Source organism: Neltuma alba, unplaced genomic scaffold, assembly GCF_004799145.2.
Source record: "Neltuma alba isolate B1F8T4 unplaced genomic scaffold, ASM479914v2 tig00001748_pilon, whole genome shotgun sequence".
Lineage (NCBI taxonomy): Eukaryota > Viridiplantae > Streptophyta > Magnoliopsida > Fabales > Fabaceae > Neltuma > Neltuma alba.
The window spans coordinates 139,807-211,895 of record NW_021632591.1 but is presented as its reverse complement, the minus strand read 5'-3'; the positions used below and the strand labels follow the sequence as shown (position 1 = coordinate 211,895).

Here is a 72,089-nt window from a genome sequence, read left to right as displayed (position 1 = left end):
TGTTCTATTTTTTTAATAATACTGCCTTCATTACATCTAATATTGTCTCTCGCATGGGTTTGGATAAAAATTATGGAATATTGATGAATTATTTTTTATTTTTAAGTAAAAAATATTGGTTAAAAGTCATCATTAGAAGATTAATTGTGCAAAGGTATCTAAGGATCCAAATCTTCAAGTGGGTGCAACTTATTTTCAGTGTGCATAACTATTATTCAGCAATGTGCGACATATCTCTGGATATGTGAAAATATTACAGATATGCTGCAAACCACTGAAGAAACATTGCAGCTATTGAAAGGTAGGTTGCACGTATTTTGGTCTCCACCCAATTGTGTTTTTCTCTTTCAGGGAATCAAAGTCAGGATCACCGCCAAAAAGGCCTGCTTAATGACTCGAAAGCTTTGCTTATGAGTTCAATCCTCCTGGAATCTCATGCTGTGGAAATGAGGTTGGTTAAGATTAAAACATACTGAAGTTGGAGAGGATCTTTCATTCCAAATCTCTCTCTTAGTCTAGCTTTGCCGGGAAAGTTTAGAGTGAGAGGCTCTCTCTTGAAAACTGTGCCGTTCACATTTCTGCCGCTACTAGGCGGCGGAGGTGAAGACCAAGTGAGGACTCCGCTGCCCACTGCAGCAGAGGACAGAGAGTGACATCGCAGACGGCAGGAAAATGGAGGAAAAAGTGGAAATAGGACTCGTGGAAAAGGAGGGTCGTTCCCCCCTCGCTGAGGAAGAAAGAATAATGAAGAAAGTACGGGTGAAAGACAATGGCGAAGAAGTGGCTAGCATGGATACAGAGGACATTGTGGAACGTGAAAAGACAACAAGTGACATGCTCGGAATACAGAGACAACTTTTTGGTGAAGGAAATGGAAATGGGTTAGATACCCAGCCAGAGCAATGCACCTCACAACCAGAAAAAGAAGTAATGGAGGCAACAACAGGGACAGAAGAGCACCTTACTACTCCTACATTCAAAGAAAAACTCCTGGACATGATACAGAGACTCAGAAGAAGGGGGCTACTGGCGTAGAAGACATATTGATTGAACAGGACGATGTGGTTGTAGCATTGGACGACCCTATTCCTTCTACCACATTCTCACAACAAATCCACGAGTACATGTACTAATGCATGCAATATGCTGTTGTTGTGAAAATTTTGGGCCGATACATATGCCAAGAAACTCTATTTGGGAAGATCATTAGCATGTGGAACCCGACTGGTAAGTTTAAACTAACTGAGCTTGAAGGAGGCTGCTTCATGGTTAAATTCGAAAATGCCTATGACTATCAGAAAGCTATGCTGGGCGGCCCTTGGGTGGTGCTAGGACACCATCTAATGGTACACCCTTGGGAGCCCTCGCTATCTCCTTCCAACCTTGAAATAAAGCAAGTCTTCGGCTAGGTAAGACTGCCAGGGCTTCCATACCATTACTACCATAAAAGCATGTTGAGAGCAATTGGAAACGTGATTGGTCAAGTCTTGAAAATAGACTATAACACAGAAGGCGTCGACAAGGCCGGGTTTGCAAGATTAGCAGTAAAACTTGACCTTACCAAACCATTAATCTCAAAGTTAAAACTTGACGGGATCACCCAATACGTAGAGTACGAAGGGCTGCCTACAATATGCTACCATTGTGGTAGATATGGTCACTTGGAAGCCATATGCTCGATTAAGTTGCAAGGCCCCAACCTGGATTCTACCCCCCCTATTGAGAAGAGGACCATGCCAGAAAATGCAGCGGAGAAAGTGAAAATTTTGACGCAAGAAGCAAGTGAGCGAGCATGTGCAAACCAAGTGCATGAAGACAACCTTTTCGGTGCTTGGATGAAAGCGCCAACCCGAGGCTGGAAAGGACAGGCACCGCGGCATACTCCAGAGAACAGTGCTCAATATAGTGAAACTAACAGGAACAGGTTCAATATCTTAGCTACACTCGAGATGTTAGAGGAACACAGTGAAAGGAAAAAACCGAAGGAGGATCAAATGGAAAAGGTGCCAAGCTTTCCCAATGGTCAGAGTAGCAGGTACAGAAAGAAGGATCCCCCTCTGAAGTCTACGGCTACTAAAGGAGTGAATCAAGGTAAGAATCCGAGCCTAGAGAAATCGTTAACAAGCACACCCCCTGTAGACTCCCTGTTTAACACTCAAACATATAAGGAAGCATGAGCCCCAACAACCCTAGATCCAACTAAACATATGGCCGTCACTATCATTGAAATGAGGAAAGTTCTTAATCCGGTTAAGGGAGCTAACAAAACAACACTTGGGCCAAAAGCTAAGCCCATGAAGCAGGACAAAAAAGAGAACCTGCTCCCAAAGCCTCCGGATCGAAGCCCACAAAGAGGAGGGTTCAAAATCCAACCAAATGTCAAAATTAGGACCAGTCGATCCAAAGGAATGGATGAGATAAGGACACCACCATAGGATATTGCTATAGCTTTAGCAAAAGCACTCGGAGAGACAGTTCCCTCTGATGAAGAAATGATTTTTGTGGAAGCAATGGAGTTTGGTATGGACGATGATACGGGCTCGGAGCATCCTGAGAGAGACGCTTGAACTTTATTCTCCCATGAATAAATCAATCTTAGTGTGGAACTGCCAAGGGGCAGCATCTAATAGCTTTCACAGGATGTTGAAATCCCTCCTACAGGGTTACAGACCAGAAATCATTGCTCTTATGGAGCCTAGAATTTCTGGAATTAAGGCAGATAAAGTAATTAAGAAGCTTGGCTACCCGCATTCTCATAGAGTGGAAGCTTCTGGCTTCTCTGGAGGTATCTGGCTCATGTGGTCAACAAATGTTCTGGTTAGTGTTCTGAATAACCATCAACAATTTATACACACTTCAATCTCTGATAGCACAGGAGATAGGAAAGCTCTTTTCACGGCGGTCTATGCAAGTCCCACCCCCTCTATGCGAGAAACCTTATGGGCAAACCTCATTAATCTGGAACGAGATGATAATGCTGCGTGGCTTCTTGTTGGCGACTTCAATGCTACAATTGCCCATGATGAGCGTAAGGGCGGTTCGAAGCTGAATCAGCCGGGCTGCAAGAAATTCCGCCATTTCTTTCAAAAGCTGGGCTTGTTGGATCTAGGATATATTGGGCCGCGTTTCACATGGCAGCGGGGTAACCTCATGGTGCGCTTGGATCGGGCTTTGTGTAATGAAAAGTGGCTTATGGAACAGCCTACTACTCATGTGCTGCATCTCCCAAAGGCCCAAAGTGACCATAGGCCTCTACTCATTAAGGCTGAAAATGGTGGCAGTAGAAACAACTCAACTTTCCGCTTTTTGGCCTCTTGGACCCTCCACCCTGATTTTCACAATCTAGTTTCAAATAGCTGGGCTAGCAACAAATGTCTCTCTGAAAATATTTCTCTATTCGTGGAAAAGGCCCAACATTGGAACCAGGAAACATATGGACAAGTTGGATAGTAGAAGAGGCACCTTCGTGCTAGACTCACTAGGGCGCAACGAGCTTTAGAAAAATACCCCTTTTCTACTCACCTCATCAACTTAGAAAGATCGCTTCGTACACAGTATGAGGACATACTTTTGAGGGAGGAAATGCTTTGGCTGCAGAAATCGCGAAGCCAATGGATTTGTGAGGGTGACCGCAACACACGCTTCTATCACACCTCAGCGCTAATTCGACAGCGTAAAAGCAGAATTCTGATGCTTAAAAACGATGAAGATCTCTGGGAATCAAACCCCAGCATCTTGGAACAAATGGCAACTGGCTTTTTCGAAACCTTATACTCTCTCGAGCATTCCCATGCTCCTCCTTACCGCTACACTGGCCTCTTTCCTCTCCTCACAGACTCATCAATTCTATCTTTAGAGCGTCCCATCTCAAAAGCAGAAACTAGGAGAGCACTCTTTGATATGGCGCCCTTGAAATCTCCAGGAATTGATGGACTCCACACTTTTTTTTCCAATCTCAGTGGGATACAGTAAGGGATTCCCTGTTTAATCAGGTGAAGAGTATCTTCGAAGGGGGTGAGATTGATCAGCAGTTCAACCGTACCTTAATAGCCTTAATCCCAAAGATTGAGCAGCCGCAGCATTTGAAAGACTTTAGACCCATCAGCCTCTGCACCACGGTCTATAAGTTAATAACCAAGATTATTGCTAACAGACTGAAAACAGTTATGCCCACCATTATTGCTACCAATCAATCCAGCTTTATACAGGGGAGAAGCATTGTGGATAACGTTATTATTGCTCAAGAGGCTATATACTCGATGAGAAAGAAAAGCGGCAAAGTTGCATGGATGGCAATTAAAGTTAATCTAGAAAAAGCCTTTGATCGTATTAGATGGGACTTTATTGAAGACACACTGAAAGAAGCCCATATCCCTATGATGCTTATCAGGATCATTATGAAATGTATTTCGCAATCTACAATGCAAGTAATCTGGAATGGAGTCCCTAAGAGCACATTTAAGCCTCTGAGAGGTATTAGGCAAGGAGACCTTCTATCGCCTTACATTTTCGTCATGTGTATGGAATGCTTCTCTCAAGCAATATCTCACCATGTGAGTAACCAGAGCTGGCAATCGATTCGTATGGGCAGTGGTGGCCCCCCTCTCTCGTACCTTTTCTTTGCGGACGATCTAATTCTCTTCTGTTCAACCAAAGATACTCAAGTTGAGCTAATACACCAGCTGTTAGAAGAATTCTGCTGCTTATCAAGCCAAAAAGTGAGTGAATCCAAGACCAGAATTTTCTTCTCTAAGAATACTCCCCCACAAGAGGCCAACCGAATCTGCAGAAAGCTGGGATTTCGGAAAACAGAGTCTCTTGGCAAATATCTGGGAGTACCTCTCCTACACAGCAGAGTGACCAAAGAGACATATAGATACATTGAAGAAAGAGTCCAACAGAAACTATCAGGGTGGAAAGCGCAATCTCTGTCGCTTGCAGGACGCATAACCTTAGCATCTTCGGTACTCTCAACAATCCTGATATACGCCATGCAGTCCACAAAACTTCCTGCAGCAACTAGTGACAAAATACAAACATTGATTAGGAACTTTATCTGGGGGGATACAACACAGCATAAAAGCATCCATCTGATGAGTTGGAACAAACTCTGTCAACCGAAGGAGTGCGGTGGATACGGTCTCAAGGAAACCAAAATGCAAAATTATGCCCTTCTTATAAAGATAGCATACAGCGTAGCAACTCAGCCGGAAGCCTTTTGGGTCCAGATATTGCGGAAAAAGTACAAATGGGATGGAATATGCCATAACAAAGGAAATCTAAAAAATGCTTCCCACCTCTGGAGGAGCCTAAGTTGTGTTTGGAAAGAGACTAAGTTGGGAATTTTTTGGCATATAAGAGATGGGAACCACGCCCGTTTCTGGTCCGATCATTGGGTGGGGGAGCTTGGGCCGCTTAAAAATCTAGCTTTCGCTCCTATTGAAGTGGAGTACCTACAGAAGACAGTTAAAGACTTTACCACAACCAGCGGTGAGTGGAATTGGAATCTTTTTAACAGAAGGTTACCGCAGGACATTCTCATGCAAATAGGTGAAATTCAACCCCCATCAGAAAGTAAGGGTGCTGATCAAAGTATATGGCACCTAACAGGTCATGGGAATTTTACTGTGCAATCTGCTTACAAGCTACTCACGGGGGATGATTGGGATGAAAGGAATGCTCGATGGAAGCTAGCTTGGAAATGGCCAGGGGCACAGCGAGTACGTACCTTCCTCTGGCTTGCACTGAATGAGAGGCTACTCACAAACAAGGAGTGTTTTCGGAGACATATGACCTCCTCTCCCTTCGGCGGCCCATGTAGGAGAGAAACAGAAGATCTTGATCATGTCCTTAGGCGATGCCCGCTGGCTATGTCTTGTTGGAAGCTCATAATACACCCGCACCTCCGAGAGCAGTTATTCGGGGCCCCTTTTGATCACTGGTTCCAAGCCCACTTAAAGCTTAGCGATTTGAGCTCACCTTGGTGCATCACCTTTGGCTTGCTATGGTGGAGACTCTGGGATGCGAGGAACAGACGTTTGTTTTGCCAAGAAGATACTCAAGCGCATAGGCTAGTTAATGAAGTTCTCTCCCTGAGCGAGCACACGGCCAAAGCCAACGCAGGACTAAAGATGATGAGGTCGCCTTAAGCGCCTTTTGCTTTTTACTCTGTAATTTTGTCTATATTCCTCCATTGCCTTTAGTTTTTCTCTCCTGTACCTTTTCGCGTCATTAATAATACTCCCACTTTCATTAAAAAAAAAGGTGGGTTGCACGTGTGCTTATAAAACAAATTCCAGATGCCTTTACACAATTAATTTTTTTAATAAGGAAATTTTTACCAATTTTTCTTTTTAGCATTCCCTCCAATCATTTTTATAAGGCGCCTTAAAAGGTGTTCTTGATTTTTTTTATAAGACATTTGATATGTTTAATGAATATTAAATTTTTTTTTTCATATGTTCTCCTATTGTATAAGGGTATAGTGATGAGAGAGTAGAGATTAATACTACTTCTAATCCTTAATATAAAAGTTGGTTGACTAATTTAAGTATATTAAGCAAGTTTGTTAAGTTGGTTATTTATAATAAATAGGTACTGTCTTTCTTAAAATATCCTTACACCAAGTGTATTAGCTTTAACATTTGATGAAACATTTAAAATATTGAACTAATATAAGGACTACTTTGAAAAAAAATAAATAAATATGAAAGACAAAGTGGATTATGATCTTATGTTTTGGACTAAATTGAAAGTTAAACTAACTCTTATATTAAGTACCGAAGGTAGTACTACTTCTAATCCTTAATATACGGTCCAATTAATTAATTTGAAAAAATTAAAAAGTTACTAAATTACTTTAAATTATTTATATTTATCATTCCATTTTTTTACAAATTAATCTGTCTTATTTATAAACTGATGTATAATCTAATGATCTATATAAGTATTTTACAGGGATCATGTAATATATGTTATAATTAAGTAATTTAGTAATTTTTTTAATTTTCTTCAAATTAGTTAATTGGGTTTTATGTTAAAAACAGGAGGTAATATGATGTAGTTTAATGCAATTAATGAAAGTAATATTGAAAATTACTTTGAATTTTATAACAAATTTAATGTTTTTAACTATTTTAGGTGTTATGTGTAAATTAGTTAGAAGTTTCTTTATATTTAGAACTATAGGAAATATATAGAGTATTAGTATAAAATATACTAATAATTTAATTATGTATAGATCTGATTAATAAGTCTCATTATTGAACTAAATAAACAGGCAATTTGACTAGATGAATATAATAACCAACTTTCATAACATTATTACTCATGATGACTCACGTATACTAAGATTTCTCATGTTTAATTAAGAAAACTTGGAGTTAATTTAAAATTCGGATTGATTTAGATGAGCTTATACGTGTAACTCACGTTTAGTCGAGGCCAGGCTTTTCAATTTTATGGGACGCCCCCGAAGGGACATGAAGGGCCAATCTGTTCATAATGCGTGTAATTGTCAAAGACTAACAATGAAGGACAATCTCTTGCAATTACCTGGAAATTTTAGTGGGTATTTATTTAATTTATTTTTGTCCACAGAGACGTATATATAAATTTGAAAGAAAGACGTCACCATATATAGTCATAAACAATTTAGATCTAAACCCCTTTTTTTCCGAATAAGAGGGATTGAATCCTTAAGGATAATTAATCTCCAGGTCCTTATAGTTTCATCTAATTTTTAATTAGGTCCTTATAAAATTTTTTCTTTTTATCAGATCCTTTTACTTTCGTGTGTTTTTAATTAGGTCCTTATATTTTTTTTCTTTTTATCAGGTCCTTATAGTTTCACTTATTTTTTAATTAGGTGCTTTGTAGTTTTTGAAAAATTATTTATTAACTTTATTCTTTAAAATTAATTTCATTTTTAAATTAAAAATTATATAATTGGAAAAAATAATTAATATAATCATTTAGTAATTAATAAATATTCAGAATAATAATTATACTTAAATATAAATTATTTATAATCATCTTTTAATTTTAGATAAATTTATTACTATAATTTGAATTTTATAATTATAAAAATTTGAATTGAAAATAAATAATATATTTGTTTAACTAAAAATTTAAAAGAATATTAACATAAGATTGTTACATAATTTATTATTTTTAAAATTTTATTATTTGTAAAATAAAGAATAAAAACTAGAAGGACCTAATTAAAAACAAAGTAAAACAATAAGGACCTGATAAAAAGAAAAAAATTATAAGGACTTGATTAAAAATATATGAAAGTATAAGGATCTGATAAAAAGAAAAAAAATTATAGGGACCTGATTAAAAACCAGTTAAAACTATAAAGACTTATATATTAATTATCTCAATCCTTAAACTATTCATATGCTTTGTTTATGGGGCCTAGACAGCACTATTGGATTGTAAAATATTTATAATATATTTATTACCAAAGACTTTGCGTAGTTATTTAATTAATTAGCCTTTGTCGTCGCTTGAATTAGCAGTTCTCGTTTACCTTCCTGTAATTTTCATTGCACCTTCATTCGTTCATCTATAGCTTGCAAGTTGCAAATTTATAATATATTTGTTACCAACTACTTTGCTTACTTATTTGGTTTTGATATTCTTAATTTAAATTGTCGAACGCTCGATATATGCATGCATTTTTGAGGTTGAAAAGCCCAGAAAAATTAATTTTGAATTTTTGAGCCTATAATTAAAAAGTTTGTGGTTCCTAAAATTATTTTATGAATTTTTTTAAAAATAAATTGTATGTTAATTGTATTTTATTTTTCTTCAAAATTAATTACAATTTAATAAAATTTAATATTAACATCGATTGACATGACTTTCCACTCTCCACACTTCCTCTAATAGATAAGAAACATGTTTGGCATGACGTTTAAAATGACTTATAAGCATATTTTATGTAAATTGAGATAAAATTTTTTTTATATATTTATCTCATATTTTAAAAATTATGATTAAAAAACTATTCATAAATTATTCTAAATAGACACGAGTTGTGTGTGAGATCAAACTCCCCATGTGATACGGGGTTGGGCGTGTGTTGGTGTGAGTTTCCTTTTCCTACGAAGAAAAGTTAGGATAAGATTTTGTTATATTATTTTAATATAATGATTTTATTATCATCATAGAAATTTTGTTATGATTTCAAATTTTTTGTTTAAATTTCAAAAAGTATACTTGTAATCGTTTAATTTTATATGAGGTTCTAATTTAGTTTTTTAACTTTAAAAAATATATTTCTAGTCTTTTAATCTTAAAATTGTTAAAAAAAAATAATGATATTGAGATCTCAAATGTTGATAAAACGCTCTCAAATACTAACATATTAAATTTAATTTTCAAAACAATTATAATTATTATAAAAAATATCATTTAAGACTAAAGATTTTAGAGAGATCAACCATTTCATTCTGGGGTGACAGCAGGATTGTACCATTAAAGTCTTTTAAAAAAAACTAAAAATATATTTTTTAAAGTTAAGAGACCAAATTGAAATGTTATGTAAAGATAAAAGACCAAATATATATTTTACCCTAAACTTAATATTATGAAAAGATAAGGGATAATTGCTTGGGCATATAATCGTAAAAATAATTACTTTGATACCAATATTACTTCAAAACGTATGTATTTTAAAATAAAAAATAATAATTTTTCATTTGTTTACAAAAACGTTTAAAGTTTTTTTGTTTGTTTGTTGGGCTCCAACCCATTCTGAACTTTTTTAGCACTGAGTTGGCTAGAGCCACACACTGGGCCAGCACCGAGGAGGATAAAATCCAACTAAATTAAGGGAAATAATTTGAGAGATCTAACTAACAAGGGGTTGAGTCTAGTAAAAAAAGATGGTTTCTTAGGACATAACAAATTAAGGTTTGAATTCTCATTTGGAAAGGTGCTCATATTTAGTATTTGAGAATGTCTCAAATAAAATTATCTTTAATAGAAGGATATTTATGCGTAAAAATAAAGAATGGAGAGATCCAATTATACGTGGATGACTGGGTGAAGGCTCCTTGGATATAACATAGCCAAATTATAAATATTTTTAGTATTCTGCAAAATGTTTATATTTTAACAAGAATTATACTCCCTTTGCTCTTATATAAAGGTATAAAGTAAGAGCTAATTTGACATTTAATTTGCTTATAAATATAAAATTTTAATTCACTTTGTCTTCAATATTTATTCATTTTGCCCTCAAGTAATACCTATATAGTAGTTGCATATGTTAAGGAGTTACTTTCAATGGGTAATTTGAACATGTAATTAATAAGGATATTTTACAAAATACAAAATCTATTTGCTACAAATAACTACTTTAACTAACTTCCTTAATCTCCTCAAATTAGTCAACTATGTCTTATATTAAAGAGTTGAAGTAGTCATTTCACAGGGAAAGTGTTTTTCTATTTACAAGAGAGACTAATGGTCTCTGAAATTTTTCATAGTACTTTTATTTTTGTTTTGATTAACTTTTTGTTAGTCTCACTACACAAATTATTGGTGTTTCTAGAAAATAAGTTATATTTTTTACTTATTTATTATTTTTAACTAATCTTAAATAACTTCTTGATATATTTATTTGTACTTTATACTCTCTAATACTTCTTTGGTTTTGTTTATAAATCACTTTTAATATATTTCACACAAACCAAGAAAAATCTTAAACTTTATTAACTCTCATTTAAAATTAAATAATTTTTTAAATTTTATCCCTATTTGATATACATTATATCTCATAAAAATAAAGTCAACACAATAATAAATGAAAGTTAAAACTTATTATTTGAAACTTGAAAGACCAAAGCCAAAATGAGAGCAAACTTGAAGGATCGGATATTATATTAACCCCAAGTTAAAATTATACATTCATATAAAAAATTTCTCTCTTTGCCTTATAAATATAAACAAATGGTTATCTTTTTCATATATTTCATATTTAATACAGATCAATGAGAGAGAGTAGAAATTAATGTTAGCAGTAAATTTTAATGAGAAAGTGAGTAATAATATGCGAGTTAAATAATTGTGTGCGTGTGAGAAAAGCACGCCATATGGAGAGAACACTTCATACTCAAGTTAGGCGAAGAGATGATGTCTGACATGGTTTCAAAAGGAACTAACATTTTGTTTAAAAGCCAAAGTTAACTTTTACGGCTTTTGCTTTTAACTCCCCCCCCCCCCCCCATATTTAAAACTTCTGAAACTAATTTTTCAATGTGTCATCTAAATAAGTCAAACTTAATTGATTATAAAAATTTATACGCTGACAAACTAAAATCATCCAAACATAAAACATAATATCACATTCACTCAACTACAGTTAGTAAAAATTTTGTCAACTCTAATGATCTAATCTAAAGAAACCTCAGTCTATTGGAAATGTGCAGCTTCAAGAAGTGCCAGTGACAGTACAAAATTCCGTTTGAACCCCATTATCAAGCAAAAGAATGAGTTTCTGCATGATTTCCTCATATCCGTAAATAGCACTCGTAAAATCTTTCTATTAAAACAGTTCCTCAAGCGCCTGCAAGGGTTGGGTCCGACTGGTCGCAAATGGGGGCGCAAGGCGCGTTCCCCTACCAGGTCATGGGCTCGATTCCTGGCGAGGCACCCTGGGATTAGTCTGGCCGATACGCTGGGATACCCTGAGTTAGCGATAACATCCTACTAAAAAAAAAAACAGTTCCTCAAGCTAACATACCTGAGATTCTTATATTCAACAGCACCATCATTAAGCATTTTAGGCATGGCAATTGGTCCTCCAGCAAAATAATTAAAGATTATAGTGTAATCCCTTTCTAATCCACATATTTATTCATAAAGCTAATCATGAAAGAAATCAATCATAATACTGCATATTGGTATGGATCTAGGGGACATTCAAAAAGCTTCACGAACATTTATATTTAAAGAGCCCGTCACCCGATGTTTTATCATGAGTTGTGACTGATAATTAGAGTCAAGTACAAAGAATCTCAGATCAGGAGTGCTACAATGAACATATTGAGACACTTCTTTCCTCCATATCTACATATTGCTGATTCATACGCCTAAAAGTTGAGGAATATATACTATTGAATCTGAACCTATCAGTACATCAACAATTTCAGCAAAAGGACATGCAATGGAAATAATGCATGATTCTCTAAGGAAAAATTTGAGCTCTTCCTTAAGTTTTGTAAAGTAATCTCAAGGAGACATGAGCTCTTCAAAACCCCCACTCCCCAGAAACAAGAGAAGGAAAGGGGGAAAAAAGGCACGCAACAGAATCTCCATATATACAGAAATTGACTCATTAATCACAGAGATTTTTTTTTTGGGGGGGGGGGTGTTTAACGACACTGCAGCAATAGTTTCTTTTCCTTTTCTTTCTTATGGGTAGCCACAGCACTATATTTACGCCCTGAAAGTTTGCTGAATGCACAAATTTACTTCAGCAGGTACAGTAGATTTTCAAAAGGGATCTTAGTCAAGAATTTACCGAAACACCAGCAGGAGGATCAGGATAACCAGTAAGAAGGGAAAATACACAATTTTGACTATTGTGGCGGGCCTGAAAGGACGTATAATATGTTATTTTGTACACAGATATAAAACGGATGCAATTTCTGTCACAGGAAGTGAAATATAAACTTGTATTGAAGGTCTTTATAGTTTCCAACTTGCTAACTACCATTAATAGTAAGGAGGGAAAATAAACATAGGAGAAAGCAAAGCAGAACTCACGAAGCATGATCATATGAACTGAGGATGCCCTGGGGAGGCCTTGGATGGCTTGGGCAATCGAGGCCATGCTTAGCCTTATCAACTGAAACTGTTGTACCAAAACTCAAAAATCCAGAGACACTGGCTCTAGTTATGCAAGTAATCTCAAGGACCTGCTTCCAGTAGAGCCAGCATCATCTTTTTTCATGATGATGGATGATAAAAAGGAAGAGGAATAAACAAAGTATAGGCCACCAATGAGCAACTCGCACGGTAAACCTTGTTTCATTGGATGAAAAATATTTGAAAGCTCATAAAAAAGCTTGCTGAAATCTTCTAACTATAGCAATCTGCATGAGTGTGTAAAATACAATGGTTGCATGCATTTATTGAGGGACAACTGGAATAAAGCTCTGGGCGTTACCAACAGGGAAAAAAATGGCAACTGGAACAGGGACAATCATATCTTGAATGTCCTAAACCTCCTCCTTTCCATGTAAATAATTAGAAGATGGAGCAGAAATAAAGAACTGAATCTAGTGAGTTTAAATTGCAATGTGTTTAATAGTGAGTCAACTACTGTGTGAATTCCAAAAAGTCTAAAAAGCATTATGTACAATTACAATAAACTTGGGCAAACAAAACACAGAAAAATAGGTATTCAACTGAAAACCCTTTCTGCAATTCCAATTCACTTGGCTGCAAGCTGCTTATAATGCCAGTGATATGGACTTCCCTGTTCATATGAATACTGTTGCAATTGCTGCCATTAAATCTGCACATATACCTCTGAGTTCTGCTTTAATGATTGAAGATTGGGGTGTTTTGAAATTTGATGATGACTTGATCAAGATTGGGTTAATTAATGGGAGGGGTGGTAGATGTTTGGAATTCCTTGAAGTGCAGGATTGTTTGAGATGTTGCAGCAGAAATAGTCAGATTGTTATTTTCCTATTTTTTTAATTGCTTCTGCAGCTGAATTGAATGCCACTATAGTTGATGCAGTGATGGTTGGGTATAAGACAATGAGTTGAAGATAAAACTTGTAATGAGAGGAAATAATATTGTATTGATTGCACACTGCACAAGGCATTTACTGTACATTATATAGACAAGACAAAACCCTAGAAAGGATAGAGTTAAGCCACGTATACACCAGTAAGAAATAAATTACAGTCAGTCACTTAGTGATTTCACTCTGGGCCTATTGGGCTTTGCTCTTGTGTAATGGCTGGGCTTATGTGTTATTCTATTTGTCTTAACATCCCCTCTCAAACTTGGGCTTGGAGATCTGGTGAGACCAAGTTTGTCACAGAAGGCCCGAAATCTGGAATGGGAGAGCGCCTTCATGAAAATATCCGCAATCTACTCAGAAGAGGGAATATACCGAACACACAAGTAATGATTCATTACCCGATCTCTGAGATAGTGCACATCCAATTCGATGTGCTTAGATCTTGCATGGAAGATGGGATTTGATGCTAAGGCGGCAGCACTCTTATTATCGCACCAAGCGATCGGAGTTCGATTCAATCGGGCACCAAGTTCTTTGATCAAGGACTGAATCCAGGCAAGCTCAGTGGCGAGATTTGCAAGTGACCGATATTCTGATTCGGCACTCGACCGAGACAAGACGTTCTGTTTCTTCGCAGACCAAGAGATAAGAGAGTCACCGAGATAAACACAGTAGCCTCCTATTGAGTGACGATCATCAGGGCAAACAGCCCAATCGGCATCGGAAAATCCTTGGAGAGTGAGATGAGTACTCGGTCGAATACGCAGGGTAAAATCCGAGGTGCCTCTGAGATAGCGGAAGATCCGTTTAAGCGCCTGCCAGTGAGCATCCGTTGGAGAGGTAAGAAATTGACTGAGTTTATTTACAGCAAACACGATGTCTGGTCGTGTATTGACGAGATACTGTAAGGCTCCAATAGCTTGTCTGTAGGGAGTCAGATTTTTCAGGGGAACTCCATCATGCTTTGAGTAATGTTTATTAATGATCATAGGCATTGGCACTGGTGAGGAATTTCCCATTCCAAATCTGTGAAGAAGATTGAAAATATACTTTTCTTGCTTAAGATACAAACCGGTGTCATCTCTGTACGCCTCTACTCCAAGGAAATAGTGCAGGTTACCCAGATCCTTAAGTGCAAATTGATCATTTAGGCGTTGAATGAACATAACGAGAGTTTTTAAGGAATTTCCCGTAATGATTATGTCATCAACGTAAATTAGGACAAAAAGGCAGAACTCCTTGCTCTTGAAAAAGAATAGTGATGTGTCACATTTGGAATGTGTAAAACCCCAATTCAACAGTACTGACTTTAACTTCTCAAACCAGGCTCTGGGAGCTTGTCTTAGACCATAGAGAGCCTTCCTCAGAAGACAGACATGATTTGGGAATTTACTGGATTCAAAGCCTATAGGTTGCCTCATATAGACTTGTTCTTGCAATTCTCCATTAAGAAAGGCATTATTTATGTCTAACTGTCTAATAGACCACCCAAAAGTAACAGCAAGAGAGAGTACAAACCTCAGAGTGGAAGCCTTCAGCACTGGACTGAAAGTCTCATCAAAATCGATTCCTGGGCTTTGTTGAAAACCCTTAGCTACTAGCCGAGCTTTAGGTCTAAACACAATTCCATCTGCATTAGACTTTAGTTTGAAGACCCATTTAGAGTCAATAAGCTTCATATGTTTGAAATGAGGAACAAGGACCCAAGTATCATTCCTGACAAGAGCATTAAACTCCTCAGCCATAGCCCTTCTCCAATTTTCTGAATTCAAGGCTTCTTTGACAATAGACAATTCTTTTAGTAGAGTCAAATCTGCAATAGCTACACCAACATATGGTTTTTTTGGTTTATAAATTCCAGCCCTGCTTCTTGTCACCATGTGATGTTGAGTCGGAATTAGTTCATTTCCAGCTAATTGAGGGCTAGCTTCTTTATTACTTGACTCTTCTGCTTGTTTTGTGTTCTGTCCAGTTGAATGCTAACTCTCATGTAAACCATTTTCTCTCTGATTTTGAGTAGAGGACTGACTCAGTATTTGTTCTGCAGCTGCAGGTTCAGAGGAAGGCAAATCATCTGATGATGAGTGTGCTATGACTTGAGGAGTGGCGGTTTCATCAATATTGTGATCAGTTGGACAAGTCTTAAAGGCAGACAGGAGAGGCTGAAAGAAGGCCTTAGGATGCACATATTCCTCAGGTATTTTCCTTTTGTTGATGAACCCTGTTGAAAAAGGAAAATCACACTCATTAAATACAACATGTCTAGAGATATAAACTCTTCCTGTTGGACTCAAACATTTATATCCTTTGTGAGAGTTGCTGTAGCCAATAAACACACACTTTACAGACCAAAATTGTAGTTTATGCTCATTGTATGGTCTTAGACATGGAAAGCAAGCTGAACCAAAAACCTTTAGTGAGTTGTAATCTGGATGTCTGCCTAGGAGACGGAAATGGGGTGAAATTCCTCCCAAAACCGGAGTAGGTAGTTTATTAATAAGTTGAGCTGCTGTATGAAAGGCTTCCCACCAGTAAAACAAAGGCATTTTAGCTTGTGCTAGGAGTGTAAGACCCATTTCTACAATGTGCCTATGTTTCCTTTCAGCTCTACCATTTTGGGCTGATGTATGAGGGCAGGAATGTCTTAAAACAATTCTATTTTCACTCAACAACTTACTAAAGCTTCTGTATTCTCCTCCCCAGTCACTTTGGATAATTTTGATCTTATTATCAAATTGCCTTTCAGCTTGAGTTTTAAATTGAACAAACATGGGCAGGGCCTCATCTTTAGTTTTTAGAGGATAGATCCAAGAGAACCTACTGTAATCATCAAGAAACAAAATGTAATACCGAAAACATTCATTGAGGTTATTGGAGAGGGACGCCAAAGATCTGTGTGGATTAATTCTAGTGGTTTTGAAGCTCTAGAAGTAGACACCTTGAAGGGAAGAGAGTGTAACTTTCCATATTTGCAAGATTCACAGAAAACAGACTCATTTTCATTAATAGGAGTCATTTGCAGATTACATTCTCTAATTATCCGATTCAATATTCTATTGCTTGGGTGTCCAAGCCTACAATGCCAAAAAGTCCTACTAGAATAGCTAGATTTAGTTGCTGGAGCACTAGTTTCTTCTTCTGCAATAAACACTACTTTAGTTTCACCATTCTGTCCTTGCTTACTGATTCGAAACATACCACCATTACTTGGTCTTCCCTCCAGTATTGTTTCCCCTGTGTCTTGATTCTTCACAAAAACACCACTAGTATTAAAGATCACATCAGCATCATTATCATAAGCCATTTTATAAACACTCAGCAAGTTTTTCTTGATCTTTGGGGTATACAGAATATTTTTCAACTCAACTTTTCTTTTAGTACCATTATGAATGGTGGATGTGCCAACTCTTTCAACTCCTAGCTTAAATCCATCACCAACAATCACATTCATCTTACCATTAGGTGTAGTCGGATTGTCCAGCTTGCTAAGATCATTTGTCACATGACTTGTTGCTCCACTATCCAAGTACCAACCATCATCATTTACAGTCTCGGGTGTGGCCCAATATGCACTATCAAGTTCAGTATAGTCATTTCTGTCTTTGTTCTGTTTGCTACCTGGACCATGAAAAGAACGGTCATATCTATAAAAGCAATGTTCAACAACATGACCAACCTTGTTACAAAGCTGGCATTTTATAACATCAGTATCATTGTTGTTGTTGTAGCTGTTATAGCGTCCTCCTCTTCCAAATCTTCCTCTGCCACGTCTGCCACAGTTTCCTCTTCCTCCTCTCCAATTGTTTCTGGAAGAAGAACCACCATCAGATCTGGCATAGTTAGCAAGGTTGTTGCTGAGTGACAGTTGAGCAAGCTGATTAAGTTGCTCCAGCCAGCTTTCAAAGGTGAACAAAGAAGTCTGAAGATCAATCCAGCTTAGTTCTTCAGCAGTTGAACCACTATGGGGTTGTAATCTGCATCTAAGCCAGCCAACGCTTGAATAATCAAGTCAGGAATAGGAAAGGGACTTCCAGCCAGGGTAAGTTGCTCTCCAATGCCTTTTATTTTTGCCAAATACTCTCCCATTTTCATAGTTCCCTTTCTGGTTCTTTGTAGCTCAGCACGCAGCATAAGAAGGCGTGATTTCGTCTTAGCACTAGCTAGTTGTTTCGTTGCTCTCCACAAGCCAGCAGAGGTTGATACATTGGTCATTTCTGAAGATATCTCCAGAGTCATGGTGTTCAGCAACCATCCAAACAGCAACAGATCTGCAGCTTTCCAATCTTCAAAGTCGAGATTCAGCCTGGAGGAGTCATTCTCTTTGATAAACTGAGGAGGACAAGGTTTGGTGCTGTTGATAAAACCTTCAAGTTTGTGCCCTTTGATTATGGGCAAAACGTGAGTCAGCCAGATGGAGTAGTTGGTTCTGTCCAACTTGGCAGAACATGTTTGAGAAAGTGTGTTGCTCTTCTCAGTCAACTTGGCAAGAGCTGTGGCCGAACTCAGTGAGCTGTTGCCTCCATTGCTTCCGGTGCTCTGTGATCCTGGGTTTTCAGTGTGAGAGGTTTGTTCTGCCATGGCGGCTAGCCTAGGGCTCTGGTACCAAGATAAAACTTGTAATGAGAGGAAATAATATTGTATTGATTGCACACTGCACAAGGCATTTACTGTACATTATATAGACAAGACAAAACCCTAGAAAGGATAGAGTTAAGCCACGTATACACCAGTAAGAAATAAATTACAGTCAGTCACTTAGTGATTTCACTCTGGGCCTATTGGGCTTTGCTCTTGTGTAATGGCTGGGCTTATGTGTTATTCTATTTGTCTTAACAGTTGATAAACCCAGGCAAAGGTTTTCCAAATATTATTGTTGAGGGCTCTATTTCCAGATATAGACGGCTAAGTTCTGCATAGGTGATTATGGAATAGAAATTGGCATTTTCAGTGTGCTCAAACCCATTCTAATGTTATTGGTAGTTACTCTAAGTATATTTGACCATGGGTTCACTTTATAGGCTGTAAATATTTAGTCCCTCGGTTCTGGGTTGATTCTATACCAGCTGTAATTGAAGGAATCAATGACATATTCATACTTGTCAGGCTCCGTAGCAAATACTTTCGAACCTGGTGGCTACAATAGTGTTCATTTTTCCTCCGTTATATGGTTGCTAAAGTATCTAGTTAGTACATTGGATGGGCAAAGGACAATGCCTGATGAATCCTCGAAACTATTTATGGTTGCTAAAGATTTTAGACCCATTTATAGTTTTGTGCTGCAGAGAACAATGTGCTTCGGTTTCATCAATGATGAAAGACTTGTGTCTACCTGATTTGAGGACGCCACTATTTGAAACGTTTACTTGGAGAAGTATTTCTCCACATTTGCTTGTGTACTTTTTTCAATGGTGAGAAACTACCACTCTGCCATTTGCCAATTTGCTCATGATATTGGACTGAGTTTCTGCTTTTTAGTTACTGCCATATGAAATTTTGAATCTGGAGGTCCTAAATGTGGTTGATGTTTGACTCCTGTGCTTAAAACCCGGCACTTCCGTGCTCTACTCTAACCGTTGCAAGGGTGCCTAAACAGTTGTCGCTTAGTTTTGCTTTGATGATTGAGGATTTGAGAGTGTTGGAATTCGTTGAATTGGTTGGGTTTGGCATTAATATAGAATCTACTATTAATAATACTTGAAAGTGCAGCTTACTCTGTGTTTAATAGTCCTTAAAACTATAAATCAAATATCTTATAAAAATCATATGTTTTTTCTTCATGACTTTAATTTGTTGAATTGGTATGGTTTGGCCAAAAGGCAATTAATAATGGAAATTGTGAAAATTGAAGAAACAGCACACTTTTTTTACCTCCGAAATACAGCACTTGGTTATAACTTAGAAGTATAGCTACATGGTAATGTTGAGCGTGCCTTTTACTTTGTTCAGTTAGTTTTATTGTTGCCGGATTCATGTAATTTTCAAATGATTTCTCCTTCAGCAATTCGTCATAATCAAGAGCTGTACTGATAGATTAGCTAAATTCAAGTGCAACGATTTTATACTATGAAAATAAAAAAAAAATCTGTGTATTTAAGGATTAAGATTAGCCGCATTATTTTACTACTCATTCGCATGTAGATAGAAATCATTGCACATGTCTAGGTTTTCTTTTTTCTGTTTTCCTTTTTTTTTTTTTAACCAAGACGCACAAGTCTAGGTTGAACATTCATTCTTTTAAGTTTGCAAATTGTTGTGAGTAGGTGTTTCTGGATTTCCTGGCGATAGAAGTAGAGCCTAGAAATCTAGGCTTCGATACCAAGTTGATGTAACACACTCACTCTCACGACAATTTGCACTCGGAATGGATTTAAGAGAGGCAAATAGAAACAGAGATGGGGAAGGAAAAGAACAAACAGAAACAGAGGGAGAAAGGGAGAGAGAATAGAGGCTGAAGAGAGAGATTTCACATAACTTAAAATATCATTCAACAAGTCTTCCTTTTACAAATGAAAGCTAGGCATTTATAGAACAAGATTTCCTTCTCATGAAATAAACTACTTTTCTTTTCTATGGAGAAACCCAAGTACAGAAAAGAACAAGCAGCAAATGTTGACTTTCCAAAAGTAGAAACGAAAAATAAACTGAAGTTTCTTTCACCCTGAAAAGAAACCAAAAATATAAGATAAAAGCTCAATGTCAAAGTCATATATTTCTAGAACAAAATCTTCCATATTTCTTATCGATTCCTATATTCCATCAGCATCAGCAGGTGACAATGCTTGATGAATACTTAAAGACTAATCTTTCTAAAGATATGAAAACTAAATGAATAGTTTCCTTTTATCTAAGTATCAAAAAAAGAAGAAGAAGAAGAAGCTTACTTTTAGCTGGATTCGCTCCATATATAAGATTTGTTCTCCCAAATAGTTACTTATGAGATGAGACGACATTTTACTATTCAAATTATGAAATCATCGTGACATATCATGCCATCTTTAATAATCTTACTATTTGAGTCCAGACCAATACACAGAAATATGCACTCCAATTGGCACCCGCCTCAGCCTGATGGCTTAGACTTGGTGTTAATGGATCAGTTGATTACAATGGGGCAGTCTCATATGCGAAGGCATCATCTAGGACGCTCAAGGAAATTAGATAAAGGGTTTCATCAAGTATTTAGGTTATCAGAAATCCCTTCATGCAAGATTGGACAGTTCTTTTCAATTATGCCTTTAGAGAAGCAAATGCTTACGTCACTTACCTTGTTCATCAAGCGAATTACAATAGTTTCACATCAGGATTATTTATGAACCCCCTTGGAATGTGGGGATCTTTTGTCTTGCCAAAAAATAGAGAGCTCGCTCTCCCTTGTTGAGGTTACCAAAAACAGGTCAATTTTTTACAGTCTTGGTTTTGCACAAATTAGTACACGTGGGAAAACAAATCAAGACTAACTAGTCTTTTTAACACAGCACTCATGCTTGAGAAGGAATTGTAATGCTGTGCTGCAGAGAACAAGGTGCTTCGGTTTTATCAATTATGATGAAGAATTATGTCTACCTGATTAGAGGTTACCTCTATTTGAAACGTTTAGTCAGAGAGAAATATTTCTCAGCATTGCTTGTTTATATTTTTCAATCGTGGGGAACTACCTTCTTCCAATTGCCTATTTGTTCATGATATTGGACTTAGTTTCAGGTTTTTTGTTACTGCTATATGAACGTTTGATCCTGGAGGTCCTAAATGTGGCTGGTGTTTGAATTATGTGCTCCAAACCCAGCACTTCCTCGCTACTTTAACTGTTGCAAGGGCACCTAAAGATTTGAGAGGGTTGGAATTTGTTGAATTGGTATGGTTTGGCATTAATATGGAATCTACTGTTGTCTCTGCTGTGTTACTTATCTGTATAATACTCTCTGAGTTGCTACCTTGAATATTACAGTAAATTACATTGCATTGCAACACCAGCTTGGAGAAACTTGACATTAGCAAGTCAAATTCAATCTGAAGTTGGTATGTAAGAAATGGAAATGGTTCACTTTGTCATATTAAAATTGCAGGTCAATTAGGTTGTAGTATCAGTCAAAACAATGATCACACTTGCCCGCAGCCTAACACAACAACAAGAAGGAACAAAAATTAAAATCTCAACAGATTAAAGGCTCACTGGAAAATCGAATTCGCCATTGATGTTGGAATTTATCTCTTTTGGGTTCAATAATGTCATGAAAAGGTGGAAACATCAGCAGTAGTTGATTCTTGTGAGTAATACTGACCAGTAAAGCAATATTGGACAGCTTAAAAAAGAGGATTAATGTGATTGGGTAAATAGTAGAAATATTAGGAAAATCCATGCAAACTCAGACACAACCAACAAAAAGGCACGAATTAATATGAGGGAAAGAAAACATAAAATCAATAAGCACTTGGTAGACTTTACGTGTAACAACTCCATAAAGGTGACCGCATAACGTAGATGCCATTCATGTGAAGCAGTATAAATAGTTTCTTTAATGATTCTTAAAAAAATGATACAAATGCTTGTGAAAATAAATGAACTTGTATTAAGAGTATCAGAATACACTAGATTACAGAGGCATGAAAACCCAGTTAATTGCTGTATGTAGTCTTAAATCAAGATGCTTCTTCAACCAAAGGTGACTTCGCCGAGCACATTATCAGCCACAAAGTACCTAGGTTGGAATTCATGTGTAAAGAAAGGTTAGGCTTAAGAATACATTATAAACACATTATAAAGTACAGAGTAACAAATATTATACCACATTCAACTACTTTATATTTGTACTTCTTAGGAAACTGGAAGACAATACCAACTCTTTCTGGTGCCAATGTCTTTGGGCCCCCCGGGGGGGTGTGGCGGCTTGGCTTGCCATCATTATCATATTTTTGGGGTGTAAATGGAACCAGAGGTTGGTTTGGTTAATCCTGCCAGAAGGTAAAAAGATAAGTGATATGAACAGCTGAGAAACCAGATGCATTGAAACTAAGGGACAATCTTACCTGCAGCAGAGTTGTCTTTCCACTTCCACTCTGTCCAAAAATTGGGACAAAACTGTGACAATTGACAGAAACGAGTTAGAACTTCTAGTGCCAATATACAAAATCTTCTTTTTCCTGAAAATGTAATACTACCTCCAGTCCTTAATATAAAAGCTAGTTGGAGATGGCTTTAAATATAAGAACCTAGTCTGCTTTGTTTCCCGTTTTTCCCTAAAATATCTCTATTGATTGAAAGAGAATGCCGACAAGAGGACTTTCAATGCACATTACTATAAAGGATAGTTTAGAGAGATGAACACATAAATTAAATAACCAATTTAACTAATTTTCTTAATATTTTCAAATTAGTCATCATATTAGTGACTGGAGGTAGTACGTCCAGCATGTAGATTTCAGCTGTGATTCCATTGCGAGAATAGTTCCGTTTTTAGAGGAGATATGGTAGCTAGAAGCTTATATCGAATCAGCTCCCACTGTTCATCTCTAAAACTCACCCTCCTTTCTGATTGCATAGAAGATTGTGATATTAACAAGGGGCTGTGACAATTCTCACCCCTTTAGAGGCATTGTAAATGAAGTTAGATTACTGATTTATAGGGATTTGCAGGTTGTGATTCATCATAGACACAGAGAAAGCATTTTGAGCGCTGATAAACTTGCCAAGCTATCTCACAGCCTTGTAGAAAATTTTTACTCCTTTGATCATCCTCCGTCTTGACAGATTAGAAGATGGATGATGATGAAAAAGCGCAGTTTTGTTGTATTTCTGTGCAAGTTTCTCTCTTTCTTGAGTTGATGAATTTCAGTTTTAAAACCCTCACCTATCATGAATCTCAGCCTCATTCAACATCCATGAAACTATACTCAAGGACAGACACGTAGTTCAGATAGGAAATATCATTAAAAGAGACTAATTGCTTAAAAACATGAAAATCTAAAAGGATCAGAAATCAACACTAGCACTCTTTGTAAACCATATATAGTTGCCCCCCATCAATTTTTCTTATCATCATTAACTTAATTCTACATTATTTATTGTAATTTTAAATCATATTATCCTCTCCGTCTCCCTTCTTTTTAACTATCACTTTCTTATAAATCATTTGTTTTTATCTATTGGAGTATTTTTAAAATTTAAAGAAATAGTATTAATTATTATTTTTAATTGTGGTCTTAATTTTTACCAAGGCAACAATAATTATTACTTCCTTTAAGACTCATTATTAACTCTATTTCAAAATTAAATAGAAATTCCGTTTGCAAAATACGCTGTATATGTGAAACTTTCACCAAATTAAATCTTACTCCTCTGGTCCTATCTAAAAAGCAGAGAGAAAAGATTTTTTTGTCCTTTTATATGATACTAAGAAAAAAATTTTATATGGATGTACAATTTTACCTTCATTTATTATTGTATTAACTTTGTTTACATAAGGTATAATGTACATTAAATAGGGATAAAATTGAAAAGTTGTTGAATTTTAAATAAGAGTTAATGAAGTTTAAGGTTTTTCTTGATCTGTGTGAAATATATTAGAAGTGATTATAAATAATATCAGAAGAGTAATACTTTATCTTTCTTACAATGACACTCATTTCTTGGACATTTGAACAAGTTGGATGCAAAATACGGTGGAACTGCAGTAAAATTTTGGTCAAATAATAATTAACACATAAACTCTGTATCAACAGCCATGACTTTGTATAAACTTTATTATTGATCTTCAATTATTTCCATGCTAATTAAATCATCATCAAATAACTTTATACAAAATTTACAACTCAGTTTTTCTTTTTTTGTTATTTAGGAGGCCCAACGGCCCAAATAAAAATTTAGTTAATAACAGATTCTTAAAGGAAAAATTACCTATAAGTGCCAGATTAAAAAAATTATATTCAAATAAGTCTAAAAGCTTACAACAAACCTCCTTCAACTTTGCATAAAACTTTCACATTATTACTTTTTATTATTTACTTACGGATGACTTAAAGTTTAATTAGAGAGTTAAAATATAATTAAGTCAGAATTTTCCCATTTTTAATTGCTTCTGCGCCTGAATTAAATGCCATTATAGCTGATGCAGTGATGGGTGGGTATAAGACAATTGACGATGAACTGATATGGCCAGGGAAAAGTTTTTTAATATATTATTATTGAGGGTTCTGTTACCTTCTTTTTTTTGGAGAGCTTGGAGATAGAGGAGGATTATATACAAGCTGTAACTGAAGGATTCATTGACATGTTCATATCAGCCTTACGTGACTCTATAGAGCTTTTAATGCTGCTGGTATTTAAAGGAGGTATACTTATGAAGCCAAACTCTATAGAGCCTTATGTTCATATCAGCTTTGCTCTGATATCATAAATGCACTAACCATACCTTCTATACTATAGGTATATACTAATAGGGTTATTTAATGCTGTGAATCACTAACGCTAAGTTTCTAACCCTGCAATAACGGAGTAAAATTTTTTTTAATCTACTCAAATGCTTAATTAGCATCATCAAATTCAAAAAGACCATACAAGTATATACATATAGTATAATACCTACAAATCACTTTGCAATCCTTCCTCATTTCTAAAATACCTTTAATCTATAACTCTAAAATATCAAATTAACTTCAATAGAAATGCTAACTATCATTTTAAAACTTCACACTTGAATCTCAATCAATTCTTCTAAATCTGGAATTATTTTTCCAGCTTATCATTAACACTTAGACCATTCATATTAATTTAAATCTTCCTTCCTATAAGCTCTAAAGTGACTTAGGGTGTTTAATCTAGAATTTCCGGATTCCATTTCTACTCTGAAATTATAGTCTGGCAACTTAGAGCACCAAAGAACATTCCTTATCTTAGCTTTGTTCAACTAAATGGGTCCTACCGATAGCACTCATCTCCACTTAAGTCATACCATTTCATTGTACAAAGACACTCCATCCCTTCAAAAGAATTTTCTATTACAACATTTGAATGACTCAATATCAAGCATCGAGAGCTCACGGTTTCCATATCATTTTATTTTTTTTTAGCTTTTCTCTCTTCCAGATACGAAAATTATTATGTACCCATATCAAACCGAACAACTAACACTTATCATGTGTTTATATCACATCTCCTAACTCTATAGAACTCTACACTATAATCAAAACAAAACAAAGCAACAGATATGACAGCATCACAAAAAAGTCCCAACATCTCATGCATAAACATTTTTCACTTCTTTAGATCTTAGAAAACCTGGGCCACAAAAATTGAACACCAAACCCTCTCTTCCACCAACACAAGCAAAGCAACAAACACAGATGCATGAGCAGAAATCACAGCCACACACTCCGTTCTAACCTACGGTTTGCATAACTTGGCCATCGAGCTCTACACTTTCTCCCTCCAAAACCAGATTTTATTATCCTCATCATTTTGCAAAACGTGCCCCATCAGAGGAGAATAAAGATAAGAGAAGATTCAGGAGGCTTACCTTTCTTGTATTTCTCCTTTTCGTGCAAAGATTCTCTTCTCCGATAACTTTTCTCTTCTCGGCCTCTCTCATACTCTCAACCCTCTCTCTGGTTTCACTGCAAGCAGCAGGGGAAATGAAAAAGGAAAGAAGCATTCTGAATGCCATTGACGGGGTACAACACGGGCGGAGGGTGTGAGTAAAATATTTGGCCATTTAGCCCCAGCTCGAACCCCTTGTTTCTAATCCCATCCTTCACTCGAGTTTCCTGAAATCAAGGAGTACGTGCAGGAATTAATCCAGGATATTTTGTATGGATTTATATTATCCATTAACTTTTTTGACCATAAAGTAATTTGTCTAAAAATATCAGGTCAAAAGTCAACTCCTAGCTATTTTTTAAATTTTTTTTAAAAAGTAGCCCTTAATTTCACAAATTAATCCTGAACTCATACCTCAATTAGCTTCTTTAACTCATAGAATAATTATTCTAAAATTTTCAACTCATTTTTCTTTGAATTTTCTAGAAAAATGAGCCATTTTTTTTGCTCTGAAAAATAAATTTAAAATTATTTGAGCCACTTTTTGAAATAGACTTTTTCATAACATTTCTAAGTCCTCAAAATTCATATTCCACAATTTCTCCTATTTTTATTTAGGCTCTAAATAATTTAAGAATTTTTTGTTCCGTCCTCCCTAAATCAAAAAATCCAGGGTGCTAGGCATATGAGATGATTTTCTCACTTTCCCGTCCAAACACACCAATATATCTAGTAGACGGAGCCCGTTGGGCTCCAATAGCCTGTGTGATTGCCAAAAAGTCAAGGAAAGGGGACGTGAGAATGAGCACGGGCCCATTTCCTTCCTTCCATGCCCCTTCCCTCGCAACAGGGATGAGCAACAAACTCATTACTTGCTAGCTCGCCCATGACCCATGAAATTTTTGCTCATTTAAGCCAGCCCAATTAGCCCAAATAAGAGATTATAAACAGGATGGCTTAAATGGGCAGGGTAGCCCATTAAACCGGTTGGGCTATGGGCAAGGTATTTGGGCTGCCCATACCCACCTGTTTAAGTTTTAATTTTTTAAAAATATTTTTATTCTTTATTTAATTGATGATATTGTTTTTCATTCATCTTTTATCAAACCTTCATGCTTGTCTAAGCTTTTATTTTATCCTTTAGGTGAAAGTTGAAACTTTCAAAGTTTATGAGATTTTATGATTGGTGACTACTTTTATAATTTTATCAGACTTTGATTGTTTGCGAATCTAAGTGAAGTTGTGTGATTGAATATGATTGATGTTATTTCATATTTGATTTGCTATTTGGCATGCAAAATTTATTGACAGCTTCATAAGGTTACATATAAAAAATAACTATATTGAAAAAAAATTTTAAAAAAATAAATAGGTTATCCCAAACGGGCTGTCCCGTAACCCATTTAATACGGGCTAAATAGACTACTACCGGGTTATGGGTTAGCTCATGCCCATTTATAAATAAATGGGCAGGCTATGGGCTAACCTTCGGGTTAGCCCACCCCGCCCATTGCTCAGCCCTACCTCGCAACTTCTTCCAATTAATTATTTTATACTATCTTTATTTTTTTAATATAAAAATTAGACAATTAATTTATAAATATTAAGAAAATTAGTTAAGTTAGTTATTTATAGTAAATTGATGTCGTTTTTGTCTAAAATATTCTTATTAATCATGTGAATTTGAATTATCTATTGATATAAAATCCTTAACAACATACGTATTCCATAAGAATTACTTGAGAGGAAAATAAATAAATATTGGATATAAGGTGGATTAGGTTATTATATTTAAGACTAAATCAACCCTTCAACTAATGCTTATATTGTAACCCAAAAAAAAAAAAACTAACGGACCCAACATAGCATGAAACAGAAACAAATACATAAATGCTGTTACAGACCAAAAACTTGGAAAAATGAGTGGGAAATTAAGGAAATATTAGTTCCACTGACAACACATTTGTTACAAGCCTGAAGGTATTGTTTCCATGCTCCTTCCCGCATGACTGTGACTTGTATCACCAAAGTAAAGTCAATCTGGCCTGAGACTCCAAGTCTTCCTGAATATGCGACAATTTTTTAAATTTTGTTCTCATGTAATGACTTTTCTTTTTGAAAAGTAACTAATATTTATCTAACTTACAACTATGTGTCTATATTACTAATTTATTTTTAAAAAATAAAGTTGATCTACAAAAATTAGCTTGTGAATTTTAGAAATTTAAATTATTCAATTTATTTTATAAAAATGATCGAAGTCTTTTGAAAAAAGACAAGCTGAACTTATTAAGCAAATAGTAGGCCTGTGAGAACAGAGGATATGTTGAGTGTGGTAATGGAGGGAGCTGTAATGTGAGCAATTTGAAAAAGATGAAGGAGTTAGAGTTGAAGATAAAAGGGTGAGACTAAGTAAGTGTGGATTATGAGAAATGATGAGAGCATTGTAGGGACAAGAAATTGCCAGGCAGAGTTGGAATGCATTTTCAAACTCATGCTTCAGTCAACAGAGAATTGAGAAAGGAATTTATTCCCAAATCCACTTCTACTGTTTGGATGAGTAAAAAAATATTATAATAATTATGAACATATATTATTTAGATTATACATAACCTGCATTCATCTAAACACAAAAGAAAGCACTATATGTTACGGTTTACAATATGATTTTCATCAGCATGAATATGCATATAACTAGTACAAAATAAATCCAATTGCATTTCGATACATCTCAAAATCCAATTTCATCACCAACGCATAATCCACATAAGCATAGAAAAAATGCTAGGCTAGCAAAATGATTATTGTACCAAAACCTTGCAAAGATTACAAATTAAGTGAAATATCTTGTAATCTGGGTGGATATAAGCTTTGTCAATAAGGGAGTAGGAAGAGCCTTAAATGACTCATAATTTCTTTGATTTCCAGTAAAGATTAGATCAATTTGCACCAACTCAGTGTCTGCTAAGCTTGGAAAATGAGAAGGTTCTTTTAGGGTTTATTTGGTTGGAGGGGAGGAGAAATGAGCCCCTCCCCTCATTTGGTTAAAAATTTTGGAGGGAGGGAAGCTAAATGTCCCCTCCCCTCCCTCCCCCCCTCTCCCCTCATTTTGGCTCCCTTCCAAATTGGGGGTTTTTGGAGGGGAGCCAAATTTTTGAACCATTATGCTCTTATAGTTTTTTCAATATTTCACTTTTACCCATAAAATATATTATTATAATATTTATTTCAAATAAAAAATATATTATCCTAAGTAAAAAAATAAAAAATATATACATTATTATAATTAAAAATATATTACAAAAAATTATTTAAAAATAAAAAATTATTTAAATAAAAAATTATAATATTATAAAATTAATTTTTTTATAAATATATTATTTATTAAATATATTTTAAAGCTGGAAAAAAAGATAGCCTAAAGAGAATAAAATTTTATTTTTCTTAGAGCATATAAAATTTTTTAATTTGATTATTTTAAATATATTATTATATTAATTAGAATAAAAAATTACTGTACTAATTTTTAATACACATATTAACATGATAAGACTGAATTTTATTAAATTATATGATTTAAATTAAGATGTAAATTAATTTATATAATATATCAATAAAAAACATAAACTAATATGTAAGGGTAAAATAGTAAATTGATTATTACTATTCCTCCCCTACTCTCCTTGAACCAAACAAGGGATCATTAAATATCCTTTCCTCCACTTCTTTTAATCAAACCAAACAAGGTGAGGATGAAACCTCCCCTCCCCTCCCCTACCCCTCCCTCCTCTCCCTCCTCTCCCTCCCCTACCCTCCCTTCAAACCAAACAGCCCTTAGTATCTCCTCACCAATGGCAGCATATATGATTTCTCTCCCTGGATTGATTCTGCTTTCGAGTAGGAACTTATGTGCCATCAATTGAACAACGAGTTGAGATTGCTGATTCCTGTTGCCGAACCAATTTGAACAATGATAACACGCACCTTGCTCTTCTGTCATGAACTACTGCCATTAATCATATAATTTCTCTTCCTCTTCCGAGCACAATGATCATGATGACGGTTCTGAGATTTAGAAAGTTATTCATGAAAAGAATTTTATTTTTTATTTTTTAAAACATGGCTCATCTTTTAAATGTAAAGATTACAAAAGCTAGTTTATTTGACCCAATTGAAATAAAAAATTTGATATTTTCCCCCGTAGACTTGAAAAATTGACTTCCATGGTTTATATGGTTATTAAAGCTATGCGATTATTTCAAGCCATACTGTCGAGATTATCAAATAAACTAGATTAACTATGCACTATATAGCGATGCTAACCTGGATGGATCTCTTTTGAGGAGCCAACTACTAAATTTCTGACTAATTAAGTACTAATTACAAGTTAACCAAATGGAATGCAGTGAAGTGAATTAACTATTTTAAACTAGGATAAGCTGGTCTCCTTTTTATGGTTTCCCAACTTTTTGAATGAGATGGATTATGGAATGAATGATAGGAGACTTCTTTGGCGAATGACCTAGCTAATTTTTCTAGTTCCCCTTTCAATTACCTAACTAAGCAATATAACTAGCGAAGGCACTTATCCCTATTCAATACCAATAACTCCCTAAATTCACATAGAAACCTATATTCCTTTAGTTTATTATAGATGCTGCTTAGCTTATATTAGACTCCCGCCCAATGCTAGGAGGATCTCTCCATTCTTAATCAAACCTAGACACCTGGCCATTTAATCTAGAGCTTGAGAACATGGAGAGTTAATCAAAATAGCGAAGAAAGTGCTACAAATCAATCAACAATCCACTGAATACAACATCTAATATAAGTATCAATCTTCAGACTACACTTACCAGCGGTAATCCTCAACTATATGCACCAATTACAATCCATAGACACCTAGAGACTATAATCAATATACGTAGAGATTGGAAACTGAAACTAGATAGGAACGATTAAACTCCCGCATATTAGCTTGAGGAACTCAAATTGGCTTCATCATCAAGGAATGCAAGAACTCACTGTTCATGGACGCACACGCCGCATTTCACCGAGGTTCACATGACTCTCAATCATGGCTCTCGGCAAGTGAAGACGGAATTGCAACCGAAGGACGAGAGGAGATGGTGGAATTGAGAGGACCGAGACGGTGATCGATGAAGATAAGAGATGAAGATGGAGATGGTGGATATGGAGAAGATGACGACCAGAGGTGGAGGATCGAGAGAAATGGGCAAACAAAACAAAGATGAGAGTTAGGTGAATCTGAACATATGCAACCTCGAATCGAATATGAGAACCTCAGCAAAACGTAGCGTTACTCGTCTAATCCTTCGTCGTCATTTTCCTGGATTGGTCCTTCTTGCCATTTTTGTGCATTTATCGTCAATTCACATAACTTGCAACTACCTGCACGCACAATCAACCGAAGGGATTAAATATCTTAACATAGAAAATCACACAGACAACAAAAAAGCACATAAAACCTCTAAAATGACTTCATTACCCTTTGTGCATACTTACCATTAATTATGCCCCAAGTAACTAATAATTAGTGCCAAAAAACCTAAAATTATACATGGAAATGTATAAAAAATAATGAGGTCTATTAGTCATATTCGAGCATTCTTGTATCAAGCTCCATCCACACTCTCCACTACATTTAATTTCCTCGTGCCTTAGCGTGGCTTAAAAGTTATTAAAACAAAAGATACATGAATAAAAGGAGGGGGTTGCAAACGTATTGATACTTCCTTTTGTCAAGAACTAATATCATATAAATATCAAAGTATTGTTCCAATCCTAATTATAAAATATAAAATATATATAGTTAAATCATTGAAGTAACTTAAAAATAAAATGACAATTGGAGCCTATCATTATTTATAGGTTAAAGCATACTTTTAATTCTTTATTTTTATATAAAATTTTTTAAAAAAGTATATTTTTAATCTTTTAACCGTAATTGTTAGTCTCAAATAAGGATTTTTTAAAATAATAATCATAGTTATTTTGAAAATAAATATGAATGATGGACACATGGTGACCTGACATAAAGGAGGTGGTGGTATGTTGCCGCCATGATACATGGCAACAACTGACGATTGTCATATGTTATTTTAAATTTACAAAATAAAAATATTTAGTGATGATAATTCATCACTACTTTTGATAGCAACAGAAATTTTATTACTAATTTGTTGTTTTTTAATTAATGTATATACTTTAGCTTTATTTATAAGTATATTTTTAATTAAAAATACTAAAGTTGTAAATAAAGATAATTTAAAAATTTAATAAATACTTCAGTTTTTGGTCCAAAATGGCTAATATATGGAAATTCATTTTTTTTTTATTGTAGAGTATGAATAATACATAAAACAAGCCCAGGCAATATATTAGTCGCGTTTGCGTGGAACTTACCTTCGCCTCGGAGCGTTATGGGACCATATCTCGTGAATGCTGTAGTGAGCGCATTATCAAATACTCTATGCCAACATGGGGGGCTAGGTATACGAAGATCCTGCACAATTTGTTGCAACCGTAGTCATCACAACAACACAATCAAATCACAAAAATAACTAAGCTGCTGCTACATTATTTAGTTACCATTAATTTAAGTTGCACGCCACCATCTACGTAACTACTGTGTACTGCTTGTTTTTCATTTTATGATAACAAACCAAGTTAACTTCTCGTCGTTGCTCCATTTTTGCCACACATTCATTCAATTTACAGAAATTAAAGAGTAAGTTTACAATCATTTGTTTTCGTCTTCCGCCTATACTTTAATTTTACTTTTAATCTCATATGTGCGTGGGCGTTAATTATGGCTTCATTTCGGTGAATCAATTGAACATTGAAAGAGCCCTAAATTTCAATAACTAAGGACGGGCAAAAGTAGGCAGGCAGAAGCGTATCAAAAAAAAAAGCGTATCAAAAAAAAGTAGGCAGGCAGAAAATTATTATTTGTGAGCGCGCGCGCGCGCGCGCACACTCCCTCCATCTCTGGGCTCTTGCTACCATCTATAAAAGAAAACTATCTAGCCTGAACATGTTAAAAAGATAGTTAAGCAGATTGGTTAATATCTGAAAATTGATCATATTTTCCCACTTATATCCTTAACTAATGCTCATCTTTTTCGTCTTTCCAACTTTCTAAATATAACAAGCTGCTTGTTTAATTTACTCCTTTATAAGTAGAAGCCTCTTGCTCACTTCGTTTTAATAATCCTTTATAAGAACCCATCCATCCCTTTTCTCTCCTACATCAAAATATACCCCTAGCTAGTTAATACTTATATACCTTCTTTTCGTAAATGAAAAGGCTTAATTTTCACTTCGGTTTTAAAAAAAAACATTTACTAATTAATACATCTCACTAAATGTTATGAAAAATTGTAAAAGAGGATTTGACAAGTTAGTTACAAATAACTACTTCTCCGGTCCTTAATATATGACTCAATTGTTGAGTTGGTTTTGGTCCTAAATAGAAGACACATTTCTCATATTTATCAATTTTCTCTAAATTACCCTTATGGATACTCCTTCAACCATAATCAAGTAGAAGAGGAAGAGAAGGTATTAAGAAAAATGATTATGGTATTTTAAGAAAAATGCGTCACATTTCTTATATTAACTAACTTACCTAATTTCTTTAATCTAATCAAATTAGTTAAATGAGTCTTATATTAAGGACCGGAGGAGTGATTGCACTAATTTTCTTAATACTAATAAATGAGGTACAATGGTAGCTATATTTAGGGCTGAAAGAGCGTGTGTATAATGTGGGGCAAGTGTTTACAAAATACTAGGGATAAAGGGGGTAGCTTGAAATAAAAATGAAAATAATAAGTGTAACGGAAGTGACTTACTTGGCACGCCTCGTCCAATATTGGAATGCGACTTCGACTCATTATTGAGCTACCGCTATTTTCAAAATCACTTTTGCGTATGACACGCCATCCACACTTCATTGAAACTTTCGCATTATTACGGCCGGCAGTAAAAATTAAGGGAATCTGACTGTGCTTTCTTAAGTCCGGCATACCACAGAATTCCTTTGTATGTTTCCAAAACCCGAGCCAAAGGTGACAAGACTTTCTTTTCTTCTCGCCATCACAATCAAATGCCCTTATCGTCTTGTGATTTGCGGGATGTACTGCGAAATCAAAAAGACTCCACGACAAAGCCGATTCTCTTGGTCGGGTTCAGTGGAATAAAACTTACCTTCTAACAGAGTGCATAATCCAATTCCCACCATTTCATCCCAAGAAGGTATGTCTACCATCAATAAAGCCCAACCAAATTCATCCACACAAAGATCAATTTGATGCTCAAACCATGATGGTATTTCACGTCCAGGAATAGTCAACCGAGAGAGTTTCATCCATCCAAGGCGTTGTTTTCACCTCCCACTGTTTCCAATGAACATATAAGTATAATTTAAAACAAAATCAATACATAGAATTCTATAATGACACATGGATATTTATACATACTTGGTCAATTGAAGCAAAGAAATGTGATAATTGTTCACCTCCCACTGTTTCCAACGAAGCACATTCTTCTGCCTCCAGGATACATAAACTTGGCGGAGTCTGTGTCAGTGACTGAAGTTCTGAGCAAGAATTTAAATACAGATGTTTCAATTTCAAAAGATTAGCTATGCAGCCAGCAGGTAGACTCTTAAAATTGTTTCCACTCAGATCTAATCTCTCCAATGATGATAAGCCCCTCCAGTCATCTGAAATGAATGCATCATGAATCTTGCAGTAGCTTAAATCCAATTCTATCAGTGATTCAATTCTCAGCATTGAAGAAGGCAATGTTAAGCCGTTATAAATTGAATGCCTCCAAGGAAGAATCATGCTCCAGGGGTATGACATCGACCTTTTGCGCCGACGAAATGACAATTTCTTGAGTTTCTCTAAACCACCAATGGAAGGAGGTATCTCTGCTATATTGGTTTCACTTGCGTCAAGCTCCTCCAAGCCTTCAATTTCATTCAGCTTTTCTGGCAATCTAGAAAACTTTGAGCAGCCAGATATATCAATAACTACAAGACGTTTCAAATTGTGAATGCTTTGAGGAAGGCAAACAAGATTTTTACAGGCCCTTAATTTCAAAGTCTTAAGACCAATCAATAAGCCAAGTGACTCAGGAAGTTTGACTAAATTTGTCTCCCCAGCATCAAGTGTTTCAAGATTTTGCATACTTTCTCCAAACTCTGGGAGAAATTTTACTTGAAAACATCCAGAAAGAACAAATTCTTTCAGAGCAGTCATTTCCAATTTTTTTGGACAACAGACTCTAAGATTTTTGCAACCTTTCAAATTCAACGCTTGAAGCATTTTGAGTTGTCCGATCGAGGCATGAAGGGCAACAAGTTCTTCACAACCTTCAAGTTCCAATCTTTCGAGGTTTGGAATTTCCGAAAAATCAGGAGTTTCAATCAAGTTTTTGGAATAACGCAAGTCCAAAATCTTCAAATTCCTTGAGCACTAGAAAAACAAATATATGAGAATCATTGAACAAAACACAATGTGCTAACTAGCATAATCAATTACACTATCAATAACATCAAAGGATAAGATATCTTACCAGGCTAAGTTTCTTTAATTTGCTATGATGCATTCTAAGATCAACAAGTTCACGCAGTCGGGTTCCAGAAGGAAGAGTGTTTAGAGGATATTTTGTCCAATAAAGTACTTTCAAAGCATGAGAAAGACATTTGAGGCCATGAGGGAGATGAAAGTCACTTGATATCATCAGTAATCTGAGGTTGTGCAATGTTAAAAATGCTTTAGGATCCCAAAATGCCTTATAAGATGTGGAGGAAACCATACCTTCTATTTTTTTTGTGCCTTGATAAACAACATTATGCAATGTTGGAAGTGGTTCAAGATCCCAATATGTGTCACAAGATGTGGACAAAACCATACCTTGTATTTCTTTTGTACCCTAATAAACAACATTGGTCACAAGAAAAATAGTATCAAATTTACTATACAAGAAATTAATAAGATGTAAAATATATTAAAACCAATAAGAGATAAGATCGATACTCACCAAATTGTTTTCCATAACTTTATCAATGTCTTCATTAGTCCACAATCTACTACGATTTCCAATATAATTAGAAGACTTCTCCACAACAATTTTCCTACCCATTTGTTCCACCAAATCATGCATCACTAAAATATCATCATATGTCTTTAGCATAGACTTTTCCTGGAGAGTTGTTATTCCAATTTTTGCAGCAAAGCCACAACTTTCTAATACTTTTGTTATTTTGTTTTCACTGCAACCATTGAAGAAGCAAGCAATATCTAAAAATATTGTTTGTTCTGTATCGGTTAATGCATCAAAACTTATTTTAAGTATCCTGAAAATATCTTTGTTCGGATCTTTCTTCAACATATCCAAAGCATCTTTCCATTGCGCAGTACTTCTTCCAGAGAAAGAGGAGCCCAAAGTAGAGAGAGCTAAAGGAAGGCCTCCTGCATAATCACAAATAATTTTAGACAGCTCCAATAGATCCTCCTGAGGCTCACTTCTCCCAAATGCTTTTTGACAAAAGAGTTGAAGGGCTTCATTTGGGTCCATAGTTTGAACCTCATGTTGATATGCTACACGTGATCCACGCAACAAGTCTAAATGCCTAGTTGTTATGATCACTCTACTCCCAGCACCAAACCAATTTGGGCTATTAGCCAAATTTTCTAGATGGGCTATACGACTAACATCATCAAGGATAAGTAAAACTTTTTTATTGGAACAACGGTTTTGGATTATTTTCTTCCCTTCATAGCTGTTTTCAATTTCCATGTTTCTTATTTTGAGATGTGAAAGCAGTTGGCTTTGTAACTGAACCTCACCACCATCTTTTTCTGATACTGCCCTGACATTGTGAAGAAAGCAACTAATATCAAATTGGCTACGATATTTCTCAAAAACAACCCTAGCAATTGTTGTCTTCCCAACACCCCCTAAGCCCCATATTCCTACAAACCGAACATCATTCGAACCTATGTCCAATAGTGGCTCCAGTTGTTCCACTTTATTATCAATTCCAATAAGTCCTTCAGTATAATGTGGCAGTCTAGGACGTAATTTGGTCCACAGCTCCTCAACCACTGTGTCAACAAGTTCTGCTTCAGACCTACAAGTTTCAACAACGTATGAATGGCCATGTGAAATATAACTTTTGATTTATTTTGTAATTATACTACCTCCGGTCATAATTATAAGACCTACAAATTAGATTTTATAATTAGGATTGAAGGTAGTATAATATTTGTTTCTCTAATGTCTACAATTGTTAATATTCTTTTTCTTTTTGATTATCAACACATTGAAACAATTTCACTATTAGCAGCCCAGACATGCAGTTCTTGTTCTTTTTTTGAATGAGCGCTTTAATTTAGTTGTGATGTTAAAGCTTTTCAGTTCAAAGATAAAAAGTTGTGGATGCGAAAAAAATAAAAATTAACAAAATACAAATTTAAAGTTTAAAACTTTTAACTTCAAATACAAAAAAAAAATAGCTACAAAATTTATTAGAATAAATGACGACATAACTAAAACATGACTAGGCACTATAAAGTTGATTCCACAATACTCCAATATAACTAATAGTATCAATGTCAAATAATTGTATTAAAAAAGTTTTACAATTCTTTTTTCTACGAAAGTTAGCAGTGAAAACTCATTTGTTAAATAGTGGTAAATAGAAATGGAAAGAATGATTGAATAAACAATAAAAAGAATGAGGACACTTGTAATACGAAGTATAATTGTGCATTACAACTAAAATGTTCATCTTAATAATTTTTTTTAATTTTTAAACTAAGAACACATACATGTCAAATAAATAGTCTAACTGACTGCATCTAGACCAATATATGTTCCATAAAATGATTATATAAATATAAAATATTTGTGCATAATTTTACCTAATGAGAAATGGACTTACCGATCCTTGCAATCCCAACCAGATAAGTTTGAAACCTTCGTGAGAGAATCTCTCCAACTTTTCATGACCTCATTGTCCCTTTGAAGCTTCTGATGCCTAGTAAAAGCTTCGGCAAAACTTTCTCTTTGATGCCGTACATCAGATGGATTTACATCATAAAATATGGGAAAAACTTGTTGAGACAAATTGTTTCTTGAGTGAAGAATATGTTCAAGCTCCTGTAAACACCATGAAGAAGAGGCATACTTTTTTGAGAGAACAACAATTGCAAACAGAGAATCCTCAATTGCTTGTTTGAGTTCTTCGGAAATGACTTCTCCTCTCTCAAGTTCTTCATCATCTCTGAAAACCCTGAACCCACTCCTCTTTAGTGCATGGTACAAGTGGTCAGTAAAGCCTTTACGAGTGTCTTCACCCCTAAAACTCAAGAAGATGTCATAGTTCCAAGTTCTTTGGGTTGAATTGGAGTTGGAAGAGTTTGAAGAAGATCCTCCTTGGTTACTTGCCATAAATGTTTAAGCCAATAATTTGAAGAACCAGCAATATTACGACCTACAACACAACTAGACCATTTCATTTGGCTAAAGCAAACAAATGAAATATGAGATGATCAGACTGCAAAGGAAAAAAAAAATGGAAAACAAAAATAGTGGAAGCTGTAGATGTATGATATACCGACCTAGGTTTACAGCTAGAGGTGAAGTGTCTAAACTCTAATTCTTAATATATACAAGCTTTCAAGTGTCTACCTTCCTGATGGTGTTATTAGATGGCTGAAACTAGAATTTTCTGGCAGGTTTCTCACAATTTCTCTCTGTTCCTTTTCTATCTTCCTCTTTTCTTCTTCTTTCCCTCTCTCTTTGTCTGCAGTAAGGGAAGAGAGCTAAGGGCCCTACTTATTGTGAAAGCTTGTTTGGAGAAAAGGTCAAAAGGGTCTACATTCTTCCTTCCATGCTCCTTCCCTCACCACGACACGCCAGTGATCACTTTGACTTGCATAACCAACTTTTTTTCCCCACAATATTTTCCCATTTTACAGCCAGTAATCCTCTGGCGCATGAAATGCCATCCGCACTTAATATTGACTCTGCAACAACCGGTTCTGATGGAGGCCGCTCCCAATCAGTACAAAACTTCAAGCGGATCTATAATGTTTCGAACAACCACTAAAAATAGATATATAATTGGGAGTTGTTATTGATGAGTACGTACGGACAATATGGAAAAGAAGTGTGAAAGGATCGAGGGAGAGGTCGGAGGAAATTGTGGTTACTGTTTGAGAACAAAATAAATAAATATTTAAAACAAAATAATTAAATTCCAGTCCCTTTCAAATTATAATATTGTTAATTGGTTGTGAATGTTCCAATTAAAAGGGCCGAAACTGTAACGATGAATAAAAATGGCGTTTGCGTGGAAAAACGATGGCCTTCTCACCTCCAACATATTAATATATCCATTTGCGGATCATAAATATTGGCGGATGACATTGTCAAAAAGTGAAAGAAAAAGAGACACTGGAATGAGCAGAGGGCCCACTTTGCTCCTTCCATGCCCCTTCCCTCAGCCACTCCTTCCCATAAATTATGTTATCATATGAAATAGAAGCAAAAGACACATATAATGCTGTCGCTGACTACCAAAGACTTGGAAAAATGAATGTGAAACTAAGGAAGTGCTGCTTCCACCTAAAGCTCAAATTTCTCAAGCGGAAATCTCCATGCTCCTCCTCGCATGTCTTTGTTAGTTCATAGTTTCAACCTCATGCTGACGTGCTACACGTGCTCCTCCTGAGTCAATACTCATCACTATAAAATCTACACCATTCAAATACAATTTTAATAGTCTAAATTTAAAATTTTAACTAATAGATTTTAAATAAAAAATTATTTTTTAAAAAATTTATGGTTAAAATATTACATTTATTTTGGATTATCTAAACTTAGTGAATTAAGATTAAACTTTTTTTTCAGTAATTATATAACCATATATTCAAAGGAAACAGAGAGGTAGTTTTTTTTCTTTTGGGGGCTGAGCAACAGGCGATTCTGTTTGGTTTACAACCGAATAAAGCTATTTATGTTTACAAATCGAATCGAGTTAAGGTTAATAATTAAATATACACGTGGATACGTAGAACTCCTGTGATTTTTCCGTTAATAATTAAATACACACGTAGAGCCCCTGTGATAAACCCACCCCAATATCTATATTATGCGTATTTGATTCGTTTTCAATCAACATTTTCATACGCGCGTCGTCTAGAGATTAAAATCTAGATGTTATGTCATGCCAACTCTAGTTTTTAATATAAAAATTAGTTTAACTTTGAAATTAGTTTTAAATATAAAACTTCAATTGATTTTGTCTCTCATATTTATTTATTGTTTTCAAAGTAATCATTATAGTGGTTTCACGTGTTAAAGATTTCATCAAATAGTTGTTCAAGCTAATATATATATATGATTAATAAGAGTATTTTAAAGAAGATAACACATATTTATTATAAATAACTAATTTAACAAACTAAACTAACTTAATAAATTTTCTTAATCTATTTTAATTAATTAATTAGTTTTTATATTGAATATGGGAGGTAGTACAGTCAACATCTAAATACTATTACCTGCTGTTCATATAAATTTTCAACCATCAAAGGAAAAGCAAGGACATGTTCCTCATCCCCACGTCCCTTCTCCTTTTCTCTTTCTAAGGCTACTTTTAAACTTTTGACCATCTAAAAGTACTCATTACTTTGGATGCATTTGGATTGTTCAATGACCAAGGTCTTTCGGTGTTGTGTTTTCATTCTTTCACATTAAATTTTCAACCATCAAAGGAAAAGCAATTGCAAGGACATGTTCTTCATCCCCACGTCCCTTCTCCTTTTCTTTTTCTAAGGCTCCTTTTAATCTTTTGACCATCTAAAAATACTCGTTACTTTGGATGCATTTGGATCGTTAAATGACCAAGGTCTTTCGGTGTTGTGTTTTCATTCTTTCACATTAAAATATACAAATCTCCAAAGTTAAGTTATAAGTAAATAATCTTCTCAACCTTATTTTCATCAAAAATATCCTTATTAATTTTTAGAAGTTTACAATAAACCTTCTTGAACTTTTACATTTGTGTATAAAGCTTCCATGCTATAAGTTTTTATTATTTATTTATGGATGACTTAAAAGTTTAATTAAAGAGATATATGCATATAATTCAGTCGAAGTTTTAGGGTATTATATATATATATAAAGTTTAAGGAGATATAAAAATGATGATTTAATATTATATGCATAGGCTTGAAAATTTGGGGTGTTTATTTATTAATTAAATTTTTGTAATACTTTCAGGGTGACAACTAAAGATGAAAGCATGAACATACATACACGGAGTTATGTGTGGCATAAAGTCCGCCGTGTCTTATATTCATTGGGCTGTTAACAGAGTATGATAACATTATATTATATTATCTCTTGTGATTAATATAAGAACTAGATAACTAATTTGTGAATATTAAAAAAATTAGTTATGTCAGTCAGCTATTTGCAATAAATAGATATTATCTTTTTTAAAATATTCTCATTAGTAATATGCATTTGAATTATTCCATGATAATAACTTTTTAACATATACAATCACGAAAACAAAATAAATTAATATTAAAAACATAATAGATTGAGATCTCATATTTATAATCGAATTAAATTTTTAACTAGTTCTTACATTATTAGAGATGGAAGGTAGTATATATTTTTTTTTTCATATTTCTGAGACAATATGGAGCCAAAAATTTTTTTAAAGTGCCTACTAATCCATAATGCCGTGGGAAATCACAATGAGAATGGGATTCATCACTTTTTGACCCTAGAAAAGAAGCAAAGCCGGCGATATGCTTGATGATGTTTGCATGTGCATGTAAGTAGTGTAGGAATGATGAGACGCATTGGATGGAGAAATGCGTGTTATTTGGGATGGGTCCCTCCCTATTCTTCGGGCAAGTCAACCTGACGTTAGGCCTAAACTTTTCCATTCTTTTCTTGATGTGGTCCGTACAACTTTGACTATCCTAAATAATTTGTTTAAAAAATTAGGGAGAAAATGAAGGGTACAGATTCTCTCCTTTTCCATTTCTTTAGTTTTTTATCTCAAAATTTCATATTTATCCTTAAATTAAGAAAAATAGATAGTTCAAAGTCCCCTCCCAATTAGCTTTACTTGGGGTTTTCGAAAGATAGGCAAATTTTATGACAAAACTCTATTCCAAGAACACCAATGCTCCAAATGAACGTAATGCGCAGATGAAAAGCCCCCTCCATTGAATAAACCAAAGCTCCCTCCCTGTGCTTACAAGCGTAGCAGCTTTTCTTTGAAAAAGTGAACTTGAATGGAAAGCAACGTGTGAAAATATCAGAGAGCTTTGTCTTTAATGCGTGTTGCCTGGGATGTGTCCGTATCTTTTTTTATAATTAGTACCCTCCGCAAGTTGTACTGTTTAGACTTTTTAAAAGTTTACAACAAACCTCCTTAAACTTTGCATAAAACTTTGGAAAAAGACCCAAAAATACCTTTTAAAATTTAAAAAGATAAATGAGTCATATAAATAAGTGAAATGATTAAGTAGGAATGAGGTAAGAATTTAGGATTTGCAAAGCTTGGTGAAAAAACTAAACTGTTACTAAAATAAAATGAAAAACATCAACATGCTTTACAAAGTGATTAGTAACTTTCAAATTGAATTTGACCATTTTCGCAATGTGTTTTGCAATCTATTATTAGCTATTTACAAACTAGGTGAAACTCAGAGGATTGAATTGAACAAAGGTACTAAACATGCATCGTGACTGATCACTTGCAAAATAAAAATACTCATTTTCATAATATATTTTACAACCTATTATTAGTCATTTTCAAATAATATGTAATATGATTGACAACTTGTGAAATGCATTTGTCCATTTCCATAACACATTTTGTAACCTGTTATTAGTCATTTCTAGATAAATTTACTAAACATATAACATGATTGACAACTTGTAAAATGAATTTGACTATTTCATAACGCACTTTGTAACTTGTTATTAGTAATTTCCAAACAATTTTACTAAATATGTAATGTGATTGACAACTTGAGAAACGAAATAGATTATCTCCATAGTGTATTTTGTAACTTATTATTAGTCATTGTCAGACAATTTTACTAAATATATAACGTGATTAATAACTTACGAAATGCATATGACCATTTCCATAACACATTTTGCAACATGTTATTAGTCATTTATAGACTCAATGCAATTTTTTGGGTGGCTGAGTTAAATGAATTGACTAGACATGTAATGTGATTGACAACTTGCAAAATGTATTTGACCATTATCATACTATTGACTTGGTCAATTTCTACCAAGTATAACATTTTGGGAGAATTAATTTTTGTTATTATATAGTTTAGGTGTTATACTTTAGTATAACACCAAGTATAACACCTAAACTATATAATAATAAACATGTTAACAATAAGTTTCATGATTTAGTACATTTGTAATAGAATTGACCATTAAAATGATGATATTTACCAAAAAATAGTAGCATTGTATAGCAATTACATTATATATATATTCAAATGAGAAATGAGAAAACCCAGGGTACATCTATATGTTCTCCAATCGGCATGAGGAAGCCAAAGGAATAGAGAAGTAGCCCATTGTATGATTGAAGAATGTTAACATGAGGAAAGTGGAGGTAATTAAAGTAGGAAACACAAATAACAGGTGAAGTGGAGTTGGAAGTTCAGAGAGAGAGATGATTGGGAAGTGAGGAGAGGGTCTGTAATTATTTTTGAAGAGAAAAATGTTAGGAACATTGTGAGGAAGAGAGAAAAGGACCCAAAGAGAGAGAGAAGAACTCTCTTTGATTCTGACAAAAAGGCAATGAAAGAAATGGCATGTGGGTAAATTGTCAAAATTTGCAAATCCCAAATGAATATCTATAGACTTATTTGTCTTTTATGAAATTAGGATGACTAATTTAGTGTTTTAAAATTCAAATGGTATTTATATAGGATTCTTTCTAAAACTTTCATACTATTACTTTTTATTATTTATTTACGGATGATTTAAAGTTTAATTAAAGAGTTAAAATATAATTAAGTCAAAATTTTGGGATGTTATATGTATACAAAAATAAAATTAATGGTTTTAAGTTTTTATGTAATTTTGCACTTTACTTTCATGATGCTCGCGAGTCCGTAATGTGCTTTATGATGTGGCCATGGGGGCATGCGCATGATTTTTTTTTGGGCCGGGGGGGGGGGGGAGGTGGCAGAGGTTGGGTCCCATCCTGTTCTTCTCACATGACTTCAGTACAATTTTAACTTATCCTGATGGCTTGTTTACGTTAATTTGGAAAAAAACGGAAAGATTGAGAAAATTATTAGGCTATGTTGGAAAAGTAATTTGTTTGAAAAAATTATAAAGAAAATGAGGAGCACAGATTTTCTCCTTTTCCTTTTCTTTAATTTTTTTCTTCAGAATTTCATATTTACCCCTTAAATTAAGAAAAATAGATAGACAATTATGAACTCCGGATTCCAAAAACACTCATGCTCGAAATAAATGCAATACACGGAACAAAACCTCCATCTATTGAATTCACATGGGGCAACCACTTATATTTTGTCTTTGATGTATTTATTCTTCTATATTAATTATAATCTACTTTTATAAGATATGAAAAATCAATTAAAAAATGTCCTTATTGATTTAACATAAAAACCGGGGATGAAAATCAAGATGAAACTATCAAGACCAAGGGAGGAAGATTCAACATAAAAAATTAACTCACCATTGCCTCCTTAATCAATTTTCTGACTTTATAATGGTAGACACCAAGTTTTTCTTGTTCAAAGCTCTTATACAATGCAAGAATGATAAAAAAAAAAAAATCCTCATCTCTCTAGATTTATAATAAAAAAGGCGTTAGAATCATTTCATAAAATTTTAAAATCTATTTTTTGTTCATATAACCTGAAAGATTTTGACAAATTTAGTAACCCAGATAAGAATTTGAGTTATATAATATTTTTTTAAAGATTTTTCTTAAAAAATTGAATATTTTTACATAGTTATCTAATTCTTTTTAACCCTACAGTCCCTAGACCCAACAATCGTGTGTGTGTGTGTGTAATAGTTACAATTTTTGGGATAGGGTCCTTTTTTAAAAGTTACCGTTTGTACTTATCTAAAAATTAAATACATTTTTAATTTTTATCTTTAATTAATTACATTCTCTCTTATCTTTCTTATGCTCATTGTCTTTCTTACTTACTCACCCCCTCCATGAATAAAGTATTATTTTTTTCCTAAGAAAATACATCTCCTACACTTTTATTGTCTTTAATTAACCAATTTAAATTATTCAGCCAAAAAAATATTAACCAATTTGAATTAATTTTCTTATTAATGTAATTTAATTATTTATAACTTATTTATATATAGGACGGCGGGAGTATCATATTGCCTGAACCATTATATCATAGAAGAGAGCCCAAGCCTCTAGAGCGAGGTTATATTTTGTCTGCACTGTACATTTCTATTTTTTTAGGAGCAGGTATTATTTTATGAGAGATAATTCTATTTGAGATACTGTTGGGTACTAAATATGATATAAGAAATCAAATCTTAGCTCATTATATTGCAGGAGATTAGCCCTTTCGTTCTGCTGGTAAGTCCAATCCTGTTGGTTACTAAACTGTCTCTAAGACAAAGTATAGAATATTTCTAGCTTAAAGTATTGGGGTGTGCATGTTGGGTATTTAAAAAAATTTGAGATGAGTGGCCAAGTTTTTTGCGTGTGCTTACAAATGCCGCAGGTTTTCTTTCCAAAAACAAATGAATGTGAATGGAATAAAAGGTGTATAAAATATGGGACGGGTCCCCGTTCTTCTCTCCATGTGCCTTCCAATACGACTTACACTTGCGTCCCCGCAATCAAGTCAACTTGGCGCCAAATTTAACCTATCTTACGGGCCTTTTATTTTAATCGGAAAAAAGAAATTTAGGGATGAAAATAACAAAATCTGACCTGTTCATCACCTCAAAGATTGAGAAATTAAAATAATAAATTGTTGTTAAAATACGATCTTTGGTGAAAGAGAAAAGTATGTGTGAAGAGAATTGAAATAATAATACCCTTCTAGTTAATTTATACTACTCCCTCTGTTCCTTATTATAAGAGACAAATAACCGAATTACGTTGATAAAAAAACAGTTAAAATTAGTTAAGAACAATTAATATGTAAAAAGTATAATTTTTTTTTCCAAAAATACCCTCATTAATAAGGAGAGAGAACATGAGAGAGAACAATGGTAATTTATTAAAAGAAAAAAAGTGGGAAGGAGAGAGAGTGTGAGTTGGAGACAATAAATATGGGTAAAAAGGAAATCAACACAAAAAAGTAGAGACAACTTTTAAGTGTCTCTTATATATAAGAACATACCATAAGTACCAAATGTCTCTTATAATAAGAAAGGCATGTTTCTTCCATATATTACTTACTTCAAGTTCCACATTCTCCGATTCTAGCTTTGGGAGGTTTCGCCCCGTGACAAACTTTATTGCCCGTGTTCTTCAGCTTCAGAGCCAGTCGGGTTTTCCTTAAAAACATGAAGTATATAATACTCTTCTAATCATATTTATAGATCAAGAAGAGAAAATATTTTTAGTCTTATTTATAGGGTACTGGGAGAAATTTTTTATATAGATGTACAATTTTAACTCTCATTTATTATTGTATTAACTTTGTTTATATTAGGTATAATGTATATTAAATAGGGATAAAGTTGAAAAATTATTAAATTTTAAATAAGAGTAAATAAAGTTTAAAGTTTTTCTTGGTCTGTGTAAAACATACTGGAAGTGTCTTATAAATAAGACCAAACAAGTAATTATTATCTTTAGTTTTTAGTATAAAAGCTAGTTGACTAATTTGAGTAAATTGAAAAATTTTTTTAAGTTAGTTATTTTTAATAGTCCCTCCGGTCCTAAATATAAGACTTATTTTGTAGTGTAATCCGATCCTAAATATAAAATTTATTTTGTAGTATAAATTACATTACAAAATGAGTCTTACATTTAGAACTGAAAGAGTAACTAAGTATTATTTTTTCTAAAATTTTTATTAATTATGTGTGTTAATTAGAACTATCATTTAATACAATAATTTTTTTAAAAAAATATATAAATATGAGATACAGAATAATTTGGACTTATATTGAAATGCGTGTTATTTGGGATGGGCTCCTTTCTTCTCGCATGACTTCGGTCAAATCAACCTGATGTAAATGCTCCGATTCTTTTCTTTATAGTTTCGTACAATTTTAATTAGGAAAAAAAGGAAAGATTGAGAAAATTATTAGGCTGGGGTGGGAAAAATATTTAAAAAATCACAAATAAAGACCTTTAAATTAGTAAAATAACATATAACACGCCAGAATAAGCTTAATTACTTGGAAAGACCGGGTTTTAAATAGTAATTATGAAATCAAATCAAAAAGACAAAATGCCCTCCTTTCTTTTCTTTCTTCTATCACCACATCTCCTTTTCTTTTCTTATTCTCTTTCCATGTTTAGGAGCTTGCAAGCATGGAAATGAAGTGAGTAATATTTCTAACTATACTTTTCTTCTATTCTTCCCTTTGAGACTTAGAAAAATGATTTTTTCTTCTTTATTTGGTGAGCTACGTTGTGGGTGAGTAGAGTTATATGTTGGGAAAGAGCAGGAGTTGAAGTTGATAATAGGAGATGTTAGTTAGAAGAAGTTGTTATTAGTTTGTGGTGGGGGTATTTTTGTTGATGGATGTCGCATTGTTGACCTGTGATTTGCGTGAGATTGATTGTGACAGAAAGAGGTTGGGAATGTTAGGAACGGAAGAGTACGAGAGGAAAAATGAAACAAGGTAATGGATGTGTGCTTGATGAGAGAACATTGATTGATTTTTATGATGATAGTGATATTTGTAATATGTTTAGATATAAAAACAATAGTGTTTATTTGTATATAGCAGCCAAAGGGAATGATAAAAAACCCAAAATAAAAAATGATGCAGAAATATAAGTGTTTATGTTTTTGCAGTAAATTGTTATTTGGTAATGAATTGTTACTGATTCACTTACTAAATTTATAATTTCCATATTCGAAGTTATCATTTCACTAACTACACTTGTCACTAAATCTTGCAGAAACTAGTTACTGTTAAAACACCTCTGGTTTTTTGTTATTTGACTTACTATTGCTGTAATTTTACTTCGTATTGTTGTAACTACAAATTGGCTAGTTTGATCACAGCAGCATGGCATGACAATATGAAAATGTTAGTATTTTGTTTATGGCGAAGCAATGTTAACATTTAGTATTTATAGTTGTAAATGATATTAATGTAGATCTATTCAATGTTTTGAAATTCATGACAAACCTCCTCACAGACTTATAATTTCACTTACCATAGCTGTTATTTGGCTTTTCACTCTTGTTAATTGATTTTCATAACTTGTCATTCGCCTTACTCAACTTGTCATAAATTACTTATCAAAAATTGTTATCTGCTAAAGAAATCTGAAAATTCTGTTATTTGAAAAAAAAATTAAATTTTTATGAATTGCTTATCAGAAGTTGTCATTCGCCTTACTAAACTTGTCATTCATCTTACTCAACTTATCATTCACCAAAGAAATCTAGAAATAAACGAAGTTATAATTTGATATACATAACTTGTCATATATTATACTTAAGTTGTGATTTTTTTAAAGTAAAACCCAATCATCTTGTGATGATAGAAATGCAGTGACAGAAATACAGAATTTGTTACGTTACGTCCACGTTGGTGGACAATTTGAAGCAAGTGATGAAGGGGTAGTTAAATATATTGGAGGGAGTGTAATGATCACCACTGTTGTAATTTCACTTGCTAGTGTTGTTAATACAGACTTTTAACTATTATGAAAAATGTAGTGATAGAAACACATGACAATCTGATAATGATGGTCTTTTTGTATGGTGAAGAGGAATGTTAACATTTTTTGTTAATCAGTTTTATATTGTAATAATGTAGAGCTATTTAATGTTGTCCACTTAATTAGAAACATGGTGATAAAAATGCAGCAGACAGACAGAAACACAAAAATTCTATCATTTGCCTTACTGAACTTGTTGTCTACTAAAGAAATCTGAAAATTCTGTCATTTGAATAGAGAAAATTAAATTTTTTTGAAATGCTTATCAGAAGTTGTCATTTGACTAACTAAACTTGTTATAAATTGCTTATCAGAACTTGTCATCTGCTAAATAAAACTAAAATTGTCATTCGCTAAGGAATTGTGCAAATTTTCATTTTAACGCAGAATCTTAAATTCCTATGAGTTGCTTATCAGAAATTGTCATACACCTTGCTAAACATTCTTGGCGAATGATACGTTTAGTAAGACGAATGACAAGTTTAATAAGACAAATGACAACTTCTGATAAGCAATTTATAAAAATTTAATTTTCTCTTTTCAATGATAGAAATTTCAGATTTCTTTAGTAGATGACAAGTTCTGATAAGTAATTTATGACAAGTTGAGTAAGGCAAATGACAAGTTATGAAAATCAATTGGCAAGAGTGGAAAGCCAAATAACAACTATGGTAAGTGAAATTATAAGTCTGTGAGGAGGTTTGTCATGAATTCAGAATATTAGATGGATCTACATTGATACCATTAACAACTATAAATACTAAATGTTAATATTACTCTACCCATAAACAAAATACTAACATTTTCATATTGTCATGTCATATTGCTGTGATTAAACTAACCAATCTGTAGTTACAACACTACTAGGTAAGTAAGTCAAATAACAAAAAGCCAAAGGTGTTTTGACAGCATCCAGTTTTTATAAGATTCAGTGACAAATGTATCTCAAACTAACTACAATATCCTCCAACTAACATTTTCCATTTATTCTCTTCCACCGTATAACTTAGTGACCACACTGCAACCCACCAATATGATGCCATGCCAACCATGAAGTATATATACATGTAGTGCCTTGGGTAACTTGAATCTCATCCTCTCCAACAGTGATTCTATATACTATCTCCAGAACACTATTGCAATCAACTTGAATCTGATTATTTCTGCCAACTAGCATTAACAATGGGTCACCATCTTTTTTGTAATAGAGATTGGTGGGAATGGCCACAACCTTAATCATATTGATAAATGTATAGGCAGGAGATGAATGTTTTTGAAAGGGAGAGGAATAGAAGGAAGAAGAGAGAGAGGGAGATGAAGAGGGAGAGGAGGACGAAGACGGAGAGAAACATAAGAAGGAAAGAGAAAAAGATGGGGTGATGGAAGAAAGAGAAGAAGGGCATTTCTGTCTTTTTAGCCTGATTTCATAATTACAATTTGAGATCGGGTTCTTTTTGGTAATTTAGCTGATTCAAGTGACCTTCTTATAATTTTGATAATTCAGAGGTCTTTATTTGTGATTTTTCCAAAGTAATTTGCTTGAAAAAATTATAAAGAAAATGAGGGGTATTGGGGCGTGCATGTTGGGTCTCTAAGAAAATTTGAGATGAGTTGCCAAGTTTTTCCATGCGCGTACAAATGCTGCAGTTTTTTTTTGGGGGAAAAAGAAATGAACGTGAATGGGAAGAAAAGGCGTAAAAATATGAGAGAGCTTCGTCTTTAATGCGTGTTTTTTGGGACCGGTCCGTGTTCTTCTTTCCATGAGCCTTCCCACGCGACTTTGCCTTGCATCCCCAAAATGAAATCAACTAGGCGTCAATTTTAACTTATCTTATGGGCCTTTTAATTTAATCGGAAAAAAGAAAATTAGGGATGAAAATAACAAAATCTCACCTGTTCATCACCTCAGATTTTTTTGGCCGAACATCACCTCAAAGATTGAGAAATGAAAATAAAAGTGAACGTGAATGGAAAGCAACACGTGAAAATACGGGAGAGCTTCGTCTTTAATGCGTGTTACTTGGAATGGGTCCCTATTTTTTATTTTAACCGGAAAAAAAGAAAAGTAGAAATAAAAGTAAGGCGAGCATTCCGTTTCGACCCAGTCTTTGATGATAATCAAACTAATGGAATAACTTAATAGAATCAATTTTAAACACCAATCACAATCAATTAATTAAATTAATCAAAACTGAATTAATCGAAATATTGGGATTCAGTTAACTCATTAACCAAAATATATAAATATAAAAAGTAATTTTAAATTAAAAAAAATAACAAAACACAATTATAACTATTAATTAATAAATATTTCATTATTCAAAATAATGTTTATTATAATCATATTTATTGAATATAAATATAATTAAAGAACTCACATATATCCACATATATATTTATTACAATAATATTTATTAAATATAAATATATAATATTTTTATTTTAGCTTTTTTGGTTACAACAGAATTTTTTTTCTACTAGCCAAACCAAATCCCGAAAACCGAATTGTTGAAAAATAAAATTAAATATGCAATTGAAAACCAAAATAACTGAATAAAAAAACTAAAATTAAATCCGGTTCGGTTTAATTTTTAGTTATAGTTCAGTTTTACTCATCCCTAAATAAGAGTAACAAAATCTCACTTGTTCATCACGTGAAAGATTGAGAAATGAAAGCCATGAGTTCTTGTTAAAACACCATCTTTCGTAAAAGAGAAAAATAAATGAGAAGAGAAGTGAAAATATATAAGATTATACTTGTTTATTTATATTCTATAATTAGTACCCCCCTAGGTTGCGTTGTTTAGACTTTTTAAACGTTTACAATAAACCTCCTTATACATTGCATAAAACTTTCACACTATTAATTTTATTATTTATGGATGATGCTAAATTATCATAATGAAAATGGAATTCATTACTTTTCGACCGGAGAAAAGAAGCAAAGTCCGCAATTTGCTTTATGATGTGGCCATGTGGGCATGGGCATGATGAGGCGCAGGGAATGGGTCCCTCCCTTTTCTCCTCACAGGACTTCGGTCAAGTCAACGAGACATAGAGCTCGCATAGAATAATTTATAAATAATTTTTTAATTGTGATTTATAAAATATGAATTAAAAATAAGAGAAAAATTTTGTTCCGATGTTTTACGTGCTCATAAGTGATTTAATTTGTAATGACAAACAGTACTGTAAACGCTCTGATTCTCCTCTTAATATGTTCCGTACAATTTCAACTTATCCGACGGGCTTCTTTATGTTAATGGGAAAATTGCAACAAGTCCCAGAAGATCTATTAAAATTATCAAATTATTCTAAAATCTTAAAGAATCTCATTGCAAAAAATATTATTTGTTTAATTACCAAATTATCTTTTATTTTAAAGTTTACCTTACCAACTAAAAGAGTAATCATTGACAACTTAAGTTGTAAGGATTAATAACTATCGTGGTAGGTATTGACATTATATTTTCTCAGCACATCACAAAATGTAACGCATGAATTGTTAATATCTAATTACCTATCATGATAGTTATTAATATTTACATTTTGTTGACTATTTTTTCAGTTGTCAATACAAATTTTAAAAAAATAAGAGCAATCTGATAATTAAACAAATAAATTCTTTTGCAGTGAGGTTTCTTAGAATTTCAAAATAATTTGATAATTTCTAAGGACTTTTTTGTATTTAATTTTCTTAATTGAGACTTTGTTGCAATTTTTCCTGTGTTAATTGGGAAAAAAGGGAGATATTAAGAAAGGAGAAATCGGGCAAAAGGAAACTAAAAATTATAATATTTCAATTCAAATACTTAAAAAATAAAAATTTGAAGGAGCCTAATTTGGTGTTTTTATCAATATGGTCAAATGACTAAAATACTTTTGTATTAGTTTTTTTTTCAAAAAAAAATCTATCAAACTTGTCATTGCTAGCACATTTCTTGTCTCTCGTATTGGTTATTCAATACTTATCATTGCCAATTCATAACTTATTAATAAATAACTTATCATTATCAGTATATTTTTTTGTCATTTGTTACTTAACATTTGTTATTATCAGTTTATAACTTATCGATAAATTTTTTTTGATACAATAACATTTTTATCGTTTAACTGCATTTGGAAAATACCATATCAGGTATCACTTTCTTCTCTAATATTTTGACCTCTTAGATTTCTAGGTAATTAGAATATAACAATTTCAAACTTATTTTTATGTCATTTTCCATTGAAAAAACTAATAGGCTGTGTTGGAAAAGTAATTTGTTTGAAAACATTATAGAGAAAATGACGGGTACAGATTTTCTGCTTTTCCTTTTCTTTAGTCTTTTTTTTTCCCCTTCAGAATTTCATATTTACCCTTAAATTAAAAAAAAAGAGAGCCAGTTCTGACTTCAGACTCCCCTCCCTCCTAATTAACTTTATTTGGGATTTTCAAGCGGTAGGCAAATTTTATGACTAATTTGCAATTATAAACTCTGGATTCCGCAAACACCCATGCTCCAAATAAATGCAATACACAGAAGAAAACCTCCATCTATTGAATTCATACGGAGCAGTCACTTGTTGTTTGTCTTTAATGTATTTATTCTTCTCTATGAATTAAAATTTGTTTTTAATATGATATGAAAAATAATTAAAAGATGTCCTACCAAATTATGTTAAGTCCAATGAGGTGATCCACAGGGACGTGGATTAAAAAAAAAACAAAACAAAACAAAACCATTTCACACTATCAATACAAAATTTCTCTCACGTGCATATCATTTCGTATATTATAAAATTATTTCTAAAAAGACGATCCAAAATAATTGGGCAAAATACTTTTCTTTTCTAATTTTTGTATTAGACTGTGTTCTTTAATCCAGCTAATATATGCACATACATTATTTCCCATCTTTAATAGAAGATTCATTTTATATAGTGGATGTAATGTAAAATATTTTTCTGTGATTTTCTTGTTTATCTTACCGGCCTAACCATTTTTTTTTTAAAAATATCTTTCCATGACGTTTAATTGTCTCCACGACACAATGCTAAGGACAAGAAATAGGCTCATCCCCTAACTAATACATACTAAACAAAAGTATTAAGTTGGCAAATTAATTTTCTTTTTAGTAACAGGAAAAAGTAATTAGATTGAATTATATACAAAATCAGTAAAAATTAGCAATTATTTTCGTTTTTGCGCAAATCAAAGAACACGAATTTGCATTTCATGCATCTTTCATATTTGGATGTTACAACTTGTTGAGATCATTTTAAATTCATTCATATTGTATATGCACCATGCATAATTGTTTATTATTGACAGAAACACAATTATATTTACGACACACTGATGGTACTTTTTTTTTTTTTGGGTAACAAAATTTTAGAAAAAAGGTTGGACTTACTCACAATCTAAGAACAGGACACCTAAAGTTTGACTCACTGGGGCTTGTCCCTATAGGTATGGGATCATGATAGGCAAGCTCTTTTTTTCTGACCTAATAAGTAGGAATCTCCCAGCTTTACTATACTATACTGATGGTACTTTGTTATCATGGTTTAGGGTGATGAGTTTATGGGCTTTTTTGCCTGCGTGGAGCTGTACGAATATACTCATCTCTTATCAAGTTAAATTATATTCAACAGAGAATATTATTATTACATTCTATTCTTAATATAAGATTTAGTTTATAGTTCAATTTAAATAACAAACTAAATTTTATTTTAAAAATTGAAAGTAGCATTTTGTCTATACATCAATTCAAGGCCACTCATACTTAACGTTTCAACAGGTATTTTCATGTACAATCCTTGAAACCTTTTTTTTCTGGTTGGGAAGGTTTAAACTGGGGAGCATAAAAAAAAATTCTCCGAGGGTGTGAGTTTCATTGAGCAGAGAGAGATAAAGCAACTCAACTGGAAACTGAAAGTTGCAGCAACTTTTCTTACTACCTCCGGTCCTAATTATAAAAGCCAGTTGATTAATTTAAAGAGATTAAGGAAGTAAATTAAGCTAGTTATTTGTCCTAAATAGGTGTTATATTTCCTAAAATATCCTTGCTAATCAAGTGTATTGACTAGAACTATCATTGTTAGAAGGGCTACTTTAAAAAAAAATGTATAAATATGAGAGATAAAGTATATTAGGGTCTTATATTTAGAACCAAAATAAAAGTCAAACAGGGTCTTATATTAAGGACCAGAGGTAGTATTACTCTAATTGAGAAAATTAGTTGTATGTCTTTATAATTTTACTTTGGTTTTAATCAGATGCGTACAGCTTTTCTCAATCATAGACATTAGTTTTTAGCTCATAATATATTATTTTGATTGATATGGATGCTAAGTCACATTTAAGTTATTGCAAAATACAAAATAAAAATTTTAAATAAAATGACAGAATACAATTTATTTTCTATCAACATAATAAAAAATTATTATACTCATAGTTGTCTCCCTGAACCTATATACAATGTACTGTCTAGTTTATTTTAATTTAAATTTATTTAGCTCTATGTGAAAAAAGTAGTCCATGTATGATATGAGTTAATTAGGCCAACATTGTCATTAGCCACTAACAATGTTTCCTTTACAGATTAACAAATTATTAATACAATGACCAATGCCTATAATTGAAGAAATTGTACCAATAGAAAAAACTACTACGACCCCATTAAAAATTACATAAAACTACAAAGATCTATGAATTAATTTTTTTTAATTTATATTAATTATACGTGATGCTATTGAGCACAATGGGCAACTAGGCACAATGAAAATTGAATATGGAGCATTCTCTTGCATTTTTTATGAATTTTATATGCTGCTGATTTTTTTTTTTCAACAAAGATAAAAAGCATTTTTGTCCTTTTATTCTTCACCCAGTGGAAAGAATCTATGCATCTGACATATCCATAGTCCACAGACACTCAACCTCATACTTAAATAAAATTTAAAGAGGTGAACCAAACGGCCAAGATGAAACATATCTATTTACTATTTGTGTAAAATGAATATGAAATTTATATGCTTTACTTTTTTCAAAAATGTGATTAATAGGTCTAACCATTAAACCAAAAATAGGAAACCTGACTAGTCCACTAACCCATCGGATCTTCATAACATTACTGCTCATTATTACGCATGTATACTTAGATTTCTCGTTTAATTATAACAACTTGAAGTTAATTTAAAATTCGGATTCTGTTAGATGAGCTTCTACATATATCTCATGTTGTGTCAAGAGACTGAGGGGATGTTTAGTTTAGTTTTTTTTTTTAATTTTAAAAAACACTTTTAAAAAATGCTTTCCTACAAGTCGAGACAAAACTTCTTTAACATACTTATTTCTACTACCTCCGGTCCTTAGTATAAAACCCTATTTGACTTTTATTTTGGTCCTAAATATAAGACTCCAACCTACTTTGTCTCTTATATTTATTCAATTTTTTCCAAGATAGTCCTTCTAATAATTATAGTTCTAGTCAATACATTTGATTAGCAAGGATATTTTAGGAAAGACAATATCTATTTAGGACAAATAACTAACTCAACTTACTTCATTAATCTCCTCAAATTAGTCAACTCACTCTTATAATTAGGACCGGAGGTAGTATATCGTAAAATTATTTTTAAAACTATAATTTGATTTCCACCCAAACGCCTCCTAAATTACATGTCAGAGTACGTGTTTCATGAGCTTTTTAAAGTGCTTCCAATTAATGGCCAGAGATTGACAATGCCAAAGAGGGGCTACCTCTTGCAACTACTGTTGTGAATATTGTGATATTGTGAGGGGGTGTGTCCAAAAAAAAAAAAGAACAGAAAAGAAAAGTCAAACATTGTTCGGAATAGTAAAGAACTTAAAAACAGTTCCTCAAGCTGACATACCTGAGATTCTCATATGGTCATATTCCACAGCACCAGCATTAAGCGTTTTAGGCATGGTGATTGCTCCACCAAGAAAATAAGGATTATATAATGTTATCCCTCTTGAATAAGTTAAAAAGGATGCAATTTCTGTCCCAGAAAATCAAAATATAAACCCATATTGAGGCCTATATAGTTTCAAACTTGCTAACTACCATTAATAGTAAAGGAGGAGTAAAACAATCGTACTCGCGAAGCATGATCATGTGAACTGAGGATGCCATGGGATAGCTTGGACTATCCAGCCTCATCAGCTGAAGCTGTTGTAGGAAAACTCAAATGCCCAAGGACCTGCTGCCAGTAGAGCCAGCATCATCTTTTTTTCGTGATGATGGATGATGAAAAGGAAGAGGACTGCACGAAATATAAGCCAATCATGAGCAAATGGCACGGTAGATCTTGTTTCATTGGAAGATCAACATTTGAAAGCCAATCAAAAGGCTTCCTGAAATCTTCCCAGTACGCCACCCTGCATGAGTGCGTAAAATACAATGACTGCATGCATTTATTGAGAGATAACTGGAATAAAGCTCTCAGCCTTGTCAACAGGGAAGAAATAGCAACTAGAAAATGGACAGGTCTATCTTGAATGTCCTAACCCCCCCCCCTTTCCATTTAAATAACTAGAAGATGAAGCAGAAATAAAGAACTGATTCTACCGAGTTAAAATTGCAAGGTGTTTAATAGTGAGTCAGCTACTCTGTAAATTCCGAAGAGTCTAAAAAGCATTATGTACAATCACAATAAACTTGGGCAAACAAAACCCTTTCCAGCATTCCAATTCGCTTGGCTTTGTCAGTATGTTATTATCTATTCCATGCTACTGCAAGCTGCTCATAATGCCAGTGATATGGACTTCCCTGTTCATATGCATACTGATGCAATTGCTGCCATTAAATCTGCACATATACTTCAGCTTTGCTTTAGTGATGGAAGATCGGAGTGTGTTGCAATTTGATGATTTTTTGATCAAGATAGGGTTAAATAATTAATGTGAGGGATGGTAGATGTTTGGAATTCTTTGAAGTGCAGAACGGTTTTAGGTGCTGGAGCAGAAATGGTCAGATTGTTATTTTCCTATTTTTAATTGCTTCTGCGGCTGAATTAAATGCCATTATAGCTGATGCAGTGATGGGTGGGTACAAGACAAGTGATGATGAATTGATATGGCCAGGGAAAAGTTTTTTAAATATTATTATTGAGGGTTCTGTTACCTTCCTTTTTTGGAGAGCTTGGAGATAGAGGAGGATTATATACAAGCTGTAACTGAAAGATTCATTGACATGTTCATATCAGCCTTACGTGACTCTATAGAGCTTTTAATGCTGCTGGTATTTAAAGGAGGTATACTTATGGAGCCAAACTCTATAGAGCCTTATGTTCATATCAGCCTCTGCTCTGATACCATAAATGCAATACCTAACCCTCTATATACTAATAGGGTCATTTTAATGCCAATGAATCACTAACGCTAAATTTCTAACAGCAATAACAGAGTAAATTTTTTTTTTAATCTACCCAAATGCTTAATTAGCATCATCAAATTCAAAAGACCATACAAGTATATACATATAATATAATACCTACAAATCACTTTACAATCCTTCCTCATTTCTAAAATACCTTTAATCTATAACTCTAAAAATATCAAATTAACTTCAATAGAAATGCCTAACTATCGTTTTAAAACTTCATACTTGAATCTGAATCAATTCTTCTAAATCTGGAATTATTTTTCCAGCTTATCATTAACACTTAGACCATTCATATTAATTTAAATCTTCCTTCCTATAAGCTCTAAAGTGACTTAGGGTGTTTAACCTAGAATTTCCGGATTCCATTTCTACTCTGAAATTATAGTCTGGCGACTTAATATCAAGCATCGAGAGCTCACGGTTTCCATATCATTTTTTTTCTTCCTTTTAAGCTTTTCTATCTTCCAAATTCGAAAATTATTATATACCCATTTCAAACCGAACAACTAACACTTATCATGTGTTTATATCACATCTCCTAACTCCAAAGAACTCTACACTATCATCAAAACAAAACAGAGCAACAAATTTGAAAGCATCACAAAAAAGTCCCAACATCTCATGCATTGTTGAACAAGACGCCCTACCTCCACTTTCCCAAAACGCACAGCTCAGAGTAATGAAACTGAATATTTCATTGATTGAAAATCTGATTACACCGAAATGGGCCTACTAGACTCTATTTATAAAGAGTCTTGACTATGTACAAAGGCGGGCAAGCTATTCACATATACACGCAGCGGTCAGCCCATACAAAACAAAAAAGGAATATATACACAACATTTCCAATACTCCCCCTCAAGTTAGGGGCTTAAAAACATCAATAGTTCCTAACTTGCCTAAAAGACTCTTCTGTACATTTCCTCCTACAGCCTTTGTCAGCAGGTCTACCTCTTGATCATGACTTCTAACATGACACAAATCAATTAGCTTTGATTCCTATTTTTCCCTGACAAAGTGACAGTCTATCTCTAAGTGTTTTGTACGCTCATGAAAAACTGGATTAGCTGCAATATGTATCACAGCTTTGCTGTCACAATGCACCTTCACTGGACCCTCATGATTTATACCCAAGTCCTTTAACAGACCAATAGCCCAAACTACCTCAGAAGTTGCCATACTCAAGGCTCTGTACTCTGGTTCTGCAGAAGACTTCGAAACAGTATGTTGTTTCTTAGTTTTCCACATCACAAGCGATCCTCCCAACTTCAGTAGATAGCCAGAAACTGGTCTTCTTGTCATTGCACAGGAAGCCCAATCTGAATCACAATAGCACTCCAACTCCGGTTTTCCTTCTGAGCTGATAAAAATCCCTAGCCCAGGGGTTCCCTTAAGATATCTCAGAACACTCCTAGCAGCAGGCATGTGTGCTTTGGTTGGCTTTTGCATGAACTGGCTCAATGTCTGCCACTTACCAACCAATCGTCTATATTTTCCTGGTTCCTTTAACAGGTCCTCCTTGCGGTTTTTCTTCTCATCATAAGCAAGAAGTCTCAAGCTCTGCGCCATAGGAACTCCCAACGGTTTACAACCTGTCATACCAGTCTCAAACAAAAGATTCAGCACATATTTTCTTTGTGACAGAACAATCCCTTTTTTAGATTTAGCTACCTCTATGCCAAGAAAATATTTCATTAAACCAAGATCTTTTATTTTAAAATGACTATGCAAGAACCTTTTAGTTTCATCAATACCAATTTCAGTACTTCCAGTTATCAACAAATCATCCACATAAACCAGAATAAGAACAACTCCATGATCAAAATGTTAATGAACAAAGAGTAATCTGATTTACTTTGTATAAAGCCCCCTATTTGCAATGCTTCAGACAACTTTTGATTCCATTATCTTGAAGCCTACTTTAAACCATAAAGAGACTTATTTAGTTTGCAAACCATTTGCTCCCCTTGTCTATCAAAACCTTGAGGTATTTTCATATAAACCTCTTCATCTAAGTCACCCTGTAAAAAGGCATTATGGACATCCATTTGGTAAAGGCTCCATTTATTCACTGTTGCTAGTTTTAAAACTACCCTAACAGTGAACATTTTCACAACAGGGGAAAAAGTTTCATGTAATCAATCCCCTCTTTCTGACTGTAACATTTTGCTACAAGTCTAGCCTTGTATTTATCTATACTACCATCAGCATTATACTTAATTTTGTACACCCACTTGCAACCAATAGGTCTTTTACCCTTAGGTAAAGGTACTATTGTCCAGGTTCTGTTACCTTCTAAAGCACTCATTTCAGCTTCCATGGCTTTAATCCAGTTAGTATTTTGCACAGCTTCTTCATAGCAAGATGGCTTGTTATTAGAATCAAGGGAGGTTAGAAAACACATGTGATCAGCAGACATATTAGCATAACATAGATAATCATCAATGGGATATTTACAATTTCCTTTCATAGAATAATTGGAATCAAACTATAACAAGGAACAAACATAATCATTTGCCCAAATAGGGGGTCTCCTTACACGCGTGGATCTCTGACCAGGCAGATCAGTTCGGTTAACATTGCTGTCAATATTACTGTTACTTTCTTCTTCACAATTCATTCTATCCCCAACTAAACAAGAATTCTCATTATTATTTGCTGATTCACACCCTTTGATAGTCTCAGGATTTTGATTTACAAAGTTATCAGAATCAAACCAGAACATTGACTTTATATCACTGTTCATTCCCTTTTGAAAATTATCTTTAACATCTTTAAAAGGAAATTTATCCTCAATGAAATTAACATGTCTGCTTACAAAAAGAATACTTTCTTTCAGGTTAAGGAGCAAGAAACCCTTTTGATTATCTGGGTATCCTAAGAAAATACTAGGGATAGATCTGGGCTGTAACTTATCATTAACTTTCAAATCAGTAGCATAGGCAAGGGATTCAAATGTTCTTAGATGACTCAAATCTAGTTTGATCTCATAGACACACTCATAAGGTGTTTGATAATCGATTACTTTAGAAGGTATCCTTTTCACAATATAGGCAGCCATTTTAACACACTCTCCTCAATATTTAATAGGAATCCCAGACTGCAAAATAAGACCTCTAGTAATCTACATGATGGTTCTATGTTTTCTCTCCACTACCCCATTCTGTTCAGGAGTATAGGGACAGCTTGTTTGGTGAACTATGCCCTTTTCTTGAAAGTAAGTTCTCTGTTGGTTGTTAGTAAATTCAGTCCCGGTATCACTCCTAATCTTTCTCACATTGACAGAAAATTGTGTTGAAACATAAGCAATAAAATTTTTAATATGTGATTCAGTCTCATTCTTATGTCTCATTAAAAATATCCAAGTCCCCCTTGAAAAATCATCCACCAAAGTTAAGAAAAACTGGAAACCTTGATGTGTGGGGTTCCTATAGGGACCCCAAACATCTGCATGAATTAAGTCGAAACATGTCTTAGATTTAATCACACTGGAATTAAATGGAAACTTAGTTTGTTTAGATTGAATGCAAATATCACATGAATGAGAATCTTTATTCAACACAGAGGCATCAGTACATGTAAGATTCAAATGTTTTAACACAGATAGGGGTGTATGTCCTAGCCTTCTATGCCACAATTGAACATCACAATCCTTCTTCAAATTTTTCTCATTTTGGACAACATTAGCTGAATCATGAATACTGTTGGTCACTTTTAGTACATATAATCCCTTATACTCTCTACCAGTCATCCTGATCCTCCCATCCTGAAGGCCCTGCAGTATACAGAGATAAGAAAAGAAGGCTGCCATGCAATTATTCTCTCTAGTGAATCTGGATATAGATATAAGGTTGAATTCCAAGCGGGGTGCATAAAGAACATTATGAATGATGACATTTTCAGCTATAGTGACCGAACCAATGTGAGTAACAGATAACCTATCCCCATTAGGTATTTTAATTGATTTGATCGGTCCAAAATATTGTTCATAATTGTCAAATAGGTCCAGTTTACCAGCCATGTGGGTTGTGGCACCCGAATCCAGTATCCAGTGTGTATAAGATTGAAAACTAGGGATAGGAGAAATCAAACCTATACCAGTTAAAGCGTGCACTGCAGGTTCTGTGTCTTTCTTGAGCAATTCCAGGATCTTTTCATATTGCTCCTGCGTAAAGGTTGGAGCGATCGTAGTTGCTGTATGGCCATGAAGATCTGAATCCTTGACATAATCTGCTCCCCCTTGCTTAAATTCTTTTTGTTGTCTCCCTTTATTGCCTTTGAAATTCGCCGGGTACCCAACGATCTGGAAGCAATTTTCGTGAATGTGTCCCTTCTTGTGACAGTGGGTGCATTCCGGTACATTTTCTCCTCTTCCCCGTCCACGTCCGCGACCCCTTCCTCTTACAGTCATGGCAAGTCCTTCTGTTGAGACATTTTTATCTCCATAGCTGATGAACTGTTGAGTTTCATCTTGGATGATCATAGAATATGCCTCGTTGACGGATGGCAGAGGCGACATGAGCAGGATTTGACTTCGCGCTTGTGTAAAGGTTTTGTTCAGTCCCATAAAAAACTGGAGTAACTTCTGCTCCTCGATTGAATCAAAATATGCCTTGGCAGTTGAACAATTGCAAGATGGGATAGCAATGAGCACCGCCTGCTCCTCCCATAATTCTTTTAATTTTGAAAAATATACCGTGACTGAATTGGGGCCTTGACGGAGAGAATTAATTTCCCGGTGTAACGTAAATATTCTTGAGCCGCTTTTCTTGTCGAATCGCTCTTTTAACTCAGTCCAAACATCATGAGCATCTTGAAAGTAGATGATGCCGGTGACCAATTCCTTAGAAATCGAATTGATTAACCACGAAAGGATGGCAGCGTTGCATCTCTCCCATTGTAGCTGTAGATGGCTATCTTGATCTGCTTTCTTGCACAAGCCGTCCACGAAGCCAAGCTTATGCTTGCCGAGGAGGGCGATTCGCATCGCACGAGACCATACCGTATAGTTCTCGATGCCGGTGAGGATATGAGGGATGATCGCTGTTCCCTGGGTATCCGAAGGGTGTGAAAAAGGGATGGCTTCGGCCGCGATCTTCTCCTCTCCTATTGAGTCTGCTGTGTAGGGTTTGTGTGTGTGAGGTTCGTCAAGGGCTTGCGTCGATTGGCTCTGTCGGTAGCCTTAGACGACGGCGTGTGGCTCTGATGCCATGTTGAACAAGACGCCCTGCCTCCACTTTCCCAAAACGCACAGTTCAGAGTAATGAAACTGAATATTTCATTGATTGAAAATCTGATTACACCGAAATGGGCCTACTGGACTCTATTTATAGAGTCCTGACTATGTACAAAGGCGGGCAGGCTATTCACATATACACGCAACGGTCAGCCCATACTGTAGAGATATGATATGATTTGATATGTAAATATTGTGTAATTATGATTAGGATTTGATAGGATATGATATTATCATAATGGGCCATTAATGCAGAGGCTCCTCTCACTTGTATATATATGTGTATATTCTGATCAATGAAATACAAGAGAATTATTTTCCATATTATTCTATTTCCTACATGGTATCAGAGCGTGGGAATTTTCTTTCTGGGTGTTAATTTTCGGTTGCTATAGTACCACCGCCGCACTGTTCACTCGGCGTCCGTACAGTGTCCGTACAGTCCGTACGCTCTGCACTGTTCACTCGGCGTCCGTACGGTTTATTACTTTCTGGCGTTCTGTTTTGTTTCTAGCGCATCTCCGGCACGCTGTTCGTGCAATTCAGTTCTGTTTGCAGCTCCCTGTGTAGCTGTTGGCCTTTTCACTGCCTTGGTATTCATTAGGTAATCCAGGTATCGTGCTGTGTGTTCCTGTGTAACACTCTTTCGCATTCCCTTTGGTTAGTGCACTTCATCTATGGCGGAAATTAAATCTGTCTCGGAGCTTGTCCCAACTATTACTAAAATTACTGATCACAAGTTGACTTGGGTAAATTATTTGGATTGGAGTAAAACCATTCGCCTCTATCTGCGGAGCATTGAGAAGGAAGACCATCTGACTGATGATCCTCCAACAACTGATTCCAAAAAGACCTGGTTGCGGGATGATGCACGGCTATTTTTCCAGATCCGTAATTCCATTGACAGTGAGATTATTCCCTCTATTAATCACTGTGAATTGGTTAAGGAACTAATGGATTATTTAGATTTTTTGTATTCAGGAAAAGGAAATATCTCTCGTGTTTACGAGGTCTGCAAAGCTTTCTATCGTTCTGAAAAACAGGATCGTCCTCTCAAAGCCTACTTTATGGACTTTAAAAGGATGTATGAAGAACTGAATGTGTTAATGCCTCTTACTGCTGATTTGAAGGTTCAGCATAAGCAACGGGAGCAAATGGCTATTATGAGCTTTCTTACTGGTCTCCCACCTGAGTACGACACAGTTCGGTCTCAAATCTTATCCGGATCTGAAATTTCTGACCTTCAAGATGTGTTTTCCAGAGTAATGAGAGCTGAGAATCTCTTGCCACCAGCTGCTAGTATTCCTACAAGTGCCTTGCTCAGTAAGGGCACCTATGAGACTCGTAGTCCTATTGATAACCGCGGGGGGCCTACCCGTGGTGGTTCGAAGCAAGGGGGAGCCCCTTCTAACTCCAGTGGGGTAGTGTGTTATTACTGCAAAGAACTGGGGCATACAAAACGCACATGTCGAAAACTTCAGAATAAACAGCAACGGAATAACTCTGCCCACGTGGCTACACAAGCCAGTGACACAGTCACGATTTCTGCTGCTGAGTATGCCCAGTTAAAATCTACTACACCGTCTGTGAGTGCCGCAGCTACAACAGGTAATAATGCTACTGCCCTTGCTTCTTCTTCCTCAAAGTGGATCATAGATTCCGGGGCTACTGATCATATGACAGGTAACAGCCATCTCTTCTCCTCTTATAATGCTTTTGCCAATCCGTCAAGTGTTTCCATCGCTGATGGTTCCCAGTCTCAAGTTCTCGGTTCTGGCACTGTTAATCCCACACCCTCTATCCGTTTGTCATCTGTGCTAAATGTTCCTAAACTTGCTTTTAATCTCTATCTCCCAGTAAACTCACCCGTCAACTAAACTGTTGGGTCTCACTTTTTCTTCTCATTGCTTGATACAGGATCTTTTGACGAGGCGGATTATTGGTAGAGGTTATGAATCTGGCGGGCACTATATACTGGATGATCGGGTGTCTCATGCGGTAGCTTGCGCTAGCAGTCATTCTCCCTTTGAAGTTCATTGTCGATTGGGTCATTTGTCTTTATCTTCTCTTAAGAAAGTTTATCCTCAATTTCAGCATTTGTCGTCTTTAGATTGTGAGTCATGTCAGTTTGCCAAGCATCATCGTCTTCCTTTAGTGTCTCGTGTCAATAAACGGGTTTCATCCCCTTTTGAGTTAGTCCATTCTGATGTTTGGGGTCCTTGTCCTGTAGAGTCCAAAGCAGGGTTTAAATACTTTGTTACATTTGTTGATGATTATTCCCGGACAACTTGGTTATATTTAATGAAACATCGTTCTGAATTGTTTTCCCATTTTTGTGCCTTTTGTGCTGAGATTAAAACTCAATTTAATGTTTCTATTCGCACCTTACGAAGTGATAATGCTAAAGAATATCTCTCTGCTTCGTTCCAATCTTACATGCTTCAAAATGGTATACTTCATCAGTCGTCTTGTGTCGATACACCAGCTCAAAATGGTGTTGCAGAAAGAAAAAATCGCCACCTACTTGAGGTGGCCCGTGCACTTTTGTTTCAAATGCAGGTTCCTAAACCATTTTGGGCTGACGCGGTCTCCACTGCCTGCTTCCTTATTAACCGAATGCCTTCCTCTGTTCTTGATGGTAACTCTCCTTTTTCTACCCTCTTTCCTTCTAAGCCTTTGTTCCCTATTGCTCCTAAGATATTTGGGTGTGTCTGTTTTGTGCGGGATGTACGTCCATCTATTTCAAAGTTAGACCCAAAGTCTCTTAAATGTGTCTTCCTTGGATACTCTCGGGTCCAAAAAGGTTATCGTTGTTTCTCACCTACTCTCAATCGTTATTTAGTATCTGCAGATGTCACCTTTCAGGAGTCCACACCATATTTCTCGCATTCTTCCCCACCTGCTCCACCTGCGGAGGAGGATGACCTTCTAATATACTCTGTCACCTCACCATCACTGTCGTCGCAAGCACCCGCTCCCGCACTCGTTCAACCCTTTGATCGTGTGTATACACGACGGTCAACGGAGATTACTACCGCCACGCCAGCTTCTATTCCTCCCTGGTCCGCCTCGCCCTCAGATCCTGAGTTGAGCAACACTGAACCTCGTTCTGACCCTAATCCTGAGACACCTCCTGTTCCAGACCCGGATGCCTCTCTTGATCTACCCATTGCCCTTCGCAAAGGTAAACGTACTTGTGCCCATCCTATTTCGTCCTTTGTTTCATATGACCGCTTGTCTCCTGTGTCCAGTTCCTTTGTTGCCTCCCTAGATACTATCTCTGTGCCCAGAACTATTCGTGAAGCCTTGGCCCACTCAGGTTGGCGTGCTGCAATGGAAGAGGAGATGGCGGCCCTTGATCGAGCTGGTACATGGACCCTGGTCGATTTACCGGCGGGTAAAAAGGCCATTGGATGTAAATGGGTGTTAACTCCGAAAACTAAGGCTGACGGCACACTTGACCGCCTTAAGGCTCGCCTTGTGGCTAAAGGTTATGCACAAACCTATGGCATTGACTATTCCGAAACCTTTTCTCCTGTTGCTAAGCTCTCATCTGTCCGTCTGTTCATCTCTCTGGCTGCTACTTATGATTGGGATCTACATCAATTAGACATTAAAAATGCATTCTTACATGGTGATCTTCATGAAGAGGTCTATATGGAGCAACCACCTGGGTTCGTTGCTCAGGGGGAGCATGGGAAAGTATGTCGCCTTAAGAGGTCCTTGTATGGTTTGAAGCAAAGCCCTCGTGCATGGTTTGACCGGTTCAGTACTGTCGTACAGAAATTTGGCATGAGCCAAAGCAAGTGCGATCATTCTGTATTTTATCAAAGAACAGCGGCTGGCATGATTCTCTTGGTGGTATATGTAGATGACATTGTGATCACAGGCAGTAATGGTTCGGGCATCTCGTCCCTCAAGTCCTTTCTTAATTCCCACTTTCAGACGAAGGATCTGGGCTCTCTGACATACTTTCTAGGTATTGAAGTTATGCGAAGCAAGAAGGGCATATTACTGACACAGCGCAAATATGTTCTTGACCTCCTGAAGGAAACTGGAAAGTTGGGAGCAGCACCGACTAAGTTTCCTATGGTTCACAACCCACTCCTTGACGCTGATGGGAGCATACCACTCGATGATTCTCTTGATGATGAGAAACGGATGCTTGAGGCTCAGAAGAGCAAACCATTTGAGAATCCTGAGAGGTACAGGAGAATGATTGGCAAGTTAAACTATCTCACTGTAACTCGTCCGGATATTACTTATCCAGTCAGTGTACTAAGCCAGTTCATGGCATCCCCGACTGTCAGACAGTGGGAAGCCTTGGAGCACGTGTTACATTATTTGAAGGGATGTCCAGGTCGTGGGATATTATACAAAAATCATGGCCATACAGACATTGAGTGCTTCTGTGATGCGGATCATGGTGGATCAAAGGCCACGAGACGGTCTACTACAGGATACTGTGTCTTTGTGGGCGGGAATCTGGTGTCCTGGAAAAGCAAGAAACAAAATGTGGTGTCCAGATCGAGCGCAGAGGCAGAATACCGAGCTATGGCACAGTCTGTATGTGAGATAATTTGGATATATCAGCTATTAAAGGAAGTTGGCCTCAAAACCACTTTGCCAGCAAAGTTGTGGTGTGACAATAGGGCTGCCCTACATATAGCCTCCAATTCTGTGTTCCATGAACGTACCAAACATATTGAGATTGATTGTCATTTTATCAGAGACAAGCTTAAGGAGAACTTCATCTCCACTGGATATGTGCGTTCTAGTGATCAATTAGGCGACCTTCTCACTAAAGCTCTAAATGGGACTCGTGTTGACTATCTGTGTGACAAGTTGGGCATGCTTAACATTTATGCTCCAACTTGAGGGGGAGTGTAGAGATATGATATGATTTGATATGTAAATATTATGTAATTATGATTAGGATTTGATAGGATATGATATTATCATAATGGGCCATTAATGCAGAGGCTCCTCTCACTTGTATATATATGTGTATATTCTGATCAATAAAATACAAGAGAATTATTTTCCATATTATTCTATTTCCTACACATACAAAACAAAAAAGGAATATATACACAACATTTCCAATATGCATAAACATTTTTCACTTCTTTAGATCTTAGAAAACTTGGGCCACAAAAATTGAACACCAAACCATCTCTTCCACCAACACAAGTAAAGCAACAAACACAGATGGATGAGCAGAAATCACAGCCACACACTCCGTTCTAACCTTTAAACACGGTTTGCATAACTTGGCCATCGAGCTCTACACTTTCTCCCTCTAAAACCAGATCTTATTATCTTCATCATTTTGCAAAACGTGCCCCATCAGAGGAGAATAAAGATAAGAGAAGATTCAGGAGGCTTACGTTTCTTGGATTTCACCTTTTCATGCAAAGATTCTCTCCTCCGGTCACTTCGCCCTGCTCGATCTCTCTCATACTCTCAACCCCCTCTCTGGTTTCCCTGCGAGCAGCAGGGGAAATGAAAAAGGAAAGAAGCATTCTGAATGTTATTAAGCGGGGGAGAACGCGGGTGGAGGGTGTGAGGAAAATATTTGGGCCATTCAGCCCAAGCTTGAACCCCTGGTTTCTAATCCCATCCTTCACTTAAGTTTCCTGACATTAAGGAGTACGTCCAGAAATTAATTCAGGATATTTTGTAAGGATTTATATTATCCATTAGCTTCTTTGACCATAAAGTAACTTGTCTAAAAATTTCAGGTCAAAAGTTAACTCCTAACTATTTTTCTTGAATTTTTTTAAAAAATACCCCTTAATTTCATAAATTAATCATGAACTCATTATAAAGATTTTATTACCCCTTAATTTCATAAATTAATCATGAACTCATTTTAAAGATTTTATACTTCAATTAGCCTCTTTAACTCATGGAATAATTATTCTAAAATTTTCAACTCATTTTTCTTTGAATTTTCTGGAAAAATGAGCCATTTTTTGCTCTGAAAAATAAATTTAAAATTATTTGAGCCACTTTTTGAAGATATACTTTTTCATAAAACTTCTAAGTCTTCAAAATTCATATTCCACAATTTCTCCTATTTTTATTTAGGCTCTAAATTATTTTAAGAAATTTTTTTCTATCCTCCCTAAATCAAAAAATTCAGGGTGCTACACATATGGGATGATTTTCTCACTTTCTCGTCCAAACACACCAATATATCCAGTGGACGGAACCCGTTGGGCTCCAATAGCCTGTGTGATTGCCAAAAAGTCAAGAAAAGGGGACATGAGAATGAGCAGAGGGCCCATTTCCTTCCTTCCATGCCCCTTCCCTCAGAACTCCTTCCAATTAATTATACTATACTATTTTTATTTTTTAATATAAAAATTAGATGATTAATTTATAAATATTAAGAAAATTAGTTAAGTTAGTTATTTATAATAAATTGATGTTGTCTTTTCTAAAATATCCTTATTAATCATATGAATTTGGATTATCTATTGATAGAAATTCCTTAACAGCATATGTAATCCATAAGAATTACTTGAGAGGAAAATAAATAAATATTAGATATAAGGTGGATTAGGTTATTATATTTAAGACTAAATCAACCCTTCAAATAATGCTTATATTGCAACCCAAAAAAAAAAATTAACAGACCCAACATAGCATGAAACAGAAGCAAATACATAAATGCTGTCATTGACCAAAGACTTGGAAAAATGAATGGGAAATTAAGGAAATATTACTTCCACTAACAACTTATTTGTTACAAGCCCAAAGGTATTGTTTCCATGCTCCTTCCCGCGTGACCGCGACTTATATCACCAAAGTCAAGTCAATCTGGCCTGAGACTCCAAGTCTTCCCTGAATATGCTACAATTTTTAAATTTTGTTCTCATGAAATGACTTTTCTTTTCTGAAAAGTAACTAATATTTATCTAACTTACAACTATGTGTCTATATTACTAATTTATTTTTTTAAAAAATTTATCTACAAAAATTAGCTTGTGAATTTTAGAAATTTAAATTATTCAACTTATTTTATAAAAATGATCGAAGTCTTTTGAAAAAAGACTGGCTGAAGTTATTAAGCAAATAGTGCGCCTGTGAGAACAGAGGACATGTTGAGTGTGGTAATGGAGGGAGCTGTAATCTAAGCAATTTGAAAAAGATGAAGGAGTTAGAGGTGAAGATAAAAGGGTGAGGCTAAGCAAGTGTGGATTGTGAGAAATGATAAGAGCATTGCAGGGACAAGAAATTGCCAGGCAGAGTTAGAATGCATTTTCAAACTCATGCCTCAGTCAACAGAGAATTTGAGAAAGGAATTTTATTTCCAATCCACTTCTACTGTTTGGATGAGTAAAAAAATATTATGATAATTATGAACATATATTATTTGGATTATACATAATCCGGCATTCATCTAAACACAAAAGCAAGCACCATATGTTACGGTTTACAATATGATTTTCATCAGCGTGAATATGCATATAACTAGTACAAAATAAATCCTGTTGCATTTCGATATATCTCGAAATCCAATTTCATTACCAACTCATAATCCAAATAAGCATTAAAAAAATGCTAAGCTAGTAAAATGATTATTGTACCAAAACCTTGCAAAGATTACAAATCAAGTGAAATATCTTGTAATCTGGGTGGATATAAGCTTTGTCAATAAGGGACTAGGAAGAGCCTTAAATGACTCATAATTTCTTTGATTTCCAGTAACTATTAGATCAATTTGCACCAAATCAGTGTCCGCTAAGCTTGGAAATTGAGAAGGTTCTTTTAATATCTCCTCAGCAATGGCAGCATGATTTCTCTCCCTGGAATGATTCTGCTTTCGAGTAGGAACTTGTATGCCATCAATTGAACAACGAGTTGAGGTTGTTGATTCCTGTTACCGAACCAATTTGAACAATGACAACACGCACCTTGGTCTTCTGTCATGAACTACTGCCATTAATCATCCAATTTCTCTTCCTCTTCCAAGCACAATGATGATAATGACGACGGTTCTGAGATTTAGAAAGTTATTCATGAAAAGAATTTTATTTTTTTAAAAAACATGGCTCATCTTTTAAATGTAAAGACTACAAAAGCTAGCTTTATTTGACCGAATTGAAATAAAAATTTGATATTTTCCCTCGTAGACTTGAAAATTGACTTCCATGGTT

At 34.7% G+C, this 72,089-nt stretch overlaps 1 protein-coding gene across 1 annotated transcript; it reads right to left on the bottom strand.

The window, feature by feature from the left end:
* Positions 1 to 36,347: 36,347 nt before the first annotated feature.
* On the bottom strand, positions 36,348 to 38,795 carry LOC114762639 (TMV resistance protein N-like). The gene is made up of 2 exons (XM_028952169.1): positions 38,287 to 38,795; positions 36,348 to 37,473 (listed from the first exon to the last, which is right to left on the bottom strand). Exons 1-2 carry the CDS (start codon positions 38,793 to 38,795, stop codon positions 36,348 to 36,350), a joined length of 1,635 nt encoding a protein of 544 aa, XP_028808002.1.
* Positions 38,796 to 72,089: the final 33,294 nt, after the last annotated feature.

Coding starts and splice junctions, on each gene's coding strand:
- LOC114762639 (XM_028952169.1), bottom strand. CDS start 38,795: ATGGCAAGTAACCAAGGAGGATCTTCTTCAAACTCTTCCAACTCCAAT. Junction 37,474..38,286: donor GGTTGGGATTGCAAGGATCG/GTAAGTCCATTT, acceptor TGAAACTTGTAG/GTCTGAAGCAGAACTTGTTG.